We start from the raw sequence: 69,457 nt of genomic DNA, 5'->3' as shown, positions 1-69,457 counted from the left end.
ATCTTGTGGAAGCCTGGCCGACCTGACCTTGGCGACGTTTTATGACGCAATAAGTTAGGCGCCGACTTGACTGGGATGCCTCCGCCCTCCACGCCCTCCCCCCGCCTCCGGAGACACATCCGGTGACAGCCTGGCAATGGGCCAATCCTACGGCACAGGAACCGGACATGTCCCGCCTTCGGACCTGTGATTGGTGCGAACTGTTGACTGGCGGCTCCAAGTCACATGACTCTGCCGAAAAACTCTATGAAAGAGGCCGGATCGCTTGACCACGCGGGACCCCACCGCCTTCTTCCGAGAAGGAACAAAGGATCCCGTGGGACACCGCTGGATCTCAGGGGTGGTGACTATCCTTTCCCTCTCAACTGTTCTCTTTTCCTCTCTTTCTTTCACTCCTCTCTCTCTCTCTTCTTTGCTCACTGAGTTGCCTCATTGTTGGACTTAATAAAGTCAGAGTTAAGTTTATTGATACCGTGCCTCGGTTGTGCTTCGTCCAAACTCAAGGATCACGAATCTATTTTATTTCGGGTCAGGACTTTGGGGGGTGCTTTACCTGCAGGCAGGTTAAGCATACCGGGTGATTTATAATTTGGCGGGCCCCGCATGGGGGCTGACTGCATTGAACCAGGCACGCCGCACGTGGGCTGCACTGGAGTTACTAATTAGGCGGGCCTACGTAGGCTGTCTGCATTGTATTTCTAGATTTATTCCTTTTTTTTTTTACTAATTAGGCGGGCCTACGTAGGCTGTCTGCATTTTATTTCTAGATTTGCTTTTGAGTCAGACCTTAATCCGGAACCCGACAGGGGCTAACACCCGCTAGCTCCACTGCTGAAAATGCCAATGTTACCCAGAAATGTTGGCAACGTGAGCTACCCCATGGCAGCACAGAACTAGTAAGTTTAGAAAACTCTAAGCCATGGCCCACACCAGGAACATTCACAAAGCACACACACTATCGTGCTAGGATAACGCTGTTTTATGTCATGACACACTAACTTTTAGCACTTTAGCACATTTTAAACTCCGTTTAGGTTTTCCAGGATGCTCAACATCCAGGATAGCAATAAACTCCTACCGAGTAGTGTCCATCGGGTCACCAACAATTTGAGAACAGCAGTAAATCCAGCAGTACATCACAATTTTGTGGTGTTAAGAGTCTTCCCACTCACACATGCAAGTCCTTACGGACTTCCTCATGCATATTATGAGTACTTTAAATAAAATGATTCTGGTATAAGAAAGAAGCCGACCTGAAAAACTATCAGAGCACCCTAAGCCTGGAGCTTCCTCCTCGAAGAGGCTGGAGGGGCTGGAGCCCCTCTCCTATGAGGACAAGCTGAGAGAGTTGGTGCTGTTCAGCCTGGAGAAGAGAAGGCTCCGGGGAGACCTTCTAGCACCTTCCAGTACCTGAAGGGGCTACAGGAAAGCGGAAGAGGGGCTTTTTACAAGGGCATGGAGTGACAGGATGAGGGGGAATGGTTTTAAACTGAAAGAGGGGAGATTTAGATGGGATATTAGGAAGAAATTCTTGGCTGTGAGGGTGGTGAGACCCTGGCCCAGGTTGCCCAGGGAAGCTGTGGCTGCCCCCTCCCTGGCAGTGTTCATGGCCAGGTTGGATGGGGCTTGGAGCAACCTGGTCTGGTGGAAGGTGTCCCTGCCTTTACTTTAGCCCTGATCATTACTTGTTTTCACTTCTATCATGAGCAGAGAGAGGAGAAAGAAGAACACTGCCATGGCAAAGCTGATTCGATAAACAGCTCTGTATCCAACAAACACATCGCAGCTGACAAAGCCATTCATATGCGGTATCCGAGTATGAAGCCCGTCATCACAAAATCCAGGTATCTGAGTAAAGACACATTTAGTAGTGAATTTACATCTGTATTTGCACTTACATTCTTTAAGCACTCTTTACAGCTAAGGCTTTCAGTCAGCTCTCTTCTGGGAGATGAGATAACAGCAGACCTTGTGCTCAGCTGGCCAGCACAGACCTTATTATCATCTTTCTTTCCCTGTGTCATCACTAAAAGCATCCAGGGAGATTAAGATACCAAAGCTGCAGGCCTCTGATAACAGTTGGCCATCTCCAGGTTTGGTTTCAGAGACCAGGCATGTACTTAAAAATGTACATTCCCTGAATTTGCTATTTCAGCTAGAAGCCGCTCAGTACATGCAGTTTCTTAACCTGGGGGACAAGGCACATTTGGGTGTTTGTGTCTCTGTTCCAACTGAAGAGAATCAATGGTCACTGGCACAAGTAATGGTTTTGCTAACAGTTAGAAAGCAGTTTTCCCCCCCATACCTTTTTCAGCTGCTCTTCCATCCCTGGTGCCAGCATAATGCAGGCCAGAACAGTGCTGAGGAGGAGGAGGAAGGCATAGATAAGACGCGTCACTGTTGAATTCTTGCTGTTGGGACAACATCGGCACAGTAGACACGAGGCACCGCTGCACAGACAGGGAATCTGAAGGACAGAGGCAGGAACAGTAAGGGCACTCCCCTCGGCGCTGGCACCGCTACTCAACGGCACCGAGAGAGGACAACCCAAACGCCGTTAGAGACACTGCCCTCCCTGACGCACCACACCGATAAAGCCGTCCCATCGGCACTCCTGACTGCATCGCGTTTGAGAACACCCCTGAATAACCTCCCCCATCAGCCCGGGCTCCGCTCCCGGGGCCCGCCGCCAGCAGCGGCCAGCAGCGCGCCGCGGCTCCGCAGCCACCGGCACCACCTCGTCAGGGCAGTGCCCGTCTGCTACCGACCCGCCTGCCCGCCAGGCCAGGCAGGAGCAGGGCAGCCACAGCCCGGCTCGGCCCCGAGGGGCTGGAGCCGCCCCCGGCTCCCGGAGCTGGTCAGACCTGGCTCCTGCCCGCAGGCCGCAGCGGGGGCACCGGGCACACCCGCTCGAGCCGGGACGCCGGCGGAGGCACCGCCCCGGCCCGGGACCGCTCCCCGGGGGAAGGGGGGTTGGCGGGGCAGCCCCGCCGCCGCTCACCCAGCTGGCCAGCGAGCAGGCCCCCAGCGCCGCCCCCATGGCGCCGCCGCCGCCGACACCCTCCTCCGGCCACTTCCTGCTTCCGCCTCCACCCCGCGGCGTCAGGCGGCCGCCGTCCAGTGCCGCCGCCGCTCATTGGCTGTCTCCGCCGTGCTGGCGCGCTCTGAGGCGGCTGTCCGCCAATGAGAAGGCAGGATGGAGCCGCGCGCGAGGCGGAGGATAAGCGGGGAGGGCGAAGGGCGGCGGAGGGGGCGTTGCTGTTTACGAACACTCCTTCCGCCTCCTCCCGCGCTCGGCCATGAGAAGAAAGGACACTGATTGGTCGAAAAGTCAGCGAGTGGGCGGTTACTCCAGCAGCGCAGCCAATGAATGAGACTGATCGACAGGCCCGGCAGCCATTCAATACCCGCCTCTCCCCGGGGTCTCTGGAGGCACTCGGTGGTTGCCATGGCAGCAGGGCCGGCGGCATGGCGGCGGGGCGGGCCTGCGGCCGGGGCTGTCACCGGGGCTGTCACCGGGCCGCCCCCGCCACACGCGGGATTTGGGGCCCGACACATGGCGTTTCCCGGCCCCTGAGCGCTAGCAGCCCGCAGGGGCACCCTGGCGCGCCCTGTGCCCCGGCTGCCCGGGTCAAACCGACCCTCGCGGGTTCCAGAGGGGTAACGGGGCGCGGTGACAGGCGTCACGTCCGTGCCAAGGTTGCGTTGAAGCTGCATGAGTAACACCCGCGTCACCGCTGAGGCGCGGACCTCACCGGAGGGACCGCGGCAACCGGCTGCCGCCACTTCACGTACAGCCCTGTATGGATCACAGGGGTGCGAGGGACGGCTCGCGGGCTGGGGACACAGCTGTCACCTGCCCTGCCTGAGGCCCAGGGGCCTGCTCAGCCTCTCGGAGCTGTTTGATGGGGGGGAATCTGTAGTTCCTTCCCATTCTTGTCCTATTGTGATATGAACACGAGCACTCGTGCCACAGAGCTGACGTCGTGTTGCTGCCCCTTTTTTTCTGCATGTTTGCTGAGCGCTGAATGGTGTCCGTGAGTTTTGGCCCCTGTAGTGTTGAGACGGGGCTCTGGCTGGAAGTGGAAAAGCTCACGAGCCTTTCAGAGGTGGGGTTTGTCAAGGAGACGCTTCTGCATCCGTTAACACGAGGCTCAGTTCATATTTTGAAGGTGCACGGCTGTAAAAGCTAGAGATGTACTCCTTCAAAGTGGAAGAAGAGGAAAAGGAACTGTGTGAAAAGAGACATTGTTCTGCTGCTGCCCAGAGCGCAGGGGCCTCTCCGGTTTTGGATTACAGGCGTACTGCATGACTTGGATTACTGTATGATTTGCAGGAGGAGTTAGAGAGAAACAGCTGAGTGACTACACTGCTCTCTGCTAAAGTCTGGGAGCAAATGAAATGGATAAGAGGTGGCTGTGAAGATATAATAACACTGAGAAGGTGACAAAAGTTTACACAGAAGTTTAGGAAAGCAGTTCGGAGCTATTTAATTGGCATTAGTGTTGTGAAATACCAGAGGGCAGGGTCAGCAGTTCCAGCTATTGCACATCACTTCCCACTGTGTCAGACCCTTCTTCACACAATCGCTTTCCGAAAAACCTGTTTCCATCACAGAATCATAGAATCATACAAATAATCAGAATGACAGCTTTATTGCCATCTAAAATTGCCAAGAAATGACAAAAAGCATCCAGTAAACCAGCCACTTATTTTCCACAGCAGCTTTAACACTCAGAGTATACGGACATTATGTTAACAGTATCATCTCTTGTAACCAGCCTCATTCATGAAGACATAGAGGCTTCTTTCAGAAAAAGATCACACCATAAATCATTGAAACTGTGCTTCCTTTAGATAATATATGAGCCTTTATTATTAATGTCTTTTTATTACCTTTTTGGGTGCACCAAATGGATCTGTAAGGCTTTTGCCACATCCCTGCTACTTCACTGTTTGTTCACATGAATGTATGCAGAATAAGGGCAGAATCCAAAATTCTGTGTTCCCACCCCAGTAATCCTGAGTAAATAATTTCATAGGTATATTACTAATACAGTAATGAAGCTCAGCTAAATCCTGAGTCTGAGAATGTTTTCTTCACAGGAAATTTATGAGACTAATCGTTTTGTTAAGTACTGTGAGATCCTCCCCTGGATTATGCTAGGGAAAGACAAAGGATACAGATAAAAACCTTTTTCCTTCCACTGTCCACGTAAGAAGACATTTCCAAGTGCTCATTTTACTTCCCAACATAAACCCCCTCTGATTCTGCATAACATCATCTCAAACCACACATGTTTAACAGGAGATAAGGATGAAGCCAGCCTAGTGACTATCAGCTATGGGAATGAGACAGGACATGGCAGGAGGTTATCCTACTTTGTACAAAAACACCCTGCTCTGGTATGTTAATCAGTTCTGACAGCAGAATGAAATGGTGCATCCCTTACGTATCTGTACGTTACATCCCACACATATCTATATGTTAATTGAAATGCCTAGAATAAAAACCTTGAAATTAGGTAATATTTAAAGGAAACGTGTCATTTGAAAGTAGTTCTCTGCAATTCTTTGTGTAACTGAGCTCATAAAAAGTCACTCAAGCTTGTGTGTTAGTGCTATTCTTGTTAATCTCAAGGGTCTTCCCTTCGTGATAACAAAAATGCAGAACTTCTCCTGATGTTCCCTGGAGTATTGGGGGGTCCCTGCTCTGCATGGGCTGTATTTTTTGCAGGTAACATCCCATATACAGCTTATAATTGAATAATCCTTTGACCATCCAGAATCTTTCAGTCAGGTGAAGGGAACTGCAAATTGGAATGGCTGGGTCAAACCAACTGTAAAAATTAAATATGTAGTCTGTGTTTCTACAGTAGTGTTGCCTTGACGCATATACAGGTCTAAACACCTCACTGTGGTCTGGCCTGCATAAACTTCCAAATTTTGAGGTATCAGCATCAGCTTTCTAGTATAACCCTCCTCATTACTGGACTTCTGTAAAGTGTTTGGCTTTAAACAGTATTTATAACTGTGCTTTGATTGGCTCTCCTGAGCATAAAGAATTACAGTGTTTTCTTTAGGGACAACTGCTTTTCCAGCTGTTCAGTTCAGGCTTTGAGCTCTATTCCACAATCCTGATCTTAAACCGTGCTTTGAGAACAGCTGTCAAAGTCGTCCATCTGTGAGGAAGTTAGTCATTAGATAATGGGCAAAATACTGCTACGGCTGAAAGCACCAGTGGGTGTAATTAGTCTTTAAATGGTCAGAGTTAATAGTTTCTACAAAATCATGATGTTCCAGCAGGGCAGAAAGTTCTCCCAAGTACAAATATTGTTAAGTTTATGTAGCTCCCAGATGACTTTCACTGGGGTCTAATCTAATCACATGCTGTAGATACAGGGAATCCCTCACCACTAACATGCAAAGGCCAGCGCGTGCTGTCTGCTGCGAGTCCCCAGGGAAGCGCAGGTGACCGGTGCCAGCAGCGTGGCTCTTCTCTGTGCACAGGCTGGCTTTACACTCACCAGCCCCTGCAATTTGAGACCAAGAAAAATCAGCCTAGTCCACACTGTCGAGACTTAAAATAAGCAAGCTTCTTTTCTCCGCAGTCCTTTGCTCACGATTTTGTAATTCTCATCTTCCCTTGACTGCGTGCTCTCTGACTGCATTAGCACCTGCCTCTGCACTTCTTAGACTCTCTTTTTTCCTATCCTGTCATGGATACGTGAGTCATCTTATTTGTGATCTGCTGAGCTGAGTGAGAGTCACAGTAGAGTTGTGCGCTTCAAGGCCATTAGTAACGCTGCTAAAACTTGCATAATATATTCTTCTGTGTCTAAATCCCTGAGAGATTGAGTAACTCTTCTTTTTCACCCCAAGTGACTATGCAACTGGATGAGTCACTGCTGTTGTGATAGAGGAATTGTAATCTTTGTGCCTTTCCAGTTTTGTTTGGCCAGAAATTTATTTTATAGGACACCTTTGTTCCATCTCCTCTAAGTCCTTATATGTCACCAGAGACCTTTTCACTGACTTCAGTTCACTTTAGATCATGTGCTGTGGTCTGGAAACTGCGTTAGTTTAGGTTATTGGTAAAACAGATGGAGAAAAACGTTCCAATACCCTGGAATGGTATTACCAAGCTGTTTCATCTCATTATTTATGGAAGCATTAGTGAAACTTAAACGTACAGAAAAGTATTTAAATAACATTAAATAAAAGCTTATTAAAAAAAAAAAGCACACCACAAACAGAGATATAATAGGGGGAATATTTTGTACAAAAGATCTGCAGTGACATCTGTGAATGAACCGTGGAAGGGACCAGCAACAGATGGCTGGTGAGGAGGAGGGAGTGAAAGGTGGCTTTTTGTGATAGGTGAACGTGGCATCCCTGAAACAGCACGGGATGCTCAGGCATGGCCCTTTGGGCAGCAGGATGTGACCCAGAGGAGGCTGGCACTGTTGGAGCAGCCTTAGCCCTGCTCTGACGTGAGCGGGTGGTAGCGGTCCCAGGAGGAGCCTTGCAGCCAGAGGCGTTGCGGGAGCTTGGCACCTTCCCCCGTCCCTGTAGACGAGTAGGCGAGACCGTGTTAGTGCAAAGCCAGCATCAGCCCCTGCTCCGCCCTGCAATGCTGATCTGGGCTCGTTGTTGATGCTGGAGCACCTCAGGCTGTACAGGGCATCAAGGCTCCTGCTTTTAAGTAGCCACAAGGCAAGCCAGTCTTCTGCTTGAGCGTTGTCCAAGCACCCTTACAAATGTTGCTGAGTTTATTGTTTCAAATGTTTTCATGATTTTTCCTTGCCTGATATATTTTTTTCTTATTAAGCCAGGATTTATTTCCCCTGTCTCTGTGACCCGATCTCTCCCATGAGAGCCTTCACTGGAATCCAGCTGGCCAGCCTTCTTGTATCAGCGATCACTGCACCAGAACAGCTTCTAGTGAAACAACAGTGGGAGGAAAAGTCAAAAATTTCTGGATTTAATCCTGCCTTGAGCAGTGACGAGTTGTGTGGCTTTAGGTGAGCCACAGGACTGTGTGAGTCAATATGTAAAGCGAGAAAAACAGCATATCCCAGAGTCATGGCAGGCTCCGTTCGATCATCTTTCCACACAGTTTAAAATCAGATGAGTTCCTGACCCAATTTTTTCTCATACTAAAAAGAGCAATACAGGATCGTACTGGCCATGGTCATTTCTTTTAGCCAGAGATTACTTTTCCCCTCTTTTTCCATTGTCCCCCACACTGGTGCTGCTGCTTTCCAAGATGCTCTGAAGCTAGTGAAATAGTTTTTTCTCATAAATCTTTGAAATCATGTAAATCCTCCCAGCGTACCAGCTGACATTTTAGATGTTGCATTTTTGCACTTGTGCCAGGAAGCATTTAGCATGTTACAATTGCTTATGTTGTTGTATCTTTTTAAAGAAGGGAAAACAGTTCCTTCCTCTTGTGTCTCCAGCAGAGAGACTGTTCTCCTTGAGGAAGGAGTTCACATGATCATATAGATGCGTCAGATAAATCCCTTCCCACGTTTGATATTTGCTAAGTTGAATGGTTGTTATTCCGAAGCCAATAGCTGCGATGGTTGTGTGATTTAACGTCTGCGGAGCAATTTCTTCTTCTGTTCACAAGCTTTAAAGAAATAAAGTCTAAAAATGAAATCCTTCAACTTAGAAAGACTCATTAACCAAACACTCTCGACTGCATTATCTTCACAAATATGTCTCCCTGTTTGTTTGTTTAAAGCTGGCCAAGAGTTCCAGAAATACTTTTAAGATAACAAAAACGGGCATCCAGATCAGAAAGGAACTCTGTATTTAGAAACTCTAAAATACTACTGGGGGTGGCTGGGCTGTTAACTCTTTTCTGGTTGCTCTGAACATCTATGGTGTTGGAGAGTGAGTCATTCTTCTTTATAGACATGTTTTTGCCATCCTAGGTTATTTAGAAAAAAATGTACCCTAAGGGAGTCTGATGATACAATACCTTCTCTAATCCCATCGTTGAGTTCAATAGGGTTGTTCCCCAAGAGAGTCTAAATCAAGCGGTTTCATGAAGGTAGTGTAGGGCCAGAGCTGACAAGGCTCAATATTCACTGCATCCATGTGCTCTTGGGGCAGAAACAGCCACAAACTTAATTCTGGAAGGGAAGGGAGGGGAAGAACTGAGGGCTGAGTGGTGGTTTATCAGGGGATCTTACAAACCAGCTTTCTGCTGCAGAACACACTTGAGAACACTGAGCCTTTACTACAAATTCACACACACAAATTTCTAAAATGTACGCTGAGGGTGTCATGTTATTGCAAAATTGAGAGTGTCCATAGGAAACAAAAGCAGGGCACCTTGCTAAGCTTGACCTCCACGGGCATTTCAGTGGCAGAAGCAGAGTGATTTCCCCCTAATGTAAGTAATAGTTCAGTTCTGAATTCGCTGTCTTTGTGAGATGATGCAGAAGGTTTTTTTCAGACTCTAAAGGATGGCTTAAGATTTTTGATAAAAATCTGTGTTAGTATAACTGTATTTGTTACCGTGTTTTTAGGGACTTGCGCAGAACCCAATGCCATGACAGGCCCGCAGTGCAGTTCTTGTGGATATTTTCTTTTCAAAGCTGTTTTTTCCAAACATGTGTTTAGTATCGTTACAGTCCTCGAACAATTTCATGCAAGAGCCATCAAAGCAAAGCAGAAATGGACACGCTGGTGCCCTCATGTATGTCAGAAAATTTCACCACACTAGCAGTGATTTCTGGGCTGAGAAATAGTCCCTGCAAGACCACAGAGCCTTTGATGAGATACAACAGTATAAACGAGGTGTCTCTTTTCCTTTCCTGCATGGACGGGTTTCATCTCACTGCCTTGAAGCTGCCTACAAGGTAAGTATCTAATCCGTGGCAGTTACCGAGCTCTCCCTCTAGCCAGTGAAGAGGGACAGACAAGATCAATTGCTATCTGATATCAGATCTACCACCACTCCCTTCGTCCTGGCCTCTACTTACCATCAGAGGAACTTTGATGTCTTATTTTCAGATGAGTTTTTGTGGTTTTAGAATGAAAGTCTGATTGTAGCCAGATACTAATTTCAGTCGAGGAAATAACGTGCAAAACCTGACGCATGCTGGTCAACGAGGATTGTGCTGGGCAGTGGTAATCTTGACTCAATTATCTGTCTGTAGGGACTGAAATTTAGTTAGTGTTTTATGGTTAGGCACCAGCTGGTGTTAAGATGTTTCTTAACTGAAGAGCCATTATTTATCATTAATAAAACTGACACCACGACACATTCCTTACGGCGTAGATGTGCTGTCATATCTTGGCAACGGTGGCAGGAGGAATTATGCTGCCTGGCTCGCAGTCTTGTCTTCATTGTAAAAAGAGAAATAATGAGGCTGTAATTACCCAGCCTGGAACTAAAGGAACACAACTGAAAATGCTGAATGATGAAAGATGACACCTAACAGCTTCCCAAACTTAGCTTGTTTGGATACCATCACTGGCGGTGCCAGCATCAGCTCCTGGCTCTCGCTGGGCTGTGTCCATAGCCAGCAGGCACAGCTCAACTGTTTGGACTGTGGTGGTGTCCCAGTTTGAAGCACCGTTGAACAAATAGCGGTAAATATACCATAAGCCTTGCCAAAATGAGCTGTTTACATGAGGAAGTCGGCATGCAGCAAATTAGAATGAAATTCATAGCCACGAGCCCCTCCATATTAATTCTTGGGGTAAAGAACCCTATCACGTAGTGGTTTACACCAAATTAGTAATTACTTTGCTGGTGGGATCACACACTCCTCCCTCCAACATTTCTATATCAAATCTTTGAGGTTTCTCTAATTTTGGATCTTAAATTTATCTAATAAACCAGTAGATTCAACGAGTCTTTTTTTTTCGCCTTCATGCAAATAAAGATGGGAAAAGGGGGGTCTGTTATTCCATTAATTCTAGTTCTCAGTTTCACATCATTTCTTGTTAGCCTGCAATGCAACAGCTAGCAAACTTACTTCCCAAATTGGTTTAGCTACTGAAAAGCTGGTGGCCTTCTGCCTTCAGCACAGAAGCGGTGTGTTTGGTGGAGCTGTTGGAGAGGTGACGATGAACTTCCCATAGCAATGAAGAGGCATAAAGGAATGCTTGTGGGTGCCCAACTGGCTACATTCTTGTTCAACTCGTCCTTGAAGGCTGCTGAGATTTAACTGTATTACTAATGATATGTTACAGTGCCTGGAGAATTGGATAAATAATAACTAAAAAGGCCTTTTAGTCAAAATAAAGAGGATTTTCCCTCCTGGTTGCTCAGTTGGAGCCCTCGTTTCTGCAGGAAAGCAGGCAGCGCTGCCATGGAGCGCACACCTCTTGTCCGAACAGCGAGATCTCCGGCCAGTTGCCATAGCGCTGGAGAGAGCTCAGGCCCTTTGGGGTAGCAATTCTGCAAGGCAAGCGCCCGTTTGGTACAGCATGCCCTCGCTTTGCAGCTCAGCCAGCCAGCCAGGTCCTGCGACTACGGCCAGCGTGAGGAGGGCAGCTTGCAAAGTGCCCGTCTGTAGAGTGGGGCCACTTTACAGATATTTAGCTTGTTGTCAAGGTTGCTCCCTTGAACATGCCTTTGCAGGATGGCCAACATACAGAAATATGTTGAAATACAGAAATATATCTGTCCATATAGAAATAATGTCAGGACTGTCACAAATATTGCAGCCACCTCTGCATGCAGGGAGGAGCGATTAGGCAGCACAGCAAATTAGGCAAAGGATATTCTGGACGGTGACGGGCATTTACATCTCACTCAGTATTAGAGAGCAAGGAACTCAGACCCAAACCCAGACTTTTAGATCAAATATGACTGGAACTTTCTGACCCAAGACAGCCTGGATGGTGGGCTTTTATTAAAAGGTCTTCTGCAAGACCTTCTTCTAGGACATCTAACTCAGGATTGTATGGAGCTAAGGTTTTAACATATGGCTGGAGGAAGCTGACATCTATTTAAACACCATTGCTAGATTATTCCTGTGAAGGATAATCTGAATACTTGATGCTTTATCAGGCCAAGATTTACAAAGCTGAAAACAATTATTTGAGAGATGTTATAAAAGGAAATTATTTAATCCGCAAAAGTGAGTGGCAACGGGGATCTGTATCAAAACATTAAACTCTGTGTCCAAAAAGCTGTAATCCTGCATAAAAGTGAAAGTTTTACATCTGTCCAAAAAGCGCAGCCTAGCTTTGAGAGAAAGCAAGAATCTGAAACTGATATAGTGAATTAAGGGAGCAAGTGGAACCCTTTAAAACTGGAAATGCTAGAATAACCATAAGAGAATAGTCACGACACAAAAAGCAGCAAGTGAAACACATCTCAAGAGCAGTGGGGAGCGAGACTGGCCATTATTAGGTGAGGAAGGTCTGCTGGCAGGGACCCACAAGAGCATCGGGCTGTCCATCTGCAAGGGACATAGAGGAGCTGCCAGTAACAGTGTGGACAAGGTTATTGTTCTGGGCTGGGTGATAATCTGTCTCTGTTGCGGCCATTTAGCCTTCTGTCCTTCCACTAGCCAACTGCCAAAAGGAGGTGATAATACCTCTTTTCCTTTTGTTTTGTCTGGCTTGGTTATTTAGAGGATTAAGCTTTCTGAGGCTGGGACTATATCTATTACTACAGTGGGGATGGAGTGTGGGATCTCAGTCTGAGACACCGGTGTAACACCACCAGCATCACTTGTGCTATTCTGCAAGAAACTGGAGTCAGTGGCTCTGCCTCCCGGCACATCCCACGCCCCGCAGCATCCCGAGTTCCTCCCAGCAGCCAGCACCGGACACTGCCCACGCAATCCGTAAGGAACAGCAGGGTTTTGTCAGCCCCTGCATCCACCCCAGGGCAGCAGAGCCCTTCTCTGGGCCGCCCAGTATGCAGGGTGGCCCCATCACCTTTGCTTACACTCCCTGTGTCAGCCCCTGCACACCTGGGCAACACCTGAAACCCAGGGCATGTTCCCAGTATGGTGCTGGGAGCAGAGGGCTGTATGCAATGCCTGAGTGAAATGCTCTGATATCACTAGGCAAACCCTGTTTATATTTCATGTACACTGTCAGCAAAACCAGCATATTTTGTTCCCTGACCAGAACATGGAGCCCTTCCCATGGAGCGCCCTGAACTTCTGCTGCTCTCAGACCAAATCACAGGGTTGCTGCACCTCCCCAGTCTTAGTCCTTATGGCCTCAGGAACAGCTAGAACAGATAAACGGCACCATTTCTAAGGGCATGGCGTGGCAGAGGACACAGGAACAGCCTTACTGAGCTTATCCTGGCTGTCGCAGTGGCCAGCTGCTTCACGAGACAGCATCTAGTTACACGTACCCCTTAACGAGCCAACACAGAAAGCGGGGAGTCATGCCAGGAGGTTAGGCTGAATTTTTCCTGACCTTAGGTACAGTGAGTGTATATGGTGAAGCCTGAAGATTACAGTCCTTTGACTCAACACAGAGGATTAATAAGCTGAGTTTGATCCCTCACCATTCCAAAGCAGGAGTACTCCGTTCAGAGTCCGTGCAATAAAATCACATGAAAGCCCATTTAGCTGAGAGCACAAGTCAAGATCAAAATATTTACACAGCTTCGGCACATCTGCAACAGGAATCCTTGTCCGGCTGCCAAACACCGGAGAAAAATCATAACCGTTGGCTGGGTGGCCTTGGCATATATTATAAAGCTGACAGAGATGACCATTTCCTTCCCTTTATTAGCATGCCCCTTTGCTCTCCAAAAGGGAGAGGCACAGCTGCCAACCCAGTCTGCTACTTGTTTTCCTCCAGCTGCCCCATCTAGCAGAAACCGAGGGACAAAGGGAGGGAGTACCTGTGTGCAGACCTCGGAGCATCTCCCACCTCCCTGCCAGCAAGACCTGAGCGGTCAGTCACCATTAGCTTAAGCAATACATCTCCTGTTGCACCTTCTCATCCTGACAATCATTTTTTAGCTTTTTCTCTGTATCTGACCCTTCTTAGCAAGCAGAATGGACCTATTAATTAATACTTGCGTATTCCCCCTCCGTCTGAATACACCATCCCTGAGCTGACAGAGATATTGCTATTCACCCTGTGTCCCAAACAAGAAAGCTTTTGCCAGTGGGATGATTTTCTGGTGAAGCATGTGCTGGATACATGACCTTTGTGGGTTTACACTGAAGAAGCTTCTGGATTCCTTTAGACAAACAAATCCCTTACCAAGCAGGATTTATGCTTGTTTCGTAGTCTTTGTGCCGCTAGCTGGCTGCCGCGCTTTCTCCCATCAGCAGCAGGTAAAGTGCTTCTTATATAGAGTGTGTAGGGGAGTTTGTTATGGTCTTTGGGACCCTCTGGGTAAAACGTGGCGTAGGACAGTGCTGTCACCGACTGACGACTCTGGCTTGCCACGAGATCTGAGTTTGAGACCTGCTTGTATTGGTGGCAGCTGCAAAGAGGTAACTGTCAAGCGACTTATTTTGCAAGAGCCTTTGGACAGAAGGAATTTTGCAGAAATGAAGGATTAGAGGGTGCATGTCCAGGATGGGCTTTCAGCAAAGGCTTTAAACCAGATTTCAGAGACTATTAAAAAAAAATTAATTTCTTTTCCAAACTGAACACATTCCCTAGGGAAAAAAGAAAAAAAGTAAGTTTGGGTTGAGACTCCAGCCTATCTAACTGGGAGAAACCTTTTGGAGGTGGTAGGCTCAGTAGACAGCGGAGATGATAAGGTCCCGGGGGAGTAGGGACCGGGAAGGGGGAAGGGACGAGCTCGTGGAGTGAAATTGCCCAGAAGCAAAGCACAGCCACTCACTTTGCAATGAAAAGCTTTATCATCTCTGCACAGATTACTGGAGCTAAAAATAGCTCCAGCTCAAAGGAAATAGTTTTTTGAGCGTGCTGGCATGGCAGCCCTGCGCCGAGCCACCGTGCCAGCGGCCACGATGCACGTCCCCACGGTCCCAGCACCGAGAGGGGCTCCCCACCGCCGGGCTCAACTCCTAGCCCCTGCCTGCTAATAGAGGTGACCCTGGAGGGGGTTTGCTAATGAGTTTAGCCTCATTACAAGCTTTTTTTGTATTTCACTTGTTGATGAACCTTTCTGGATGAACAACTTCTATAAAAACAAAATGGGTCTGAATACTGAGTAATTCATTCAGACATCCTGACACCCACTCTCTCCCCTACTCAACAGCAAACTGCGTCCTTTCTTTGACAGCAAAAAGACTCTTCCTATGATTCTCCAAGTGCAAGCTGTTATTTGATGGCTTAAGACATCCACGCTTTCCTTAGGGAGCCCAGCAAACCATTGAAGTATGTTCTGCAGTTTTTTTGATCAGAAGTTTATTTAAAGTATTTATTTTGGGGGAGGAAGTCTGGGAAAAAATCAGGTTGTCACATTTTTTCCGTGCATATCTTGTGCCGTTCCGCATTTCCTTGCAATCTTGATGACATCAAGTGACACGTAGAGCTCAATGCCTGGGAAACGCAGTGGGAAGCTGCTCTTACGTGAGGAGGCTTCATGCTGCATTGGGGGGCTATCACAGCACTGCTCTAAACCTGGCAGCACGAGATGCTGAGGGAAATGAGGCTCAGGCTGCAAAAACACTCAAGTCAGAGGCAGGTCAGATCCTTCTGAAGTGACAGCTTGTTTCCTTGGGCTTTGGAGCTTCCTGGAGGGTCCTTTGTGCTGGTGGGTTTTCTTGCTGGAGCAGGCAGCGCACAATCCAGCACCGCAGCACTGCTCCAGAGGTGGGTTTCTTTACTTTAGCACCCTTGGGGATACTCTCACCTCATTTTGACTCTTGCCCTACGAGATTGCTCTGGCTTTGTCCCTCCTCCAGCTAAAGGTTGACAGTCAGCCCGTGGGACAGCTTCTTGCTCTTCCCTGAGCCATGCTCCCTCATCCTCTGCTGCACCAGAGCAGTGCAGGTGGGACCAGCAGCGTGGGCTGCAGGGCATTGTAGGACCACCCCTTCCCTGGGGTGTTGCTCTCCGCATCCTGCTCTGTGATGCAGAGCTAAAATAAATCCCCACAACTCTTTGCAGACCAACCGCATGGCCAACAGCAGCAGCAGGCACCAGCGCAGAGCCAAACCTCCTGTCGCAGCAACGTCATTAACACCAGGACAGCACAATGTAAAGCAGATGGATGCAACAGGCAGAAAAAACCTCACCAAAGACAAGCCTATTAGTCAAGTAAGAGCCACAGAAGAGTACAGACAGCTGTTAAAGGCCGATGGTGGCTGCAGCTGAGTCAGTTGGCGCAAGGCTGTAGTACTACCCAGCATACGTGCCACACCAGGCAGCTGTAACCTCTTCTCGTTACAGTGAGACAGGGGCTGCATTTATTCATAGCCCACACCTCCGGGTGTATGAAACAATAGGTCAAGAGATGGTGAATGAGAGAATTAGCTAGAAGTTAGGGTGGATTTCCAGAGAAAAATGTCAACTTTCATTTAAAAACAGGATGAACAAATACATTGAGAGCCATGCATTTTTATCCTTATGTGTTAAGATTTCAGGCAAACTTTCTGGCATTTCAGGATTTTTTTTTTCCTTGTGGAAAAAAAGATAATGTTCTGCAGAAAATCCCAAACTGCAGTTCTCTACTTAAAAAGAGTTTTGGTGGAAGATGTTTGACCAGTCCTTGTAGGGGATAGTCTGGGATGAGGAGGTCACTGTAAGGACATGTGAGTGTGTGCAGGAAAGGAGGGACACTTTGATGGATGCTTTGGGGGGCTTGTTCCCAGGACCAGACACACAGGATTGGGAGGTTTCAGTAAGACAAGGCACAACTTATTTTAAAAGTACATATACTGCACTCCTGGCTTTCGGAAGGGCTTTGTTGTTACCATTGCTATATATTGCCTGCGTCATAACAGTGCTTGCCACAGGCTGCCAAGAAAACACCTGGGCTGCTGGTGCAGCTTTTGTATCCTTAGCAGATTTGGCCTTCAAACCCCTCAGTCCAAACATTAGTGTAAAGCTGTAGCCTTCTGGATTGCTTTCAGCTAGAATAAAGAGAAAACTGCAGCCTTGGCGGGGCCAGCGTAGCAATCTCCCGAGACTGGGCTGGTCCCTCAGAGCCCTCCTCCCTCCGTGGCACCTCACGAAGACAGGCAGGGCCTTGTGGTGAATCCCTTACCGTTACTTTTGGGTGAGTAGTAATGCATGACTCAAAAGCACTGGAGAGAGATGACTTTCTGCCAAGTGATACGTCTCAGGGAATCAAACTGGTTTCCCGGGGCTGGTTTTGCAATGAGACAGAATTGAATTGGGAGGCAGAGCTACAAGAAGTCACTTTGGGGATGCACTGAACATGGGTATGTTTTGCTCTGTTGAGGTTCATTCCCCTTCCTCTGTGCCTCAGTATTGTCATCAGGGTGTTTCCTGCACTACCTGTTGTTTTTGTCAGTGTTTTTATCTCTTCCTGCATGCGATGGCGAGGGTGTGGGTATCTGTCACGGCAAATGGCTCATTTTCAGGCACATACAAACAGATTCTGGCTGGAGGTGGCACAGGTCCGACTGCGCAGCCAGTGCCAGGGCAAGAGAAGAGGCTGGTGCTCCTCACTGGTGTGGAGGCAGGCAGTAAGTGTGGGGCTGAATGGCTCTGGGGCCCATGGGTGGTGGGAGAGCTGCAGGATGGCAGAGATGCTGCTTCTGTCTGGTGCTCAGCGAGATGGCAGGTTGGGAGAGCCAAGTCCTCCTGGCTCACGCTGCCCACTGTGCACACAACCCGAAATAAAAGCTCATCTAGCTCAAGCAGGGACTGGATCTGGTCCTTGGCAAATGCCCTTCATGCTCTCCAGTTGAGTCGTGCCACTTCTTCTGCCCCCTTTACAAGGCTGGGGACCGGAGAGTCCTTACAGCAGGGATGGAGTGAGCCTTTCACTCCCTCAGCAAAGCTATTAGCACTAACAAGCCACGTTCCAGTGTGGGCACTCAGGCAGGAGCAGGCAGCAATACCTACACCCTTGTGTGCTCACACACCTTCCCACCGTTCTGGCAGGGCTTTGCAGGAGCGTGGGCCAGGAGGAAGGCTAGAGACCTGCTTCAGCAACCTGGTGGTGTCTCCAAGGCTGATGTGAAACAGGGAGGTGATAGCACCCAGGGGGACGTTCCTGGGCCCCTAGGGTGATAAGAACAGCCAAAACTTCCTTGTCTCCTGGAGAGGCCCTGAGATCACTGAGAACTTCCAGGCTGTGCTTCTCAGAGGGGTGGATACAAAGGTATGTGCTCAATACGCGGCATTGCCTTGCCCTGGACATCTTCCCCCTCCTTAAATCTGGCTGCTGTCACCAGCTCTGCATTTCACCCCCAAATAAGGCTGGCACCCAGGGGCAGATGAGCTGAAGCATGCTTGGATTTTACCCCGTGGGGAGTCTGTGGAGCAAAAGGCACTGTAAAAAGACACAAAGCTTTGGTTTTTTTTTCCTGGGAGGCATTTCCCCAGTGCTACACCTGGTAAAATAACTCAAGCTGCATGGGGTGCGATGGTGCCTTCAGGCAGGCCCTGATGGAGAGGATGAATGTTGGGGCGCAGCCGGGACGTGCATCCGAGCGATGTGCCGGAGAAACCCGGGGGAGCGGCGGGCGGGAGGAAGCACCCTGCAGCAAAAGCCACAGCGGCGAGCATCGAGGGAAGGATGTTCGGGCACATGCAGCTGCCGGGAGATGGGGTTACAAGGCGAAGCTAAACAAAGATCGCTGCGAAAAGGAAACGGATCCCTCCTGCCGAGCGTAAGGTAGGAGCAGAGCGGTAGCTGCTTGACATCATCGGGATGAGCGTTGGATTACAGCAGGCAGGGACTGACTCGGGAGGGGAGAACACGCCCCTCGGCCCCAGAAGTGCAACTTCATTTAGCAGCTCCCAGTACAAGGAAACTGCAAGTCTGAAACTGGCTGCGACTCTCCCGGCTGGCTTGGCTGCTGGCCACACTGGGCAGGGACCCCAGGAGGGGGTAATCCAGCCTCAAGTTCCTCCTCGGCAGCGGGACTGCAGAACTTGGGATTCAAGGAGCAGCAGGAGCCAGGGTGGCCGTAAGTAGGGTTGTGCACGCTGCCATGGGCATGTGGGGCAAGCGACGGGCTGGGACAGTCGGTGGCCGGGAGACCTGTCTGGCAGCTCAGCGAGGGGCTGCTCCCCTGCTGTCCCCACCATGGGAGCTGGAGCTGGGCTACGAAGGGGTGATTCGTTTAGAGATACAGTTAACTTTTACCCAACCGACTGCAAACAGCGAGATTTTTGCTGCCCACAGACCATGGGCTGAAAAACTCAGCTGCATCCCGTTTTTTTCTGCTGTTGGGAAGAAGCCGTTTGTAGGCTGATGGCAGGAAGGTGGCTGCTGCTTCACTTGGAAAATAATGCAGTTCAGTCCTTGCTGCGAAGGGGCAGCAGGGAGAACAGGCTCAGCAGTTTGAAATCACAAAGGACCGTGGATCAGTGACCCCCATGGGGATTTCTGCCCTCATTTCTGACATGTGTCCATTTATTGCGAGTGACTCGCCAGAGGGAATCCCTTACAGCATAGGGGTGGCTCTGCGCTCACATGGGAACGGATGCCAGCCTCTGGACCGGCACCTGGTGTGCCATCTATGCAGGGCTGGGGCGTGAATCCATCCTTAGGGCTGTCAGGAGCTGCAGGGCTGCCCAAGGCTCCCCTTTGAACCGCAAGCGAGGGCTTTGCAGAGCACGGTGGAGGAAGCGGGCTCAGAGACTTGCTGGCATCCAGCTTTCCAAGCAAGTGTTTTAAAAGGCAAAGACTGGGATAAAAAAAGAACTGCTGTGTGGTGGTATTCTCGGGAGGCTTAACAAATTCTTCCACCACAGAGCTGTATGTCTTTCCTCTCTCTGGATTCCCCATAGCAGCTGGTAGCAAGCCGCAGTGGTGAGCTCTCACGTGTGTGTAATGCCTTGGCCCCAAAGGGGTGTTTGGGGAAATGTTTCCCTTTGCTTGGAAGGGGTAAATGGGTCCACAGGACAAGAGCCAAGCGTCGTAGCCGTGAACCCAGAAGCAATGCCCTGGGTGGCTGGGCTGGTGGCACAAACTAGGAGGAGGACACACTGAGGTCAAATGAGCAAGAGGCAGCCACAGTGGGGATGCTGCAGCAGTGCGAGGGCGAGAGGAGACTTGTGGCGCGGGGATGGCTTGACTGGGTGTCAGAGACCATCAGATGGTTGCAGCCCCTCAGGCTCTGGGCTGTTTGCTCACAGCGAGGTCGGTGTATCTGGTTCAGGTCACTGGGGGGCACACTGTGGCTTCTGAGACTCTTGGCTGGAAAGGGCCTCCGTGCTAATGCATGGTTACCCAACTGAGAAATTGTCACGTTTCTGCTCTCATGAGGGATGGTGTTTGGGAAAGAAGGATGCGTGAAGAGATCCTCAATGGCTGAATTCATTCACAGTGCAGATGTAGGTTAAATGGCTGTTTAAAAACACGGATGCACCAGTAATGCTGAATATACCCCAAACACAGAACAGGGCACTGAGTCCTTTAGCTCGAGCTCCACACGGATGTACAAGTCCCCCATGCCACCATTTTCAGGGACACTTTCCAGAAAGGGTGGACTCAGATGCCTCAAAGAGCTGGAGACCATTAAATACAGTACATAGGCTCCTGGTGGAGGCAGCTTGGCCATGGAGAGATGAAAGCCCAAGAACATTCATAGCCATGCATCTTCCAACCACCTGGTGTTTCTGTACTCAGTGGCCAATTCGGAGGAGGTGTACAGGCACACAGTGAGCAGAATGCTGAGTTTTGCTGTTTTCACTTATCCTCTGATGCCAAAGAAAGGTACATCTACTTTTGAGCCCACTCAGGAATAACCACAGGCATACAACCTGGCCCCCCAAAATAACTATGGAAAACCTTTTCCAAGTTGCTAGCATTTCTTTATCTCCCACACTTCAGAGCCGGTTCCTGCAGCATACTGCTGTGCATTAATCCCTCCAGCCTGTCTGGGCAACCAAACACCAGCATTATTCCTTATTTACGGGGGCTATGCACAAAGCAGATGATTTTCCTGGGCTCATACAAGAATCAGGGATGAATCTGCAAGTCCATAAGGAACACCAGAAGCCTCAACCCAGCTTTTTGTTTGCCTTTCTGTGCCACACTGTTCTAGTCTCTCCCATTTTCACTTTCAAAGCCTGGATCCAATTGTTTCTCCACACTCTTAAGGGTTTCCTTAGCGTCAACAAAGCTGTATATATGGACTGATCCAGAAAACTCATTTTTAGAGAGGATGAAAGGGAAAAAAAAACCCCATGCTTCTTGTTGTCTCTAGCCCATGACTAAAAAAGCCAAGCCAAAAGGGATCTGCTCCCAAGGCTTGCCAGCACCAGCCAGTGAGAAGGGAAAGTTCAGCTGTTGCGTGGACTTTGTCCCCAGCTCCTTACGATGGCAGTTAGAGAGGGACGTGGCTCTGCGGCTCAGCTGGCACCTGTAGTGTGAGCCGGAAGAACAGCATTGGACTATGAACCGCCTATTCCCGTTTCAAAACCCTCACTCCCTTCAAGCCTCTGGGCATACGTACTTTAGACCACCCATCTCTGGTTTGCATGGCGAGTCCCCAAACGCTTCCCTTCCAGCACAGCCCCGGAGAGGCTCGGTCCTCTTCACATGGCTCCTCCACATCAGCTTTCACACAGGCACATCGCTGGTCGCAAGCTGCTGCGTCAGGAACTCCCCAGTGAGCACCAAAATGCCAATATTTGTTGATATTTGCGGTGATGTAATAAGCCAAACATATCCCCATCAGAGCGTCATCAACTTTACTGGAATTACTGTTTCCACAAAGTGTAATTAATCTGTGGTGCTCATTGCCATGAGACATCACTGGAACAAAGAGCTCAGAAGGCATTTTAATGGGTATCAGGTAGTTATCTTGGTAACAGAACAATCCTGGGTATGATTAAGACGATATTGCATTTTAAGGATTATAAAACCTCCTGGCTCAGAGTAATCAGTGACATATGAAAAACATTCCACTACAAGTTTTCTTGCACCTCCGAGGCCAAGGATGCCAGCTGCTGCTGGGGACAGGGCCCTAGATAAGGCAGTCTCTCAGTCTGCTCCGGGAGGACTGGGCTCCTCAGCCATGCATCCAGCCTGTTGTTTACCCAGGAGTCAAGAGACACGAGAACGACCTTCTCTCTGCTGCCACCACCTTGCTTGAAACCAGAAAGGATTTCCTCTCTAGAGCAAAAGCAGCACTGTAACAGCTGCTGTATAGAATAATGCTGAATTCTGCCAAAAAGCATCCTGGGGTTTTTTTGGGACATATATTCATTTTGAAGCAATGCCAAGAGCACTGGTTTTATGTGCTTGTTCCTGTTGGGTAACAGCTGATAAACATGGAGGGAACCTGCAGCCCAAACATGTGCATTGTGCTGATGCCCTTGTAATGCATTCCTGGTGGGGTACAGATGTTTAGCTCCCCAATGAACATTCCCACAGGGGTCCCAAAATAATCCGTGGTACCTTGATGGGCTACAGGACTAGATTAGGAAATGTAAAATGTTCTTTAACAAGTTACTCTAGCCCATCCTTAGTCACACGGCACGGACTAATCCAAGTCCCCATGTGGGATATTGCCTGGCCTTTGCGCAGAGGGGCCTTCAGAGTGCTGTGGGACTGGATGAGCCAGAAGAGGATGAGCCTTTGGGGATGGAACAAGGGCTCAACTTCAGATTTGCAGACTCCAGATCCCCAGTCTAGGGCTGTGGGGAGAAACATCTAGCCAGAGCTAGGGCTGCAGGGTTGGAAAGCCAATACGAGGTGCTAAAAAGTTTGTTTCCAAAATCAGCTTTTTGAGACAGAATGACATTTCCCCCCATATCCCATCAGGAACAGGGCGGCTCAGTGATAACGTCTAGTCCAGAGCATCATTGCTCCCATTTGCTTTAAGCCTCTCTTGGCAGACAGCTACATATTTCAAGATATTTTGCAACACATATGAAGTGCCCGAGGTTTAACTGTTTGGGCTGCATAACATGCAAGCCAGAGCGAGGCAGGAAGGCAAAGGAGGAAAATAAAGACTCATGGATTTCCAAAGCTGGCTTTCTTCCTTCCTGCTTTTGTTTGCCTGCTTGGTGCCCCAAAAGGGTGATGCATATTCCCAGAGTTGTGGGAATACTGTTTCTTTTCCGTTCTAGTGTTTCCAGTAAGCATTTCACTGTAAATGGGGTAAACACTAACAAAAGTGTACTGTTAAATCCCTGTGTCTTCATTTGGCTACTGTCATGATCATAATTAGTATTTTCCACTTCTGTAAGCCTGTCATCTGCAGATCTGAAAGTGCTTTACAAATATTTGAAGCATCTAGCGAGGGGAGCAACTATTAATAGCTCCATTTAACAGATGGGCAAACTGACACACAGAAGCAGCAAGTGCCCTGTCCTTGAAGCAGGGCCAGAGCCAGCAAGCAGTCAGCTCCAACAACTAGGGAGTTCTAAAAGTGGGTCAAAAAAATAAAGAGAAAAGCTGTAGATCTGTCCCAGCTTGGAAAATTATGAGGAATAGTTCCAGTCTGAGTGGTACTCAACCCAGATGGGCCAGAGAGGTGAATTGCTGGATGAGCTACTGCTTATATGGTTAAATGGTCCATCTCTTGCTTTCTGTTCTGCTAATATTTGTCCCTGGGACAAAGTGAAAAAAACAGTTCATGATGTTCCAAAAAGTCTGAAAGCTGAAACAGCTGCTAAAATAAGCAACTGTCTTGTTGGCTGGGCTCTGCAGGTCAGGAGATTGCAATGCACCCACAGATGTTAAGGCCACAGAGGAAATGTCTCTGAGTGGGGCTTGGGGACAGCGGGAGAAGGCACAGCTGTACAGATACAGCAAAGAAACCCCAGGAGCAGGAGACAGACCAAGCAGGGTGACTAAAAGTACCCGATCAAACTTCCCCCTTTGCTTCAGAGAAGCCAATGTGGAAGTTTCACTTCTCCAAAGGGCAGTGGAGCTGCAAACTGACGTTCATTTATACTCCAGAGGCAGCCGCCGGGTGCAGATCAGGGGAAGCGAGTTCCTTTGGTTCTCCCCAGCACACGCATGGGAGGTCAACAAAAGGAGAAGCAAAACCAAAGAGAACTTCTTGGTGAAGCGAGGCCCATGGCTGGACTTCCCTTGCTCTCAGACATGACAGGCCAAAGCTGTGTTAGCACAAACCCTTCCAAGAAGGTGCCATATGAACACCACCATCCCACAGCCCTTCCCTTGGTGTCTCCATGCTTGCCGAGCCGGGCTTTGGCTGAGCCTGCCAGGCAGAGCCCTGCCAGACCCGGCATCCCCTTTGCTGTCCTCATCGCAGATAGTGGAAAAAGCAGCTGAGCTTTGTGCTTCCCAACAAAAGCACAGATCACGTTTTCTTATGTTTATTTTCTTTTCCTTCCCAGAAGCTGCTGCCCTGCTGCCTATGAAGCTTGTCTGAAGTCATGTCCAGAAGGAAAGCCAACTAAATCAGGTAGGGATTCACACTATGGACTGATATAGTTTTTATTCACAGGGAGCTATTACATAAACAGAAATGGGGTTTTTTTCCTTCCTGTTTCATAGAGTCATTTGACCTCCCTCTGTATTCTGAATTACTAGATGCTAGAAAGCTGCTAAGAGGAAAAAATTATCAACAATTCTGCTGTAATGACTTTCCTGCTGTATTTTCCATACGTCACAGCCATGTACTTGTCCCAAGCCATGTTGTGTGCAAATCCCACTCACGGGCTGCCCATATGCTTTGCACAGGAATATCATTTGCCTGCACATAACCACACAAGCGAGTGTTGCTCTGCACGTAGAGTCAGCCCAGCAAGACCCAGGGAAGCCCCAAAGCTTAACCTTTTGTGGCACTTGCGTCAGTGGCAGATCTGCCAGCTCACACAGTCCTTTCCGTGGTTTCACTCCCATGGCTCCTGCGCTCAGAGTGTCTCCTCAGTCCTCAGATCATCTTGCTACTTTCTCTTGTTCCTGTGCTGAGATTTCCCTTACTCAGAGCTGCCGCCGCCATATTGTTTGCGGATCTGACAACATGGGATCTCAGGACTCTTTGGTGCACGTAGACATTCCTCCTGCAGATCTCTCAGAGCAGTTCATCTCTTGTGCCCAGCATCTTTCCCATGTGTGCTGGAGACACCCCGTGTCCTACACCCAGGCTGCCTTGCAGTGAACCATATTGGCAATTTATTTCATTGGAAGTTTTCCCTTTTCTGAGACTCTAACTTGCAATGATCACTGAGCATTCCCAGTGTAATGGCACCAGCATGTCTCGAGCACCGCTTCAACTCATGTCCAGATGTCATATCATAGAATCACAGAATTGTTTTGTTTGGAAAGGACCTTCAAGATCATCCAGTCCAACCATCAACCTAACACTACCAAGTCCACTACTAAACCATATCCCTGGTGACTTGTGCAGACAGATTTACCCTGCCTGCAGAAAGGATCAGAAGCTGCTATCACAGATGTGCAAAAATTCTCCATCCATCACAGAAATACTCAGAGAAGGGGATGTGCAGGCCAGCAGAGCTTTCTCTGCCCAGGCAGGAGTCCCAGCAGGGCAGCACAGCCAAAGAGACTACTGATTTCAGGGGGTAACAAGCCATGGAGCCACACAACAAGGCTTAGCTCAGCCACCTCTCACTGCCAGCCTGTTTGTAACTCCTACACATTCCTCTTCTATTGTGTGTAAAGCACCAATAGCACCGTCCCAGCCACCCAGTCCTTCTCACAGCTCCCAAAGACAGATCTTCCCCTGCCCCCATCTTCCCAGGCAAGCTCTGCCCCTGCAGCATGGTGAGAGTTCCGTTGGTGGCTTTCTTCTGTGTAGCAGGGTGGAGGGACAGGGCAGCCAGCTCCAGGGAGCAGAGCTAAGCCTGGTTTTGCTAATCAGCCTCATTCCACACTGACACTCTTAAGAGCTGCCCTGGTTATTTTTAGGCACCGCTGGGAGCTGCCAGGGCTCTTGCACCTCAGGAGGTTTCACGGCTTCTCGCTAAGCCCCTCACGCCACACCGAGTCAGAAGGACTCTTTGGATGCTGGATGTGAGTTCCTATGGCATCGTACAAGCCTGAACAAGGAACAGCCAAGGCAGGTGGCTCTCAGCTTCACGCATCCTATGCTAAGCAGGGCCTCCTCAACTCCTCAAAACTGCCTAGTTACAGCCTGCACAACACCGCTTCCAAACTAAGCTCTCCTTCCAGCCATACAAGCATTGCAGCTCAACTCCTCAGATCACAAAAAAAAGCTGAACAAAATTGCTCTTTTTCCTGCTAGGCATAAAAATAAAGACCCATCCTTGCTTACCTCTGTCCTTGTCAAAAGGTCTTCCTCCACCCCGAAACAGAGCTATCCCATCAAGACCTGCTGTTGTTTCACCTTCCTTTTATACATGACAAGGGCAGCTGTGCTAGAAAACAGCCCCAGGTGCAGCTCCTCTGCACTTATTTGACTTCTCCTCACCCAGGGAAGCCTGCAAGGTGTTGGGGAGGTTGTGCTGGGGGTGAGCATCCCTGGGCCAGGAATTCAAGCAGGGTTTGAGTAGGTGATGTTCACTCAGAGGTCAGTGCTGTGGTGTGATCAGAAGAGCTGTGAGACCACTGGGGAGTTTCCAGCCTTTGAGGTGAAATCCAGCAGGGACATTTCTTCCTGAGTGATTTGGGGGAAGGCAGGGAACCCAAGTGTGAAGGGGATCCCCATTGCAAAGGGCCCAGGCATGATGGGGTGCCTGCACATCACCAGCAGGGACAATACACGAGTCTTCCTGGAACTTGTCTGCAACAGCAGGTGTGAGTTTTTGCAGCAGAAGCATTTAAAGTGACTGGTCTGTGGTTTGTCTGCTTTGCAAGTTCAGGCATCAACGGATCTTCCACACAGTCGCTGGTTTTGTTTGTGTAAAAATATATTGACACATAAAGGCAGCTAAGTAAGAAGTTGGGAGAAAATGAAAATAATGGAGAAGGGACTTGTAGGCTCATACTCCTTACAGCTTTGAAAGGGTCTCTGCAAGGGACAGAGAGACCCGTGGGTGCTGGCTCACAAGGTGACGGGTGCTCATGGCTGTGCTAGGTGAACACGAGGGCTTTGGCTTGCTGCTCTTTGCTGGGCAGAAGTCAGGGAGTTGTGTTCACACAGTGCAAGCCTAGCTTGAGGGGGTGAAAAATGGGGGGGAGAAAGGTGCCAGCCTGCCATGTCCTAAGGCCTGCCAGGGCTGAGCGTGCCTCATCCCGCTCTGCCGCCCCGTCCCTCGGAGGGATGTGCATCTTTCGGAGGTGGGGGCGAACCAGAGTGCCCTGATTTATTAGCACCTTGAAGCTGTGGGATGTGAAAAACAAGCTTGACCTGGGAACAAAACAAAAATACAACTGCTGTCACGGCAACTGTCTCCAGATGCATGAAGAGACCAATTATTTCCATTAATCAATTTAGTGAGAAGCTGCAGAAGAGGCATAAGCTGCAGCTGAGGCTCGGTGCTGAGGGGAGGGAGGAGCAGAGAGCTCCATCAAACCCCGGTTGCCAAGGCAAACCGTGATTCCTCTCGTGGCAGAGGATTTTTGGAGCAGCACCCATGGCCCATGGGGACTAGCAGAGGGGTGCTGCCCGCTCCTGGCACGGGGACGCAGGCTGGCAGCGCTGCGTGGCCAGAGCTGGGCACTGGGCTGCCCTCCTGGCAGGCAGATGGACGGATGGACAGGCAGCTCCTTCCCTCCATCGCCCACACATCCTGACCCTAACAAGATGCTGGTGGGGCTGAGCAATCCCCTCCCACCTCCCCCAGCCTTCCCCTCTCCCCTGGGGACCGCAGCAGTGCGCGTAAGGACTCCTGCCCCGATGCCAAGGGTCAGCTCTGATTTTGAAATCCGGCTGGAGCATCTCTTACGTCAGCTGGGAGCCAGGCAGTGGCCGGAAGGATGTGGGGCAGCAGAGGGTACCTTGGGACAGCAGACACACTGCAATGGGGGTCCCTGGGGACTGCTGAAGGCCAGGAGGGAGGGGAGGGAGGTTGGGGAGCTTAGTAGATCTACATGCAATGTCTGTGAAGTCGTAGAGGAGTCAAGCCTAATCTTAAACCTGGGGCTAAGCAATTAGTTACCAGTTCTACAGGCATTACATGATCTTTTCACTGTAAAACCAAGCCAGAGCAAAAGAAGGGATCTGTTTGTGGACACCGAGCCTCAGTCCCCCTGTGGTATCGGCTCTCCTCCTACATGAATTATAATTTTCCACTAAGTCCTAGAGAAGCCTAGATGCTCTGTTCCTCCAAAACCACTGCAGCGGCTGGAGAAGCTGTGATGTCTGCGCTGGCTGAATTCATGGTATTTAGCGTAAGAGTTTAGGTGCAGAGTTATTAAGAGGAATCCCACAGCAAAAGCCTTCCAAAAATACCAATGCGCCATGCCCAACCTTGACATCTCTTCAGCACTGAAATGTGGTGAGGCTTTCCCATGCAATTCTTGCCTGGAAAGAAGCTGCTCAGCACATGAGATGGACACACGTACCCTGGCAGGAGACCAGGCTGCTGCCCTGGTCCTGCCTGTTTTCTTACCCAGCCAGGAAACTCGGGGCTCAGCAGTTTGGAGCACATCAATTGTGGCAAATAAGACCCACCACCACCACATTTTGGAGTACATAGACCCAGCAGGGAAGCAGGGAAGCTTTGTGCCTGGTACAGACCCTGTCACCAGCCTTGTTGCATATGTAGGTGCTACCAGACCGGGCTTCAGGTCAGCTTCTGGCCATGAATCTAAGCTCTAGTGCGTGGGGGTCATGAGCCACAGCAAGGCCTTGAAGGCACAAGCACAGGCCTAAAAATACACTCTAACCCCAATAACACCATTACAGACCCCTCCTTCTTTGATGTGCAGCCCCTCCCACATGTTCCCAGACAAGAGCCAGTGGAAAATTTGCTGAAATTCCAGCTGGAAGTTGTCACAGTTGGTGGAAACCCCCTGACCTCAAGTGCTGGCTTCAGCCCTACGGCATTTTTTTTTCCCTCCTCGCTGGATGCGACTCTCCCAGCAGGAAACCTCACAGCAGCCCCACAGGGAGCACAGAGATCCCGATGCTCCCGCCGTCTCTGTGCTCTACCAGGCCCCCCTCGGCAGTAAACCACCTTACACTGTAAATATTTTAAAAGCCCAGCAGGGCTGTTGAGTATGTTTTGCTGTTGTTATGGATCCGGCCCCAGCAGGAGAGGTCTAATAATAGTCACTGTACCCTGGAATGAAAGGGCAAGGGGCACTGCACGACATGCAGAGCTTGGAGGCGACCGTACAACTTCATGTCCTGGTCCCTGAGGGCTGGCAATGAAGGGGTGCAACGCATGAGCAGAATAAAGGGCTGCATCCCTGTTCCCCTGCAGAACTTTGACATTTCACCCCAGAAACACAGCAAGGTTTAGCTTGGCTTCATGGCTTTATGATTCCAGAAGTCTGAGGGCCAAAACAGAGCCTTAGATCCTCTGGTGTGACACCAAGCATGCAGGAGAGCATGTCCCTGGCCGGGCTGTGGGAGTGGGGAGCCATCTCCAACCAGAACCCGCAGCTGTTGGTCCCAGCTGCCGCTGGCAAGGGGCTGGCGTGGGGCCACAGCTGGGCAGCAGCACCCCAGGACATGAGTCTGCTGGGGCTCCTGCCCCCGGGGACCTCGGTGTCCTAGGACCTGCCCTCGGGGGCTGCCTGCTGGGGCCGCAGAGGGGGCCGCAGAGGGGGCCGCAAAGGGGGCCGAGGCGCAGGGCTCCCCTCCTTGGGTGCCCCAGGGGACAGCGCTGCAGGCTGAGCAACGGCTCCTGCTTGCCCCCGAGGAACAGGGAGGTCTCTAAAGGAAAGCAGGGTGGGATCAGGTGATGGTTCGGGCCTAGTTAAGCAGGGAAATCCATTGCTGTGCTTAACCTTTGAACCTCCTTCCTTCCAGCAGCCCAGGCGTGCTGCGCGGGCTGCCCCAAGGGCAAGGATGTCTAAGGAGGAGACTAAGCTGCCTTATGCCCAAGAGTATCACGGATGCCATGCAGAGATGAGCGTGACTTTCTCTGACCTAAAGGCCCTCTGCGCTCGCCTCAAAGGTGGGTTAGGTGGAGAGAGAAACACTGAGGAAGGCAAGAGGTAAGGGAGCAGTGTTAAAGAAAATTGGCAGAGTCCGGGTCTCTAGGTTTGCTGGTTTTATTAAACAACTCAGAGTTGGACCACCACCGCAGTGAATGGTACCTGACTCAAATTCACTATCGGTTTATATAGAAACTAATAATCAATTACATCATAAACATTTCATAAGCTTCTGTTAATAATCCACTAACTATTTCAATTCCTCTTTTTTCCTTTGTCAAGAGTCCACAGAAGTCCATTCTTTTCCATTGGTCAGCTGATCTTTATGTTCTGGTTCCGCTCCGACTCCGGTCGACACCCCGTCCTCAATGTTCTTGCTGTGATCGGTGTCCTTAATGTTCTTGCCGTGATCAGCGTCCCGTCCTGATCCAGGTTGACCAGAGTCCGGTTCCTACCGCCAGTGTCTCCTAAACATTCAACCTTAAAAACAACTAAAGTTATATTTAAAACCTTATCTATACTAATTTTTATTTCTAAGTGTCCTATATTTCTTTTAAGGTAAAGAAAAGGTTAACCATACATCCCCTTTACTAAAATCATCAGAAGGTAATACTTCTAGGCCTACTCCTGCTTAGCTACTCATTAAGCTTTGATTGATGATTTGTTCAGTCCTAGGTCAGGATTACACAAGGAGCTTTGAGAACAATATTCATGGATTGTGAAAGCCCACCTGTGTTTATTCAGATAGACTTATATTAATTATTCTGTTCTTCATTCTATTTCACCCTTATTGATCCTTGTCTCCCTAACTCATAAGAACTTTTACATTAATTATGTGAAAATTTCTATAACAAGCAGAAAGGAGGAGCGACACAGGCAGCGGAAGGGAAGCAGGCCGGGTTCAGCACAGCTGATAGCCAGCATCAATGCAGAGTCCAGAAATAGCCCTTCCTAGCCATAAAAAGCTTACAGTTTAACCTAGGCAAGGGACAGATACAATATCGTGCGAAGGGTTTCCTTGACACTGGAGTCCAGGGCTGGGTGTAGCTGTAAGGCCCATGCGATCCCTCGGAGTCAGACCCCGTCCGCCGGCTCGTTCGCAGGGCTTGTGTTTGCTCTGCAGGCGCACGGCCCGGTGCTGAGTTTAACCTGCCCGTGGCATTTCCAGGTCATTTGTCTGCCACTCTCATATTATTTGCAGTAACTGTTTGCTCATAGTACCTGGGATCTGCACTATGGAGAAGCAGGCAAGGGGGGAATGGGAATTAAATGCTGGCTTGTCAGTGGGACCAAGAGGAGCACTGAGCTGACCCAAAAGAAATGCCCTGGTTTCTCCTATCTAAAGGCAGAAGAAACATTTAACCTTTTAATTTCTTAGCATCCACTCTCTAAATGGGTAAAGTTCAGCCGAGCTGCATATAGGGCCGTGTAGGGGCCTGGACCGTGGGAAAGTTATAGAGAGAACATACCAGTACACTGTTATGTAACAGCATGAGATAGCAAGAAAGCATAGGGATGTGGCTTGCTTAAGTTTATAGTAAGTATCCAATTAGAACAGTAGAGGTGGCACGCAGCCAGATTATGGACAATACTTGTAGCCAATAGCTTAGTGTGTAACCGTTACATAAGAGAGTATGTAGGTTATAAAAGTGTGTGTTAACCAAAATAAAGAGGCTACTAGAGCACCATATTGGTGTGCTGTAGTTCCTTCCTTGCGCGGACCCCAACAGGGCCGGTTTAGCTGCAGCCCCCCAGAGCAGAGACAGCTGCCCCGTCAGCTGCTGTGTGACTTCCCCGGAAAACCCTGGCGAGCCCAGCTGTGGTCCGATGGCAAAACCCACTCCAGAAGCCAAGCCCATGCCAGGAAAGCCAAGACTGTTACAGCTCCAGATTGTTTAGTCCTCACAAGACACTACAGAAAAATAAGTTCAGGCCAAGTGTCAGGTTTGGCAGAGCCAGGTTATTTCAGGGGGGCACGGGAGCAGAGGCAGCTCTGGGGACACATCTGGTGTCTGTGGCAACTTGCGAGGGGCTTCTTCACTTGTGGCCAGCTGCCCTGGGACAGGCAGCACTGTGTCCCCATGGTGGGGGGGACACAGCCTTTCTTGAAGCAGCACAAAAAGCTTTTGAGGAGTGTGTGACAGGCAGCAGGTCCCAGCGCCATGGCCTTTGTCACCATGCCACATATCCCCTGCCCCGTCCCCGTGGGCTGGCATGCTGTGCCGAGGGTGCAGGGACCGTTTCTGTTCCTGCCAGCAGCAAGGAGGGACAGGAGGCAGGCAATGACCCTCTGGGGACAAGTTGAATCATCTCTCTGAAGTGCCCTGGAAACCCTTGTGCTGTGTATTTGTGTGCTGCAGGCTTATTCCTGCAACGCCTGGCAGGAGCTGGCACATCGTGCCCTTCGGCTGGCCCATGGGAGTATGAAAAACTGAAGGTGGGGAGCTGGTGGGTGATGCACCCCCCTTTGTACCTCCCTGCCACCACTAAATGACTGTCCACGGTGACGCAGTTTCAGGTTGAACTACGTGGGCAAGAGGGAAAGTAGTTGCTTTCATGTCCCTGGCAGATGTTAAAAGATGTTTCCACTGACTAAAAATCCACTGAACTGTTTTGCACCTGCCTGGAAATGATCTTTGAAAAATCAGGTTTTTCTATGCAGACTTGAGGTGACCGCTCCCATCACCTCCTCGGTCCAAGAGCTTCCCAGAGGCAGAGAGGCTATAGTGTCTCTGCCAGCGGGGAGGGATCTGCCTGCAAGGCTTTTGAGAGCCGCTCGCCTTGAAAATCCTGAAGGAACTGCACTAATTCAAAAGCTTTTCCTCATAAATCCACCCTCTTTGCATGGAGAGCTGAAGGCAGGAACCTTCCCAGGCACAGAAAATAAATAAATCACACACGCCATCTCCCGGCTGCCGAGCTGGGGCCCAAACCTGCCCTGAGCAGGACCTGCTTCTCTACACTTAGTTCCTTCCCCTGTTTTTTATCAAGATCCCATCCTTTTCCCATGGGATGGGGCATTTAGTCACTTGGCACAGCGCTGCCGCAGCTGAGCACATCGACCCTTGGCAGCTACATCAAGGGACACTGGGAAAGTGCTGCGTCCTGGGGGCCGGCTGGCTCCTGCTTCCCAGATTGTGGAGTCCATCCTGCCAACCAAGTGGTCCAGCCCCTGGTGCAAGGGCAGGATTCCTGAGCATATCGGCTCTGGATTGGCCTCGCTGATGTGGAGATGGAGCCAGGCTTCTGTGGACTGCTCTTAGGGAAGCCTCCCAAGTCCATGTGACATCTGGCTGGCAGCTACAGAAGGTCAGCAGCCTCTGGCTCCGATGAGCTGTGAGTAGGACTTGTCCAGGAGTGATGGATGCTCAGCCTGTCCTAGGGAAAAGGCGCTTTGCTGCACCCAGGATGGGTGCCTCGGCCCGGGAAGGGCAAGCCTGGAAAGCAAGGAGGGAAGATGAGGAAAAGAAACAGGTGGGATCTCGTCCTGCGGCGAAGGATGCAGCTTTGCCTGGGGCTCATTTAACAGGGGCTAGATGGACGCCAAGCCGTGGGAGGAGGTGGGTGCTTGCACGGATTTGCTGGATTTGGAGAAGCAGGTTCTCCTCGGAGGTGTGGGTGGGCCAAGCCCCATGTCCCACCAGTGAGCCAGTGCCAGCGCTCCCTGAGCCGGCATCAGCACCAAGCGAGGGGTCCCTGGGGCTACCAAAACGTACTGGGTTTATGCAGGTTTGAGGTTACTGCACCCTGCTCAGTCTCAGGAACGGGGAGAATTTAACCTCTTTTATCCTGGCTATTGCATCTTTGCCAGCATCTTCTTTCTCCTGCCATAACATTGGAGATTACAGAGTTAGGAGTGTGATTCCTGCCCAGGCTGGTGGCCTGCCAGCAGATTTCCCTGGTAGGAAGATGAATATTAAGCAGGATTTGTACAGCAGCTAAACAAATTTCTCAGTGGCACATTAACCCCAAGACACAAAAGCGAGTGAATGACAAGGAGTTGGAGTTGGTTTTTTTTTCATTAGACATCAGCATTTCTAATCAGGACCTCCTTCAAGTATTGACATCAGCAGGGCTAAAGGTGTTTTTTACAGTGAGCAGAATCACAGATAAGACAACGATTAATCTCTAACTTCCACGCAGAAAAAGAAACAAAGTGCCAAACTGAGTGAACAGGAGCAGGAACCAAGAGCACCAGGTTTCCAGCGCAGAGGCAGCACACGCTCGCTAGCTCTGTGCCCAGATGCCTGCGATACATTCCCGGAGCTGCTGAGCTCCCCAGACTCTGCGTGCTGTACAAATGCTGGCAAGTTAAACTCTCAGCTAAAGTGAAAAACCAACAACTTAAGCACTCGTCAGGCTGAACCAGGAGCTGGCTCGCAGCGCAGCTCATGGGTGACGAGCGGCAGCTCCGAGCCTTTCTTCACGCTCTGCGCTTGGCACGGACACAAGCCTGGAGCAACGGGATCCAACCACCTCACAGAAGGGCTGATTTTCACGTGTTAAAGTGCTTGTCTCACAGCAGCCCAGCCCAGCACTATTTCAGTGACATCCGACAGCTGGTGGAGGCCAGGACTGCTGCAAAGCCCCGTACCTGTAAAATACTCCCCTGCTCCCTGAGCTTTCCAGCGGGTATCCATTGGAGACTGATCATTTCCTAGTACAAATTCAGGATGGATCAGCACCCCACCCCCTCGGTGCAGGGAGCCAAATTTGGCCTCCATTCAAAGTTCCCGTGACATTTTGAGTACGAAGAAGGGCTTTTTCTGTAGGAAACAGCTGCTGCAAGCGACCTTACAGCTCCTAAAGGAGAAGGCCAGAAATTCAAAAGTAGAGACAAATGTCTTCTCTGCCTTGCTTAGCAAGGGGAAGGCAGAACAAGGGCCAGTAAGGCAGCTGGGACAGATCCTTCCTGCCTACCTGCCCTCAGCTGGCATGGCAGGTCACCCGGCACCGTGTGTCACCCGGCACTGTGGGTCGCCTGGCACCGTGGGTTACCCAGCACCGTGGGTCACCTAGCACGGCAGGTCACCCGGCACTGCTGCGTCACCCGGCACCGTGGGTTACCCGGCACTGTGGGTTACCCGGCACCGTGGGTCACCTGGCACGGTGGGTCGCCCAACATGGTGGTTCACCCAACACGGTGGGTCACCCGGCACACCGCTCCACGTGACGGGGCTGATATCTGAGATTGCAGTAGCTCCTGTTAGAGGAACCAGAGCAGAGTTACAGGGACTATTTTTTCATGCTGTAATTTAACTCCACAGAGTAACCTAACCTGGAGGGAGCCATGACTCGAGGCTTGCTGAGCATCCTTGACCTCACAGCTGTGTTTTCTCCGCAGCACTTCGCAGACATATAGAGATGCAATGGAGGTAGAGTCCAGCACGTACACCGACTTTATTTCCTGCGATCGAGCTGGTCGGAGGAACGCTGTCCACGACATCCAACAGGATGCAACCACCATCAGCATGCGCAAGCTGACCGAGGACCTAGGTGACCTTGCTGTCAAAGGAGCAGGTGAGCTGCCGCAGACAGTGGTAAGCCCAGCTCCTGGCAGCTGGGCTGGAAGGGCAAGGCTCGAAATGGCAGTGCAGGTAACCAGTGCTGTCGGTGGGAGCATCACACAGATGCTCAGGAGGAACATCCCGTTCCTCGCTGCAGTCAGTGCCTTCACGCTCGGTGGGTACTCAGCTAGTGGGAGACTCCCTGGGCTGGGGGTGCTCTTGCAACCAAAGGGATGGTCTCAGGGTCCCTGGCACATGAGCCCTGCACGCTCCAGCCAAGGCCCTTTGCTCAGCTGGTTTGTAGAGGCACTGGTGCTCAAACGGGATACGGACTGACCAACAGCCTTCCCAGGGCAAATTACACACCAGATATATCTTAGGCTTTATAAAAGTCAAGTGTGGGATGGGTTGTAGTTTGCTTTTCTTTGCTGTTTTTTTACATTTTTTGTTTAAAAATCAGCCTTCAAATACTTCCACAGTATTTTAAGTGACAACAGAAATAATTTTAAACACTACCAGCCATCTCCAAATCTTCCCCCGTAGCCCAAACATGGCAGCAGCATCACCCTGCTCCCTACATACCAACCAGCTGACTACAACCAGCATAAATCCTCCATTCAGAGCCCAAGCAAACCAGCCGCTCTGACTGCACTAATAACCCACAAACCATACGGCACCACTGCAGGGGATAAACTCATTTTTTGCCCTTTCTCTTTTACTCCTCCAACCTACAATCTGTAACCATAAAAAATACTCGAAAACACATTACCCCAACATGTCCATACTAGCCCATGTCCATCCACCCATCCATAATAAGCACAAATTAGAGCTCTTTCAACAAAGCAATTCAGGTAGCTGCCAGGCTGTGGGGCAGACATTCCTGGAGTGCTCGTGAGTCACAGGTCAGACAAGGAGAGCTCATCCCTGCCCCGAGGTTCCCTCCCAGCATCACCAGGTATGTTGAGAAGTGTTTGTACTCCAGGAAAGTGAAGGGAGAACCCAACACTCTTAAGCCAAATATCTGGCCACAGGATGGTAGGGATAGGTCTTCAGGTGGCAATATCTGAATAAAATCAGCTGTAGAAATTACTGATTGCTTGTGCCCTCAGAAGAGTGTAACCATGCTTTCTTCCCAATCCTCCCTTCTGCAGAAAGCCAAAGAGATGCCACTTCTTCTGAGAATGACCCCGGAGCAAGACCAAAGGGGCAAGAAGACAGCCCCTCCCCATGACAGTGCACAGGGGGTGGGATGGGCGGGAGGAGGGCCTTGCTGTGAACGTTAAACAAGAATTAAACAAGATCTGTGGCTAAAAGCTAGCCTGTAACAGCAAGTTGGCTGTCAAATGCAATCATTTTTGTTTAGAGAGCCGCAAGATGCTGTGCAAGGACAGGCACCTCCAATAGGCTTCTGCTCCCATCCCTAACGATGTAGAGCAACACTGCCGTGGTTGTAGTGATATGAGCCATTCTCAAGATGCCTTAGCTGCAATTTTCCCTCCAGGGGAAAAAACGATGTCAGTAATAATAGACAGATCAGACTTTCCTGTCCAAGGTACCTTCCTCCTTTGCAAATTTAGACTATTATTTATTCTGTTTCCATAGATTAGAAATTTAGATTATTGATTTTTCTAAGCCTCACTCTCATCTTAGACTTGACCTGGCCTCTGGACTGTCCATGTGGCCCCTGGTCAGGGTGGGCAGTGGGGAAGGGACCCAGCCAGCCCCGCTGCCCTCATGCCAAGCACCACTCACCTGTGCTGCTGCCGCTTTGCATCAGGAAAGGACCAAAGCACAGCTCTGTGTGGACGAGCTCCACCTACAGCCGCAGCAGCACCAGCCACAGGCATGTTTTTTTCTTTGGGTTTTAGCATTTTAAGATATTGTTAAGGGGAGGGGAGAAACATTTTGCTGGTTTGACTGTTGAAATTCAGGCTTAACTTTGCAAACTGTTAGCTGAGATGATCTCTGGTAGGATCTCACACCGTTCTGTCTTTTAGGAGACATGTCTTCTGTTAATGATGGTTTGATAAAACTATATAAGCTGTTGGAATAAATACACAGCCTTCAAGTACTGAAGGTGTTTTTTTTCTGCCTCGATGTCTCTTCTTCCTCTGTGTTGCCTTGTAGCTGTTTGAGGTGCAGGGCGGCTACACCAGCTTCCCCTAATAGGGGGACGCAGAGCTGTGTTACAAGAAAGTCCCTTCCGTCCGGGTCTGTGAAACTCCATGGGTTTGCAGCACCCAGGCGGAAGCAGATGTCAAAAGCTGAGCATGAAAAACGCTAAAAGTCTGCCCCAACTTTCCCAGGTTTGCTGCCAGGCAGCGCCGGCAGCCCAGGCAGAGCTGAACCCCCCGGAGCTGCGGGAGGCAGCTACAGCCTGGCTGGGATCAACGGCCGGGGCAGGGACAAGGCCGAGCTGGCCTGAGAAATACTCTCCGCTGGTGACACAGGGACAGGCATTGGCCTGACAGCCTAGGGAAGAACTGTACGTTAGTTTGAGATTGATCAGAGAAAACAGTACCATAAATAAGCAGAGAAGCGGCTGCCAGACAGAGGGACAACTGTCTGTGAGCCTCTGGGAAGCGATGGCCACGGGGCCAGGACCGAGATGTCCAGGGCTCCGGCCCCCCACAGGAAACGAGGATTTGGCAGCCAGGTAGCGGCTGATCTGCTGCTTTGGCAGCTGCAAACCAGCTCGGCTCCTGGAGCTTCCTGGATACTATTGCAGCTCTGTGCCCGGACAGCGGCCAAGAGCCTGCTCCCGTTTCCCCGCGCTTGGAGGCAAATCAGCAGGTAGCTCCTGGGCTTGGCTGACCACACAGTTGGGTCTTTGAGCCCCATTTCCAGCTCTCCTCACTGCCACTGAACAGTATTTTTGGCTCACGCTGACACACACAAAGAAAGCCAAAAGGCAACGCAGAAGGACTGCGCACCGCGCAAGACCTCCAGCAGTCAAACGTGGGCTAATCTTAGGTCTCCCAGGTCAGAAAATATCTGTTCCAGAATTATATTTAGGCAGGTGATTAGGGACCCGTTAGCCAGCTACCCTCAGAGGACAGGCGACAGGCATCAGGTTCCCCCTGCAAGCAAAACAGCCGGGTCAGCTGCTGTCACCGATTGTGCTGAAAGACCAAGGGCACTGGCTTAATCCAGCCACATCCCAACTTGCAAAGCTGCTGAGCACACGGATGCTCCCAGCCCTTCATTTCAGTTGAGCACAGGGGATACCGGACCTCCCGAAACTCTAACCGAGCACTAACTGATCAGAAAGTCCTTCAGCAAACACTCCCCTGCCTGAGCCGACAGCGCAGCCCAACAGCCAGGCAACATCACTTCTGGGCCTTAGCATCAACCGACTGTGCAAAACTCAGGAGATGGGAGGGGGGGAATATCGTAAACTATTTTTGATACGTGCTTGAAAAAGTGAGAGTACACAGTGATGGTGCTGCCGCTTCCAGAGGTGAGATACGTGTCCCTCTGATTACCGAAGGGAAACGCACACATGAGGTTGGAACAACCTGTATCCACAAATCCAACTCACCCGTCTAGCAGGGGTACCTGGGTCCCTTCCCTCGGGCTCGCCCTGCGTTAACGTTCAAAGTGCTCTGACCTGGCAACAGGAGAAGGCAGGAATCGGGCTGCCAAAGCCCCCATCACACCTACCGCTTGACCCTCGTGCTCTAGCAGGGCTACAACGGCTCACGTTTGTGGACCACGGTTCCTAACAGACTCCCTTGAACAGAAAGGCAAGAGGATTTATCTTTTAATATAAATTTGTTATTTTATTAAAGAGGATTAACAATCAACTGTCCAGAATCCAAACAAGCAACTCTTCTTCAGAAACAATTTTTGCAGAAAAATTACCCAAAAAAGCCTGGTTCTTACAATGATGTTTTATCATTTGCTTTATAAAAGTAAGAAATTCACACTCTCATACCCACCTATCTAGCTATATATATAGAGAGGCGTATATATGCACCATGTATTTCAGAGATGAGTTTTTTTTACTCAGAAGACAAATACGGAAGCCCAGAAAGAATGGAAATAATCCCAGCACGCAGTCGCTGCTGGCTGAGACTGGACCAGTCTCACACGCTGTCCGTGGTAATGGTAACCACGGCCCCTTGGCAAAGGCACCTTTTTGGTACAGTATCTTTGGAGTAAGTATCTTGGCAGACACCTGGGATGCTAAAGCACATCACACATGTAAGAAAACGATGGTCTCCTCTCTGGATGCATGGCTCTGTTGCATATTAAGTAAAAATGCTATAATGCACCAAAAATCACTGAATTTTGGTGAATATTTCTGGATAAATTCTCCATCAAATGGAAGATCTGACTTCTAGCCAGTGTTGTGGTTGAATGCGAGAAGTAATTCAGATGTGACCCGAGTCAACATGTGACATTGGGCCCTCACTTATTAATGTACTTTTTCAGTTTTATAGTGCCTAAAGATTATGTCATATCGGGAAGAGGGCAGAATGGTTAAAACAGGCAATCGATCCTGATTTTTCCCAAATCCTAAACAAAGATAGAGGAAGAGCAAACTGCAGCTCACAGGAATTCTCCAGGATGAGTACAGAAGTGGGAAAAGTCCCAGAAGGCAGATTTTGGCCCAAAATGGTAAAAAGATGTTCCAACTTCCTATGCATGTGTGAGCAGGGGCATGGCCAGCTGTGAGCACAGCTGGAGCCTGAGCCCAAGGCGCCCACTTCTGCAGCAGTGACATTGGGAGGCCTTATCCAAGAAAGGATGCCAAAAAAAAAAAGTTGTTTTTTCAATGCCCTTCAGACCTGTGCACAGACAAGAGCACCAGCTTCCAGCTTGTTCCTGTTCCAGTCTTGTTAGTACAGGACTAACCCTGGGGAAATATAGCTGTGGCCAAACCCTCGTACCCACACGGAGGGGAATAAAGCCTCTGTCTCTGAAGTGCCCGTCAGCACTAACACACCTTTTTCCTAGAAACGTGAAGATTAACCCAGGCCACAGTCACAGTTAAAGGTGGTTATTTCCGCGCTGCAGACAAGGGCTAGGGGGATCCGTGGGGCAGGACAGATAAAGCGGGGTAAGAGAGGGGGAAAAAAAAATATCAGGGGAGGTTCTTTTGTTCTCATTTTTTTGTTCTCATTTGCAGTACAGAAAGACTGGCAGACGGAGAAGGGGGTCAGGCCAGGAGGCAGTTTCAGTCTGCTTACACAACAGCGAGACAGGAAGCTGATATCCATTTGGGAGACAGTTTGTGGGGGTGATAGGTAGGTGTACGTAATTGACAGGCTGATTCTGCTTAGCGCTGTAAGGGTTAACACAGGGGTACCAGTGATAGAGACCGACTCCGGGCACCTTCTCCCGGTGCTCCCACTGGCACAGAGAAGAGCCAAGCGTGCAGGAAGAAGGGCCACTGCTCCATGCTGGCTCGCAGGGACGGGTCACAACGCGTTGGGGACCATCCCATAGGCTTCATACAGTGTGTTGAGCAGCTCCTGCTTTTCCTTCTCAGGTAAGAAGCTGGACTGAGCTGCATTGATGTTCTGGGGAGGCAGAGGGGGAACACAAGGGAGAGATTAAGACTCATCGGACATGAACACGTGGTTGTGCACACCCAAACATCTGGCTCTGAGCAGCAGCAGGCAAGGGAGAGTGTGAAGTTTCCACTCCAAAATTCATTGTGCCCAGCGACAGGACAAGGGGCAATGGGCACAAAATGAAACTTGTAAAGTTCCATCTCAATATGAGGAAAAACTTCTTTACTGTGAGGGTGCCAGAGCCCTGGCACAGGCTGCCCAGGGAGGGGGGGGAGTCTCCTTCTCTGGAGATATTCGAAACCCACCTGGACACGACCCTGTGCAACGTGCTCTGGGTGTCCCTGCTTTGGCGGGGGGTTGGACTGGATGATCTCCAGGGTCCCTTCCAACCCCAACCACTCTGGGATTTCCACAGCCTCAACTTACAGGGCAACTGCTCTGGCCCACCACTAGCAACAGTCCCAAGAGGAATGAGGCAGGCACAAAGCAAAGGTCTTTACGTATTCGGAGTTTCTAGTATATGTACTTTAGACCTGACCCTACACTCCTGGCTCCCCTTTGGACGAGAGCCTCTCCCGGCACAGCGGTGCTGGCAGCCTGATGTGCTGCTGCTGGGACACAGCCTGGCTGTGCAGGGTAACCTGCTGCCCATCTTGTGCAGGGACCTTTCTTCTATTACACACCAACAACCTGGCTTTTGCAAGAGCAGGAGAGGACAGCTGGCAGCAGAACTGCTGTGTGTCCAGGATCCCAGAGCTCTCCTTATTCCTCCTTCCAGACCCAGAGTGAGGTCTGTAGGAGAAAGAGACTCTCATTCCTCCAGCCAGAGCTCAGGACTGACACTCTTGTAAAGTGCATCCTGCACTTCCCCATCCAAGCAAGTATCTCGGGAGACACGTAGGTCAAAGTGCTGAGCATGGCTCTCAACACAAACCAGCAAAGCTTCCCCTGTAACCAGGTAAGTCAAACTCCCAACAGTTATCCTGTCTTTCTGGCTTGGGCGAGTAATTAGAAAACCAAGGATGTAATCAAGACACATAAATGACTGCGTGCCAAAACCAAAGCCAGCAGCCACTTTGCTTCCAGCTCAGTTGTTGCGTATTCATGTTATACGTGCAAAAACTGCAAGTGCTTTTGTGGCTGCTGAGTCTTGCTAATTCCTGCCCTGAAATAACCTACCTGCAATTTCAAATCTGAATAAAAAAAGCCATAGGCACCTTCCATCCTTACTGCTGAGACCTGCTGTGAGGACATCAGCAGACAATTTCCCCTCTAGCCTGTTACCCACAGAGCCCCAAACGGTCAGCCCCAGCAATGCAAGCCCTGCAGAGCACCCCCTGCACAAAGCAGCCCTCGCCTCCTCCTGCTCCCCACACCCCCATCACCCCCCTCCAGCCTCATGCTTACAAGGCCACGGCAGGATTTTCTGATTTCCATTGAAAACTCTGAATTCAAAGGGAAAAAAAAGCAGGTTGTTCTGGGCAGCACCAGGACACCAGCAGAGCATCCAGCCGAGGCCGACTTACCACTCTCTTGAACTCCTCTTCAGTGAAGCCCATGTAGTCCTTCACTATGCTGTAATCCTTGTCAATATTGGAGTTAAAGATGAGGGGGTCATCCGTGTTTATAGAGAAGTTCGCTCGATCCTTCCTAAATCTGTAAGGAAACGGGGTTGAACCGGTGGGTAAAACACTGGACGTGGCACCAGTCATGCATTTCTCAGGGTAAAACGCAGTAAAAGCAAAGACCTCGCGCTGTCCCTGCAGCTGGCATTGCCGGACACAAACACAGGGCTTGGCTTGGCTCACACCGCTCTGCACTGATCTGCTGTGCCGGTGCAGCGAGGAGCAGGGCATCTCTTACCCAGAGCTTCAGCAACCTCAGCTCTCACCCACAAACCAGGGCTGGTGCGCAGCATCTCCTGCCCCACAGCTCAGAGGGGCAGGATTTATCACTTTCTCCTACGTGGTTACACGTGCCTTACCTTTGTAAAGCAATAAAGCAGCTATAATCAACCCAAATCCTGGCTATTTAAGATTGCACATAATTGAGAAGTCTTACTGTGCTACTGGGTGTTTCCCAAAGTCTGGATGACACGCTCCGGTGAGATAACTGGACCAAGGGCAGACCTGTTCAGGGGAGTTAAAACGAAAATCAGGATCAGCCACGCAGATGTGAACCCCAGCTGTGTACGCAGATAGCCAAGCACACTGGTACAGCCAGACACAGGCCTAGAGCTTTGTTTGCAGCTACCCCCCAGCGCTGCTCCGAGGGAGTGGTGCACATCCCAGGACACGGATGCCAAGAGCCCACAGCCCGCGTGACAGTGGCAGGAGCCGGTGGGGTATTTCCCACGGCCCGTCAGCCACCAGCCGTGTGTCGACCGCAGTTAAGAAACCACTGGCATTAAGTATATACATATATATTACATGTGTTAGCTGGATACACCCATTCTGGGGAAAAGCCAAGGAAATCTGCCCATGCACAGCAACTCCCAGGCACTTCCACTCTCCAACCAGGCAGGCTCTGGCACAGCAGCCCAATACATGGGAGGAAGAGCCTGAAGGCTTGAAGTGCATAAATCAGTGAATAAGACCTCCAAAATTTATCCTCAGCCAGAGCAGGATCCATTTCTCTCTGCTACACACCTCCCACGAGCTGCTGCATGCACCAGTGCTCCCCACAGCAGAGATCCCAGCAAACAGCCAAGTGTCACCACCATTTTTGCTGAGGAGCTCTGGGCACTTGGGTCACCATACGCACAGTCAGCACTTGGGTGGCAGGTCGTGCCCCTCACCCGGGTGCCTGGCTGTAGCACAGCCCAAGCAAGGGCTGATCTTCCACTCTGACAGCAGCTACCTGGCTGTCACCCTCCCACCACACGTCCTTACCTCAAAATGCATCTTGGCTCTCAACAGCTCCTTGTAGAGCTCGGGGTCCTCCAGGACATGGTAGCCATGGCCAATACGCTCAGCCTTCAGGAGATAAACTGCCTAGAGAACAGGGGAAAACCACGTACAGCCTCCGAGCACCAGTTCCTGCCTGCCCGGAGATCCCTGCCCCACCACGGGTACAGCCCGTGCTGCTGAGCCAGCTCTGGGGAGGTCCTTCCCTGAGCCCTTGGGGCCAGATCTCTGCCTGGATCCCCGACGTTTGCTCTGCTATGAATACAGAGAGGACTTGGGCTCCTACAGAGCCCAAAGCAGGAGATGTAGGGACACTTCCCAGCCCCTCTCTCTGACCCGGTCCCTCCCACCCCTGCCCCGAGCCGGGAGCTCCTCTTACCTCCTTGATCATGGCAGGCGGGCCAGCTTCCCCGGCATGGACAGTGCGATGAATCCCACATCTTTCAGCTTCCTGCAAAGTAAGGGAGGACAGGCTCCTGTCCCATCACCCGCAGCAAGGTCAGCAAACCCTGGGGCGGGCACCGCTCTTGGGGGCGCAGCAAGCAACAGGGCTGTGGGCAAAGAGCCCACAAATTGCAAGTCCTATGCCCAGAGAGGTGGATGCAAGAGAAGAGCTTGGTAATGCCAGATGCAGAGAAACTTAGAAAGCCTTGTTACCTGCCCCTGGACCCCTCAGGGGTCTTTTAATACTGAGTGAGCTCACTGCCGTCTCCTCCTAGACAGCAGCAAGCTCGAGGCGTTCCTTCCTCCACCCGCCTGCCCTTCTGCATGGACCTTGCAGCAGTTCCTGTCTTTGAAACTTCTGCCTTTTTGGCTCGCTGCAGCCAAGTGGGAGAATTTAAAAGCCCCCAGGGCAGAGACGAAGCAATGCTCAGACACCTAGCACCTCCCTCCTGTAAGGGTTGGAGGCAGCCCAGCTGGGAGGACCCTGGGGGTTCAGCTTTGGGGGCACTTTGAGATGCTCCCCATGGCCATCCTGAAAAACCCCTCACCAGGGTGACCACTCTGGGCTCTGGGAAGCTGCACAGCCTCGAGGGAAGCCCGGCTCCTGCCTTGCTGGAGAAGGGCCACGCAGCTGATGGCGGTGGGCAGGCTGCAAGCCCCGACGCGCAGCAGACACTCTTGCTGGGCGCTCCTTCAGGGCTTTTCACTCACGATTTTTTTTTCAGTTACTTAATTTTCAGCTCCTCATGTGCTGCACACCCAGGCCCTGCCGGGGACATCTACAGAAGAGCCCTGTGTGCATCAACCCGAAAGGCACTCTGCGCTCCCTACATTTAAGTGAGTGTTGATTTTTCCCAAACAGCTGATTTTTTTTTTTTTACACTTTTTAAAATAATAAAATCCCTCTGGCCAAAGTACCAGACCAAGAAGACAGACAGACTCACACCAGCACTGAGTTTTTCCACTTGTTTCTACGTGGGATGAAGACAAACCAGAAATTCTAGTTCCCCCACTCCCAAGACAGGCATCCCTAACTACCCCAACCGGAGCTGGGGATACGAGCAGAGGCGTCAGGAACACCACATGCACCAGGACATCCCCACTAACCCTCTTGACTTCCCCACAAACCCTCCTGGCCACTGAAGCCTGACCCCCCTGCCATCAACTGCATCCAGGAGGGAGCTCCTGTCTAACATCCATCCATGGGTGTATCTTCCCTGCAGTGGCTTAATCCCTTTTTCAACCCATTTGTCCGACGACACATGGCGCTTCCCTCGGCTTCTCCTCCAAGAATCGCTGCCTCCTTGGACACGGTGGTTCTGGGATCCTTGGCTGTACATTTCTGTCCCGGTGCCCCTCTGCAGCCAGCAGCCACAGGCGAGCTTTCGCCGTTATCTGCTCTTTCCCCTCCAGCAGCCCCAGGAGCTCCCAGGCAGGACGTGCCTGCTCGGGGGACACCACAAGTCTCTCTGATTTCCCTGGGTGCATTACGTACCCCATGGAGCACAGCAGCAGCATTTATGGGGATGCAATTCCCTGCCACGCAGGCCAAGAGGGGCCAATGGTCGGGAGCAGGGTTTGCTTCAGCATCTCAGAGCCTGGGCGAGTCCCTGGCACAGAGACGAGGCCCGTCCTTCAGACGGGGCAGTCTGCACCTGGGTACTGCCAGCACACCGGGGCACGATGCGACACGCCTGCCCGCCGGTTAATAAAACCCTCTGCCCACGTCTCGGTTTGTAACCGCTCAGTTCATCCAGCACAGGCAGACCTTGCATTGGCTCCCGCTGACGGGGGCAAAGACCCCGAGAAAGCCCCGTGTCATTTCGCACCTGAGCGCTGCTTGCAAACCACCGTACTTTTTGGCAGTGATGGTGCACAGCCTCCTCTCCCACTGGTGCAGGGGACCGACAACCCCAAACTCCCACCAGCAAAGAGGAGCGAAGCTTTCCCTTTGGCCTCTGAGCTCTAGTGACAGTCTGGGACCAGGCTCCTGAAGCCACTCCAGCGTTTGCTTTTGAGGTGATCAGATAAAAACACTTCTTCACAGCTTCTTCGCTGCTCCTCAGGTGATTTCTGCCAGACTGGAAAGGCCCATCTCTTCCACCCTCGGCCGTGGTCTCCCCGAGCCCCAGACCCCAGCCCACAGCCGGGGGGACACGGGCTCCACGACATTCGCGCTGCACTCAGTGCTACGGGGTAGCGTGCCGAGCTCCAGCTCTAAGGCCGTGTTTAAGCGATGATGCTTGCCATTAATCATTTAGGAAATATAAACAAATACTTTTGCTGTTTAACAGAATGTTTTTCATAGCTGCAACAAATTTTTATGCTGTCCCAGCCGTTTGCAGTCTGAATAACATATTGCGTGTCCCCTCACGCACGTCCCCTCAATACATGCTTTGCTCATAGTTTCTTTTAAGATTAAACAAACCTCATAAGCCTTTTTATGCTCAGAGGAATCCTCCACCTTGAAAGACTCGTCGCCAGCCAGGTCGATGGCCACCACAGAGTTGTTGCGATACTTCTTGCAGAGCTCCACCACCTCCGGGGACCAGCCTGGAAGAGACAGCGCCAGGGTTCAGGATACAGCAAGGGGAAGGGTCGCACCTTCAGCATTTTTCTAAACAAATCCTGGTCATATAACTACAAGGCTATAGCTATTTTCTTTGGTCTTTCCTAAAATCTGACGCTCAAAAAGGAAGGTAACAAACTCCTAGGAAGGTCTGCCATCTTCAGGCAAATAAAAGCTGCCAGCTGATTAGTCCATCATCAAACAAAGGGAAATCAAAGGCACTCACCAGCTATAAAGCTGCTCTCGTCATGTTTTTCTGCTCATTTTCGGCAGGGGAGAAAAAAAGCAAACAGAAAAAAACCTCCAAACACGGTGGTGACTCTGCAGTTGGCCCAAGGGACGCTGAGCTGCACAGCCCCGGTGCTGTAACATGGTGCATGGGGGAAACCCCTCATCTCGCTCCTGAGCTCTCACCTGTCCCAGGCTGGGCCAGGGGGGAACGGGAAGAACTGGCCCATCGGACGTGTTGTGTCACGGAGGAGTTTGGGCAGGGCGGGATCTCCGGGGGGCCCCTGTACGGCAGGCAGCCCTGCCCTGTGGCAGAGCATCCTTGACTCCCCCAGACAGTGATGGATGCTACTCCTGGGGGGAAGGAGCTGGCAGCCTCCTGCCTGGCTGGCCTTTAACTCTCTGGCCTTTAACACGTACAAAGTTTTCTCTTTTTGGCATCAGTGAGGAAGAGAGTAACAAGTGGCTAACAGCTACTTCAGAGCTCTCTCTGACCAGGACGGAGGACAACCTCTGAGAAAGGACACGCCTCTACCAGCTCATAGAGCACTTACCCTTAGCAAAAAGGCCAAGAAACAGAAAAACGATAGTGTTAATTATTAACAGGCACCTGCTGTGTACATACAATCCCAAAATCATCTGAACACATAAGAAAACACGTGCCATTTCACTTTCTTTTTTCAGCAGTTTCCAGCTCACTGGGTTAGAGCCATTATTTTGTTAACAAGTTTAAGATGAGCCAGTTCTGGCTGGCACCTCTGCCTTTCTCTCAACAGCTCATAAATGACAGAGTGGCTCCTCACTCCAGCACATCCCGAATGCAGCGATAGACACTCTTGTATCGGGCGCATCACTGGCTCTGGGTCGGTGCCCTGGGACACAGGCAGGACACAGGCTCAGCTGCATGCAGGAGCAATCCGTGTGCCCGTGGCTGCTCCTGCCACCTCCTGCCTTTACCACTTGTGCGTCGGCAGGGACTGTGACTGCAGACAAGTGTGACAGTGCCTTACAGCTTTCCAGTTTCTACAAAGAAAAAAGTTTTCTTCCTTGAAACCAGAAATTTAAGGGTCAAGTTTTCAAAATATTGTTTGGGGTGGATTGTGCAGGCAGGAAAAAAACCCACTCTCAAATCTCCCAGTTTCCCAGAATATCATTTTTCACATTTCCAGACACAAATTAACCGTGTACTCATTAGCAAAAATCTTTCCACCATCTACCCTACCAAGTCTACATAAAACTGTTGTGAGACACAAAGATATTCATAACAAAGTCTTCACATAGAGCAGCTACTGTCATACAGCCTCGCTCCGACTGCACCTTTCCCGAGGGGAAGATGCTCACAGAACGCAGCAGTCCAATGAAACACTGGAAATTGGGTTTTCTTCCTATTCTGGGTCACAGCACCTGTTACCGACGAAGTTCAGAGCTGCTGATTTTATAAAAACCATTTTATATATGTGACTTAAGTACATTTTACTTGTGTTCTCAGCTTAAACCAGCAGAGACTGCAGCCAGCGGATTCTCCGGCTGACCCACGGTCCAGGCTAACAGAGGAGCGTGCTGCTGTAGCAGCAGGACTGTGAGCAGGGGAAGGTGCAATCTCACGCCTGGTCCTCCTCCTGTGACCATTCACCCTTGGACCCACAGGATGGTCGCAGAAGATGCAACTGCTCGCTGTGGCAATGGCTTCAACTGGCCCAAGGAGAGCTCCAGCCTTTGGGCATGGAGCGAGGTATGAGCAGAAATCGCGCCTTGCTGAGGAAAGAACAGAAGAGCCCGTTTTGTCTCTCTAGCAAGACCTTTCAGATACCGGTTGTACCCACAGACCTCCACTCTCGCATCCAGCAGACCCTTTCCCCACAGTGAAGGGAGCAGAGGACCCCCACCAAGAAAAAACTACTCCTTCTCTGCGCTTTGTGGTGCCACATCGGACCCAGGGCCATGGGACCAGGGCTTTCCCCGCATTTCTGCAGGGACCTGACCCCAGGGGACGTCACCCCCCGCCACGCGACAGGGAAGGGGAGCAGAGCAGCAGGGCAGCTGCAATACATTACTTGGCATATGGCGCATGCAGCATAGAATAGACCTGGCTTTGATGCGGAAATCCCTTTCTCCATCCTGTAGTCCCTGATTTACGAGGTTAACGACTTCATCTGGAGTGAGGTCTCCCCTGCAGGGAAGAAAAGCCGTCAGCGAGAGGCCGGACACACGTCAGGGAGGCAGGCAGGAGCCACAGGTCCAGCCCAGCGTCCCCATGGGACACCCCACGCAAAACCCAGGCTGCCTGGGGTCCCACGCGCCTCAACATCCAGAGGAGCCCTATGAGACCGCCCAGAGCCGAAGAGCACAATTTACACCCAAACCATGCCCAGATTTACCAGATGTCGGGCACAAAAGCATGCAAAGATGACAGTAAGATTTAGAAAAGCCTCAGGGAACTGAACGCCAATCCTGCCTGAGCAGAGGAACCTGCTCTTTGCCAGAGCATCTCATTAGGGCACACAACTGCCTGCAGCCGGGCAGGGACGAGCCCAAGGGCTCAATGCCCATCACAGCCCATTTTGCAAGGAGCCACAGAGCCCAGCACCAATTTAGTCAGAGGCACACATCACAACGGGGATGGCAGGTAAAGAAGGGATCTGATCATCAGCCCTCTCCCACATCACCCACCATCTCTGCCAGCTCAAATTCACATTTGGCAGGCAGGCAATCCGTATCTGAACACTGCTCTCCCTTGCACAGAGACTGGATCCAGCACAGCTGCTCCGCACATGCAGAATCAGGTGCCCAGAGCAAGGGGTGTTAAAGCGTAGCAGCACGCAGAGATCTCATATGAGGAAAAATCCTATCGATGGGGAAGAGAGGTAGAAGAGTGCGTGCGCTGGCTGCATTGGAGGAGAGAGGAGGTTTGGTTACACCAGACTTGGAACACACGCTGGCTGACCGATGATGGACCCGGCTCCTGCACCCCCGACCGGCCGCCCACGGGCTGCCCAGCACGGCGGGCTCACTCACTCGGTCTGGCCCCAGGGGATGGGATCCACGCGGCAGTTGGCCAGGAGGTGAGGGCTGTACCGGACCTCCACGTAGATGACGCCTTCTTTAGCTTTCGTCTCCACGAGCTCGTAGGCAATCCTCCTCACTGCCTCACGGTCACCCCTGCAGGGATGGCAGCAGGACCCGTCACCAGGATTCATCACCCTCAGGGCACACTGGGGACGGGCGAGGTGACTTCCAAGGCTTAGCAATGTTAGCCAAGGTGTCCTGCCAAGGGTCGAGGGGGAAGAAGCAAAAAGTGGGGTACTTACGCAATGGCAGGCATGTAGTGATTAAACTTCTCTAGAAATTGCTTAAGTGTCAGGGGTGTTTTGTAGCTGACGTGCTTCAGGAGGTCATCAACAGTGCTCCCGGGGAGAGGAACCCCTCTTTTCCTGAAAATGAAGCCATGTGTTACTGACGGGGAAGGCTATCAGATTTTTAATCAGTCCATTCCATACAGCAATCGCCTCCCCAGCTGGCAGCATTAACCTCCATTTCCTCACAGAAAAGACATGGCACACGTTGTCCTTCCAAAAATCTCCTCGCAGATGCAGCTCTGAATCTCAGAGGGGAGGAAGGAAATCCAAAATACAGGCAAAGCACAAACAAATCGAAACACAAGCCCAGACTGACCCAGCAGGAACAGAGCCAGAGCACATTTTAAGCTTAAGGAGGAGTTCATCTAAAGGGGCTCTGGATTATTTCTTGGCACCTCCTAGTCCTAGCGGCAGAATTGCCAAAGTTCTTTAGAAAAGTTAATTTCCACTTACGCAGGCTCAAAGGCTTGAAAAACCGTGGAGACACTCCCAGGCCCAGGATCACGCACACAGAAGCGTTGTGGCTCGTGGGTTTAATGCCAGCAGCTCCTGTGAGCGAGCTGGTTCCCAAGCCCAACATCATGGTGGCATCTTCTCTGATGGAGATATCACCCAAGCAGGAGCAAATGGCAGTCCTAACAACTGCCCTCACCAAAGGGATGGAGATGGTAAAGCCCACCTAAACTCTTCCAAGATGGAAGAGGCTGTTTGTCCCTGAAGCACCTGGAGTCCCGGTTGGTGGAGGTGTCCCCCATGGGGTGACAGCCCGGCTCGAGGGGGCTTCAAGACGAGGATGCTGCACGCTTCCCAGGCAGGCTTTGCCATCCCCACCCCACGGGCTGTCACTCTGCCCATGAATGCCAACCTAAATTAGGAATAATAACTAGATATTTGTTTTTAATCCTCTTTCCTGCCACAATGAATTACAACCCATTGATGGATCTCTGCTAATAGAGACAAAACACCAAAGACATCTCTACCGCCCCGATGCCAGCAGCCGTCCTGATGAGCAATCTGCAGTGAAGCAGCCCAAACAACCCCGCTCCTGGGCCCAGAAGACATTGCTCATTCCCCGCTCGGGCCTTCACAGGCAATCTGGCCAGATTAAGTTGCTGGCACTCGGCAGGGGACGTTCATCACTGCCAAGGCATCGGCTTTCCTCCCCGCCTTGCCCTTTCCATGGCACTGACACCCCAGCCTCTGCTCCAGGAACTGGCCAATATCTTCCCCCCCTGCCCAGGGAAAGTCTCCTACAGCAAAGCCATTTCCCTCACCTCTTCCGTGTGCTTCCCGAAGGATTGCCTCCACGCAGCCAGCAGCACCGGTGCTTTGGGGTGACCTGCAGCGCAGAGACGCTGGAGTCAGGTCTCTGGCTGAAGGGATCTGTTGGATCTTGCCGGCGTGGCTTTGGGAGCTGCTGCTGCCCCATCCAACCCACCTGGGAGCCTTCCCGCAGCCACGCTGCCCCAGGAGAACGTGCTCATGCCCACTGGCACCTCGGCGTCCTGCCCAGAGCTACCTACAGCCACGGCAGCACCACACATACCGTCCCACCATGGAGGTGGCACCTCTCCTGGGGACACCCAGTCCCACAAGGGGTCTGCCATGGCTCCAAACCCTTTGGCTGGGCAGGGGGGACACAAAGCCTGACACAGACCTGACAGAACTGGAGCCAAAGTTCCTAAAAACAGCCGAGTTCAGACGCTGTCCAAGGGGCCTTGGGCATCCCAGCAGCTTCGAGCTATTAGTACGTGGTCAGCCACCACCTGGTGAATTTATTTCTAGCTCTTTACCTTTAAAAATAGACCACAAGCAGCCTTCTGTGTCCAGCGTGGGGTTATTAAGGCAGTCCCCCCCAGCCTCCTACACTGCCCTGTTGCTTTTACCCTTGTGTGCACGCTAGTTTTCGAGCCCGTGAATAGCACAGCCTTGCTCCACCCCAGCCAAGCGTGGCACCCGAGGGCTGGCAGCCCCGGGGGATGCCAGGGATGTTTAAAAATAAGAGGGAACTCGGCACTCGGGCAGCGAAGGTTTCTGTCCTAAGCAAGAGAGGCACAGGATCCTCAGATGGCTGGTGTCTGCTGGGCTTCAGGGCTCCTACAGCCCTCCTGGGGACCACGCCAGTGTTTGTCCTTTGCTGGCAGCAGGGACCCAGCACTGACCCTTCTGTCCATCGGGACTGGTACTCCAGCCCTGCAGCCCACCCGTGGGAATCCCGACTCAGTTTGCCGCACGGACGTCCTGCAAGGAATGAGATGGACGTCTCTGATCCACCTTCCTCGCTCTGCACTGCAAAACGAACAGCCACTCCCCACAGAAAGAGATGCTTTAGAGAGAGTATTTCCCCCTAGGACCGCATTGCCTTGGAGCCTGCCGGGCTCACAGGGTGCCAGAAGCACTTCCTATCCTCCTCAGAGCCGATTTCCTCCCCAAACTACCACAGTTGTGCCTAAGAGCTGTTTCCCAAAACCTTTAAGCTTGCCACTTTCTCGATCTGAGAGGAACTGCTAGTGTCCACTAGCTTTTTGAATAGTGACAGCTGGAAGAAGTCTTAAATTTACTTTGCTTACAACCATGGAGCCAGGTCCTCACCAGTTAATCATTCATGCTGGTGCTTCCCACACAAGCTACACTGAAGCAAGAAGATGCATGTGGGCTCTGTCAGGGGAACAACCTCTCTAAGTCACTGCCAAGTGTTTTCCCGGGTCACCCTCACACGAGCACAACTCCTTGACTGCTAGTGCCAGGCAGACAGCCTGGGGTTCAAAGGCACACAGGAGCAGGGCAGGGAGGAGCACCCGAGCTGGTTTTTCCTCCCAAGACTGTGGTACGGCACCACCACTGAGAAGACGCTCCCAGCCTGCTCTCATGTCACCTGCATTTCCAATTAGGGACGTGGAAAAAGAACCAAGACTACACTGACTCTGCCGTTTCCCAGGTACACTTCAAAGGCAGACAGCTCTGTGTACGAGACAGCTTCTGTACTCCTCTTAGCTTGCCCGGCTCGCGGGACCGATGACCACCTCGCTCCCAATCCTGCTACCAGCACAGCCCCGCTGCAACATCGCCCTTGGTGATGTGCTCAATATCCTCACGCCGTGCAGCCATGGGAGTAGGGGCTGATGCTTTTGGACTGCAGCTCCCAGAGCTTTCTTTCACCTGCAACTCACCTGCCAAAGTGCAAGATCGTTTCTGGTCTAATGGCTCCATCCAGGTGGATGTGAAGTTCGACCTGCAATAAGATAAAGAGAAATTGGTGAGGTACTCTTGGGGCTCCAGCAAAAGTTTAGAGAGAAGCAGCTGGTGCTAACACAGGTACAAATGCAGCCAATACAGGGACAAAGCACAAAAACATTTTTAAAACACCATCATTATAAAGTTTATTTTTCAATATCTAAGTATCATCTAAGTATTTTCTTATTGCTGCTGCAGCTCACACATTTAATGGATCTTTAGAAATTTATTCTGTTTCCAGCAACCTTCAGGAACTGCCCTATCCTTATTTAGCTTGCATGGTCTGGAGTTTGGGAAGAGTGAAAAAAACAAACCCCAAACACCTTCGCTTTCCAGCTTGCTCCTTCTTGAATTCACAGACGCCCAAGCATCAATTCATTTGCTAAGAGTCATTACACAAAAACTTTGACTTCACTTCCAAGAAGTAGCTCCTGATACACTGTTAATTACTTGGTATCAATCAGAGCACACAGGCTTTCTAATCCTACACGTGGACTCAGTCCCATGGTACAAGGTGCTGTAGAAAACCAAAAAGAACAAGAGTTGCCCCGCAGAGCTAACAGGCTGGTTTCAAAGTAAAACACTTAAATTTTGACTCATTAAAAATGGGACAGTAACTTAGATGTCTTCACTCTGAAACCCTGTTTCCCAATTATTGCTGAAACAACGGATTTTAGAGAAAGAGCCCCAGAAAAGCAAAAGCAAGCTTTTTCCATCAGGCAGCTGGGGCTTTTGGAGGAACATGACAAATGTAATTTGGAAGTCGAATTGGGAAGGAAAATATTAGCTGTAAAATGTTTCGTCTGGATCTGCGTATTTCCAGAACTTTTTTTTTTTAAGCAATGGAATAGCCTACAAAATACATATTTAATTTAATTTTATTTTTTTAATGAAACTGTAGAGCAGCAACATAATACACAAAGTTTTGTTGGTTATAACACTGTGCAAATTTTCCTGTGTAGATGATTGCTGCGGGATGCTGAGGGTAAGAATTGAGTAGGAGTCAGAAGAGGTCTGGATATTTGCACGGATAACTAAACCGCCCAGATTACTAATTAAAACCAACAAACCCTCTGGCGTCAGGGTATGTGTCAAACAACAATTATGAGGAGCTGGAAGAAAAATGAGTAAGCAGTCCCTACAAGCAGGGCAGTTTGTTATTGTCCACCTCAAGATCCTTCTGCTCTCCTCTGAAGCATCCATGAGCAGCTGATGTGAGCTCAGCACCGCTGGCCCGGCTCCCAGCGCGGAGCTGGCAATGCCCACCTCTAGGATGAGCAGGCATGGACACCCATCTTCTGCCTCATGGCCGGGGTTTTCACTGACCACTTCTGCTGCAAAAGGCCACCACTGGTGGGGTGGGACAGTGCTCGGGTTCAGGCCACCTCCATAGGATGGCCATGAAGCTACCACTGAAATGTGCACCGGTGGGATGCAAAACGCAGGTGCCGGGCTCAGGGCAGCTCGAGCTACTGATCCTGCACCATTGCAATCAGCTGGCCCAGGGGTCATGAATATCCCCACTGACATCCCTGCTAGCAGGTTGTAAAAAGATATCCCTGTCGCTTCTCCTACCCTTAAGACACGATCTGAATCTACAGGGATGAAGATTTTGAAAGGGCAAAACCTGATCTTTCCCCCCACCTCGAGTTACGCAATCCTGCTTATGAGGACTAAATGTCCTGAGAAGCAGCAGATAAAATAACAGACTACGGACATGATCTGCATTGCCAGATGTGGACGCCTGGCACGTTTTCCACTCTTGAGCTCCAATTCCTATTTCAAAGCCATGCAAGCTCCACTCCTTGAGGTTTTCAACAGCCCTTGTGACCTTCTGATGGAGTTACAGGCTTGAAACTTGCTCATGCTGGATATAAAAACCAAGCAACTCAAACCTACTGGGGTCTTCTCACTCCAAACATTTCTCAAGCATTTCCTGCAAGAACATCCCAACGTGACACTTCCATCAATGTGAAAGCAAATTCAGCAGTGTCCTTCACCCATGCAAGCCACCTCCTTCTGCCGCTGCTGCAGGCAAGATGCTTGTAAAGCAGCAAGGTTCCTCTCCAACACCAGCAACAGACTTGTCCTCCACTGCCATGCATTTCTTTGGACCTGGAGGGACCTAAACTAAGTGCTAAGAAACTCTTGTGCAACGCTACTCAACTCAAAACTTTGTGGGGTTCCTCAAGACCAGTGCTTGGGGGAGTTGTTTTCTGCATCTGGGAACTAACATAGGCTATTTAAATTACCAAGGGACATTCAAGTGAAGAAGCAAAGGTGTGCCTACAAGGGTCTCCACTGAGAGCTGGCCCCAGGTAAGACTGCAATCAGCAGAGGCACAACCGAGCAGCTCAGCTCGCAAACCCCACACGTTTCCAGGCCCGTGGGAGGCTGCTCGCTGCAGATTACACTTCAGCTCTCCTCCTGCGTGTTTGTTTTGGGCAAACAAAGCACAAGACTTTTCCCGATACAAGCGGGTGACGTGACCTTGCTTTAAGTCAAGGAAAGTACCCAGATAAAGATTAAAGTTTCCTCTGAACTGTGGCTCCAGGAGATGATGCCTGAGCAAGCAGAAATAAGGTGAGTGCAGGAGCCCAGTGCCTCTTCGAGGGCTGGGCTCCCCAGCACACAGGGGTCCAAATACACGTGGTCTCCCACTCCAAGCCCTCCGGTTTATTTGGAGAGGGAGCCTGTGCACACAAATTAAATAGGGATCCCGACACTTGGTCCAGAACCCATTGGCACTACGGGCTGCACCAGCACCTTCAGCCATGCCAGGACCAGCGATGCCTTCCTTTCTCACAGCAAACCTGGATGTGGTAACGTTTGTTCTGATGAAGAACAAGAAAGCAGCAGAGCTCTCAAAGACTTCCCTGGGGCAGGAGCACTGCTCTTCCCCCAGCTCCAGCAAGGACCCTCAGGACCACCTTTGTGAAGCCACCCTTCAGCCCTTCTCCTGCACCTCCACAGCACTGCAGCTGAGAGTGAGTTCACTGATCGCCAGCCAGCGCATCAAAAAAACATAGTGCAATTCAATAAAATCACCGAGTTTCACTAAAGAGTTGTCAAAAGCCAGAGGGATGAGTTCAAAAGACATACCTGGCCATAAACTGTGTGTCCTCAGCACAGACAAGGCTCTCAGAGCAGACCGAGCGCTTTCCATTTTTATGCAAAAAAAGTTTTAGCTCAACCACAGCACGTGACTCGTTAGTGCAGAGATCAGCAAGTTGATTTTTAAAAAAAGGAGAAGTTTTAAGGGCTCTGGCTTGACTTTTCTCTTCTGAAAATATTGCAATGTTTTCTTTGAAACTTAATAAGCTTCAAAAATAAATTCAAACACAAAATGAGGTACTTCAAACAAGTATGTTCTGTTCAAAGATCAAGTCTGATTATTTTCAATTTAGCAAAATTAAGAGGAAAAAGTTAACCAAACATTCAGAGTATTTTCAGCTACAGTCACCCCAACAGAATTTGTCTGTTACTCTACGGTTTGCTCAGCGGACCATGGCAGAGCAGTTAAGTGCTCAGTTCGCCTATTATATGGCATAAAAAGTACCATCCAAGCTAAGGCACTTGAGGGAATTTCCATATTAGGTGGTTTTAGGGTCTTTTTTTTTTAATGTATACAATGAACAAAGTCAGTCCTAACACCATGGCAAGAGTAACACCAACCTCACCGTTTATTTTGATGGTTTCCAGCAGATGTTAATAGATAATCCAGGTAGCCGCTAAAGTCGCATCATTTTAAAACCCTTAGCAGTGACTTTGCCCAGGATTATTATTAGCACATTAAAAGGGGATAATTTAAAGTTCACACTATTGATCTCAATAACTGAAAAAGAAAGTAATTACAGCTGCCATTTGTCAGTTGTTAGATATATGTGGCAGGAAAATGTTAACAGAGATCAAAATTCAACAAGAGATAAGACGAATGCCAACCACTGCAAAAAGCATGAACTGTGCTCCCCAAATACTGGTTTTACGGAAGCGAGCTTTCATAACTTGGCTGTCAGGAGCCAAGTTCTCCTCATCATAAACTCACCACAAACACTATTTAGAAGCACCAGGTAAGACTGGATCAAGAGGGATGCGAAGTAGAAGAGGCACAGTATTATCCTCAAACCTGACGACACTCATAAATGCGTTTTGGAGATGCATCTGCCACACACTTCAAGGTTTGAGCCTTTAAAAGAGAAATGTGGGAGACTACAAGAGCCACCCACTGCTCCACTGCAAGAAATGCTTGTGCTTTCTAGAGAAGCATTCCTGTGATACGCGGCTTTGGTGACTGGGGAGGAGGATGCTCCCATGTAAAGCAGCCTTTAGTACCATTCCTCCTGGCACCAACCACTCAGCCTGCACTGACCTTGGTACAAAGCTCCTGGTGCTGTTAATAGGGGATGGTGGCTCTGCGTCACCCTCCTGCAGGGATGGCTCCCATGGGGCGGCACGGCCACGTCCCTCCTGAGCCATCACAGACCTCGCACCCGCACGTGGCTGGAACGAGGCAACGCTTCGGAGCAATAAACAGCCTCCTTGAACTTCGAGCAGCACCAAAACAGCCTCTTACCACAATCACTTTTGATTGAAGCCGGGAAGGTTATCTGAGCGTGTGCCTGCACCACATCTCTGGAGGTACAAGTATGCGCATCACTGCATAAAGTATGGCTGGGCTCGATGCAGCCTCGGCGGCACCAGGCTTTGACCTGTGCCAAGCCGGTCAGGTTGCGCATGAGAAGTAGATAAACCAAAGAAAACGTCATGGTGGCACACCCTCGCGCACTTGCACTCCCCGCAATAAGGATCACCTTTTTAATTTTTTTTTTTATTATTATTATTCTTATTTTTTAAGTTTTGCGCTTAAGGCAAATACCAGCTCAGCACCGAAGGGCAGGTCTGCCTCGAGCAGGGGTAGGCTGCTGTGTTACGGGGAGCAGGGCAGGACGCCCACCCAAACCCCCCTGGGTACAGCCAGCGCTCTGCACCTTCGCTGCCATCTGGGTTCGGTCACCAGGTGCCCTCCTAACCGCTGACGGGGACACACGCAGCTACAGCCAGGTCTGGCCACCTCTCCCAGGTGTGAAGGACATGTCGGAGACAACTGCTTCCCTTTGGACAGGGACAGGCTCTGAACACCACGACAACACGGTGTGCCCTGGCAGGGCTTGCGGGAACACCCGCCCGACCCGAGCTCGTGTTGGAAACAAGCGGCAGAGCTGCACCAGCTGCTGGGAGGGTGCGGGCCGGACCCCAGCAGCCCCTGCTCCCATCCTGCTCCCCACAACGTGGCTCAAGGCACACAGGAGCTGCAGGGGAAGGGAGCCACGTGTCCCAGAGCCCCCGAGCTGGGGCTGGCCTGGGGGGAGAGGAGCCAGCAGCGAGTGAGGACACGGTCTCTGCTCTGGTTGTGGAGCAGAGAGGGAAGGGGCTGATGGTCGGCATCCAAGGAACAGCAGTCTTTTCTGCTCCCTTATGGCCTACGACAAGCAGGGTTCAAAGTGCCCTCCGGCAGCCCCGGCAGCTCCCTGCTCATCGCTGCAGTCGCTGGGAGTCAGCGAGTTCCCGAAAAACACGAAGGCAGCCCCAGCCTCGCGTTCGGCCGGGGCTCAAAGCTGCTCCAGTTACCAGAAACATCCCTAAAACACAAAACTGATCATTCCCAATGGCAGAGGGTCCAGGGGAATGAATAGGGCTCATTAACTGACTTCAGACCCATTTTTTTTTACCCCAGGCCTGACTTAGCAGGTTCACAGGACTGAAAGGGACTGCCTGACTCAGGAAAACCACTCTCATAATTGCCGGCAACCAGACAACAGAAGCCTGATCTTAGCGGTCAAACACTGCACGGTTTTTCCTAGGTCTCTCTCTTTGGCATCCCACTCTCCCACGCGCTGCGTAAGTAGGAAGAAGCACAAATAAAAGAAGAACTGAACATGCTTCTCTCAGTCAAAAGTTTAAAATCACTGGGGTGAACCAACAGCTTTTGCTCTTAGTGGAGCAGAGGAAACACCAACATCTCCCAAAACTGAAGTAGCCTTAAAAAGGCTTTAATCATCAGCAGATGTCAACGCTCCACGGATTTTGGTATCAAGGTTTGCCTGCTACTGCACGGGTCACCTTCCCCGAGCAGGAAACCTCCCATAGTGATGGAAGGCAACATGAATCAGACCCGTGCACACAGGCTTTTCCAAGTACGCTAGACTTCCCTGGTGTGAGCTCAGACTGAGAGATAAATGGTTTGGGAGTGGTACGGGATGCAAAAAAAAAAAACAAAACCCTTTTGGGTTTTTGGAGGCAATCCTCTTCCCCAGGCAAGCCGTGTGCAGTTGCCACCACTCAGGTTCTCCCACAGCAGGACCACCATGACCCTCACATCATTTTTCTTGTTCTCCTCTGCTCCTTCGCTGCCCACGAAGAGCCCAATCCTGCCCAGCAGTCAGCACCAGAGCCCCAAAGCAGCCAGGAAGAGAAAACCTGCTCCCTGTACACCAGCTTACCCAGACCACAGCCCAAGAGCTGAGCTGTCCTGCAGCATCCTGATAACCATCAGATACATGGTTATCGCTCACCACATCTGTTTCATCATCTTCCTTCTCAACATTTTTTATAATCTGATTAATAAAAATCTTACTGTATGATTCTACTTGAGATGTACTTAAACAGCACCTGGTGAGAGGGAAGGACCGGAGCACCCTCTGACAGCAGTCACCGAGACAGTATCTCAGGTATCTGAGGAATAACTGAACTAAATGTTTAAGAGGAAAACAAACAAACAAAAACCAAACAAAAAAAAAAACAAAACCAAAAAAAACCCACCCAAAACCCAACAAAACCAAACCCCAAACCAACCAACCAAACAAAAAAAAACAAGAGAAAACGTTTGGTTTAGTAGCGCAAGGCAATGGCTGGAGCGCTGGAGCCTGCAGGGCTTGCCTCCGCCCCAGCCGTGCCCCAGCACACCTCCCGCCCGAGGGGCCCGGCCGGGCGCTGGCACGGCCCCGCGGCGGGATGCCGGGGTGGGCGGGATGCCCGGGGCAGCTCCTGCGCGTCCCTGCAGGGAGCAGCGGGCCGGGGCAGCGCCGACCCCAGACGGGAGCGCCGGGTGGGACCCCAGGGCACACCCTCCCGGCACACCCCGGGGCACGCCCCCGCTGCCCCGCCGCAGCACCGGGGCACGCCCCGGCCCCAGCCCGGCGGCGTGTGCGGCGGCTCCGCTCCGCGGCACGACCCGGTGCGCAGCGCCTCAACCCCGGTGCATGCCCCGGCTCCCACCCCCGATGCACGTCCCGGTTCTCATCCCCGGCGCACAGTACCTCGCCCCGGTGCATGCCCCGTTCCCAGCCTCGGTGCACAGCACCTCACCCCGGTGCACTCCCCGCTCCCAGTCCCGGCGCACGTCCCTCTCCCATCCCGGTGCCTGCGGCAGCGCTGCCGCCTCACCTTGGGGTCCCCGAAGACGCGCAGCCCCCGCTCCATGCTGCCGCCGCCGCCGCTCCGCTCCGCGCCCGCCGCCCCGCCCCGCCCCGCCCCGCCCCGCCCCGCGCGCTCCGCCGGCCGCGCTCGCCCGCCCCCTGCCGGCCCCGCCCCGCCCCGCGCCCTGTGCAGCGCCGAGCGCGGCGCATCCCGGCGGGCAGGGCTGGGTCCTGCCGCCCCGAGCCCCCGAGATCCCGCCCGGTGGTGCCCCCCCCGCTCGCGTTCCCCTCGGGAGCCGCGGCCCGGGCGCGGTCCCTCCTCCTCCGATAGCATCGACGGGAAATAAAACCCGATGAGCGAACAGCTCCGCTCGCGGCACTGGAATGCGATCTCGGCTTTGATTTGCAGCCTTCAGCCAATGCAACAATATTTTTTTTAACCTAAAAAGGACTTAAGTGTTCAGCTTAGGAGCGATCGGCCCTCGCCCCCTTTGCTGCTTGCAAAGCTGCTGCTCGGTGACTCACTTGTTTTGTCCGATGGCTTTTCGGACTTGTTCGGTCCATCACGCACCTGCTTGCAGCTCCTGCAAACTCATGCTCAGCGTTTCATGTCTTATTTTTAGGACCTGGCCACGTTTTACGCTGCTCCTCTGCCTCCTCCCTTCCTCTCCCATAGGCAATGCACATGGCAGCCCGCATCGTTGAGGGACAGTGGGGCAGAAAGTCCTGCTCCTCCCCACGAGCGTGGCTTCTCTGGTACTGGAGAACGCAGAGCTTTCAGCCACTCCGGTCTTGGAGCACCCACAAAGTCACACCCGTTTAGCTAAAGGCAGATCTGTTCACTCCTCAGAGCGAGCTTTGAGGAACATCCCTTGGGTCCTGGCACAGCCCCGGGGTGAGTCGCGATCCGAGTTGCTTGGAGGGCCCTAAGCAGGCAGGTGATGTTTGCAAAATTTCTACGGAGACTGGGATCGTGGTTTTGTTCTGCATGACTGGACTTCAACTGCTCAGGTGAGGCCATCCCCAGATCACAGGCCCGGTCTGCGGGAAGCCTTGGAGGTGAAAATCACTATGTCCATGTAAAATACTGTTATCACTTGCGCTGGCGTGTAAGCGAAGAAAGCACTTGGGGCTGTAGGCGTGAACGCTACCACAAATGGTTGGAAAATAAGGTTTCCTCTTCTCCTTCCCCAGCTGTGTTTACACCAGCGGGACACTGTTTGTGGAAGCTGGCAGCAGGGGATTAGCTACACCGGAGCCCTGCCCGCGGGGATGGGGAGGGCTGGGCACTCCTCCAGCCCTGTGCTGTCACAGCCACGCTGCCGCCCCGGCAAGGGGACATGTAACAGCCCAGGGGAGCGAGCAGCTCTGAAGGTGGGGGCTCTAAACCGGTGCCAGGCACTGCTTAGTGAATGCAGGATGTGCTACAGTCTCATTGCTCCACAGGGAAATGTCATTGGCGTCCCTTGTCACTCCTCCCCAGCTTTGCCATGAGAGCAGCGATGGAATTTCTGCCCCAAAGCCAAGCGGGCACTGAGAAAACAGCAGTTTTTCAGCTCGAATCCCAAGGTCATTTGGGTATGTGCGCTGCAGCGGAGCCCGTGGGAAAAGCACAGGGCTTGGCTAGGGAGGAAAGTTCATCAACATGTTCTCTTTTATTAAGTACCACCTTTCAGAGATGCCCTGACTGCACCCACACTGTAGGGATGAAAGCACATTAGCCACAGTCAACTGGCAAAGATATTCTTTACACAGTAGTGACTGGCAGGGGAAAGTAACCGTTAGCTGCCAAGCGCAGGGCTGGCACCGCTCAGGGCTTTCAGGAGCCTGCAGGATGGAGCAGCGCTAAACCAGGCTCATGGGAAACCAGTGGGAATAAGCAGCAGGTATTTTATGCACTAAAATTTGTGATTTCTGGAGCCACCAAACAGGGAGTTTTTCCAGGCTTCAAAAGCTTTGGAAGCGCTGAATTTGGGTAAAACTCCCCTGGGTGTGCACAGAGAGTCTGGGCAGAAATAAAATGCTTGAGTGTGCAAAGTAGCAACTGGGTGTGAAACTGTCCCTGGGCAAGGTGAGCTCACGTGGACCATTTCACCTCCATATCACAGGCTTTTTTAGCAGCCACTTGAAAAACACCTATTTTGCCTGGAGAATGTCCCACAGCATCACATATTTGAGGTCTGACTTCTGGTTCAAAGCATCTGTAGCATAAATGGTCCTAGTGTGAATACGTGGTGCTTTCTAATGGGCTTTTGTAGGCACAGCCTTGCTCAATGTGTCATCTACACTGGGAGGACAGAGGTCAGTTAGAGCCTTTATTGGAAATTAAAGGAAATCACAAGGTAAAAAATAGCATGTGGGTAATTTTCTGCCAGGAGAAGAGTTGTTAGCGAAGGTCAGAAAGAGGCAAATGGAGCTGAACTGGCCCCATCAACTGGGAGTGGTGCACTAAGGGTTTTTTGATGTTTTTTTTCTGCTTAGCAAATACATGTGTGCTGCAGACTCAGCTCTTTCCAGGAGTGTCAACACCAGGACCACATAGAATATTCATCACACTCGACTGTGTTGCAGAGCCTTAGAAATAAGGCTTGGGCTGATGTTAATTGACCTGACCCTGATCCACTTTATCCATCTTTACCACTGGCTAAATCAGGTGGTTGTGACAACTGCTGTACTGTTGATATTAAATGAATGTTTTCCCATGGAGAACACCACATCTCCCTGCAGCCAGAAGGCTCAAGAAGAGCAGGAGTCTGTTACTTAATGGCTGATCGTGATTTCCTGCCTGGGACCTCTGTTCCACCCAAACCCTTGCTTGGATATTTGTGACAGCCCAACACTTCAGACCTGATTTACTTTCCCTTCCATTTTGGTCAAACCTTTGAACCACCCAGCCCTGTGCTGGGTTCAGCTTCAAGGAATGGTGCTTTTGAAGTGGAGAAGAGACCAAACCCCTCTGTCCCTTCAGCATGACAGATGCTCCCCAGAGCCTCGCTGTTAGGAATAGGAAGCAAACAACAACTCAGGGGGAAAACCCAGTTACGAAGGACCCCAGCATGATTTTGCTCACTCAGTTCACATCATCACCCTGCGTTGGGAACCTCTCCTGAGCCCTGCAAGCAGGAGGAGAGGCAGTCCCAGGCATGCAGGCAGGAGGGTGCACATCTGGGCAGCTGCAGGAGCACCAGCTCTGCTGCTTCTCTGGGGCTGCTGGAGTGAGGGCGAGAGATCAGCACACACACTAACAGAGCTGGGGGGTAAAAGAGGCACTCCAGGCTGCGCTACCATGCGTGGAAGCCACCACAGGCTGGCAGGGACAGTAAGAGGGACAGGGACAGTAAGAGGGACAGGGACACTTCTCATGCTTGGGGTGGTCTGGCCAAGTGCAAGGCACCACGTGAGGATGCTCTGGGGTCATCCCCGGGGGAAGTGACTGCTCATCTGCACAGCCTGCCCGTGGCTCCAGTCTCTGCTGTTGATTGTTTATCTTTTGTATTTTTAGGAATATCCCAGGCAGCAAAGTAGGGGTAAAACTGATCTTAGAAGATATTCCAATGCTGATTTCCCAGGGGTTATATTAAACCCTGCTCCTTTTCTCTTGCCTCCACAGGTTAAGACCAGCTGTGTGTCAGGGTTGCTGACACCCACAAACAACTTTCCCAAAATACTAAAAAGTGTGCTTACGCTGGGCTTAGGTGTCCAAGAAAAAAGCACTTCTGTTTGGTTTGGGGTGGTTTTTTGTTTGTTTGTTTGGGGGGTTTTTGGTTTTTTTTGTTTTTTTTTTCTTTTTCTTTTTTTACCAGATACCAAGAGCATCACACTACAGCTCATTGTAAGTGGCTAAGAGATGAAAAAGTGTTTAGATTAATTCCACCAGTAAGGGATTATAACTGCTGATGTCCTGTACAACCACAACATACTGCTATACTGGTGGTTTTTGCAAGAGTGGATGCTCTCAGCCCAAACATCCATTGCTTCTGCAAAATTTTTGTTTTTGAGACAAAGCCCTAACTTATCTCAGCATTTCCCATTTAACTTCTGTGGCTCCCCCGCAGGGCAGGGAAAACCTCTGCCCCGGGGTGAGCCATTGCCGGCATGGGGTCACTGGTGGGAACTCAGCTGTGACCCGCTTGGTTCCTGCTGGGGATCACGGGACCCTGCAGTCAATGTGAAAGGCAGAAACCCACCCTCCTCCCCAAAGGGACTTCATTTCCCCTCTGCTCTCACAGGAGCTGGAAGCAGACCCAACACTGGCCTCCGAAAGCAGAAGTAGATCCTGCATCGCACCGTGGTCCCAGGCAGACTTTGCCCCAGCTCTCTGCCACGTGGAGTGGGTGACGGGCTTTTCCTAAGGGTATTCATGTAGCTGCAGCCCCAAGAGCATTAGGGCAACCACAGGGTGCCACTGAGCAGCTCCTGGGGGACTGATGGCTACCTGGGTACACTTGAGAGCTGCCACGGGACACACCTCGCTGGGGATTCCTGCCTGGCGCTGCTCCCAAGGAAACCACAACCCTCGCACCACTAAATGCAATGCTAGCCTGAAAAGAGAAAGCCCCACTAACCTCCACAGTGGAACCCCCTCCCCGCCCCGAGATGTACCCTAGGGTAGAGATGAGCTATGCTGTAAACAGGTTGCGTTTTCCCATTTCAGGGCATTTCTGAGCAGCACAGACATGCACGCCTGGCTGATGGCAACATGCCCAGCACGGGTGCCCAGGCACACAGGCACATCCCGGGATGCAGCCGCTGGCAGAGCCACGTGGGTCACTGCAAACCAGCCACACTGATCCCCTAACCAGATTAAGACCGTAACACGCAGGGCCAATTCACACCGAGCATCAGGCCATGCTAATGTTTTTCAACCTGTTCTGAACATCTCCTGGACCAGAGGGGATGTCTAAACTGAGCTATGGGGAAATCGAGCTGCTCCAGGGCCCACAGGACACAGCCATGGCACAGCTTTGAAGGCAATACAGCGGAGAAGAGGCAGGGAAACACAGTGCCATGCCTTTGGGTTGGAAAAAAGAGCAGTGGTCTGGATCCAGCAGCATTTCAGACCTGGAAATGCCTCCAAGGCCCACCCTGGAAACCGTGAGTTGTCCAAGGATAAAGGCAGCCCTGCTCTCACCCAGCTCTTCAGGTCACAGGGTGCAGATGGACCTGGTGCCTGCAGGCGAGAGGAGCACACGGTCCCCGCAGCGTGGGACACCTTTGCCTTGGCAGGAGCACCACCCTGCCCTCTGCCCTACCTGCTTTGTCAGCCTGTTTCACATTATTAAAATCAAGTACGTAAGTTCAAGACCAAGGGTAGTAACACCACAAATAGCAGCAGGGCTCACCTTGCCATGCCACGGAGGCAAGGTGCAGACAGCTCATCTCCTCCTGGGCCCTTGGGCTCTGGCTGCCCTTTGCTATGTGGGTAAAGAGAAGGAGCCGACTCCAGCCTGTGCAAAGATGTGGCCCCACCCCTCTTGGGCCAGCTCTGTCAAGAGAAGGAGCTGAGAAAAGTCTGAACCAGCCGCAGCAGCTAAGACAGGAACCTCACCGAGATGTGACCTCTCCTCAGGTTAAGGCTTTGCTGCCAGGGAATTACTGAACCTGATGCTACTTGCAGGACCGGAGCCACCTTCCCACCGGTAGCTGGGTGGGATGATGAGAGGTCCCCTCTCCCGCCTGGGTCAGTGCTCAGAGACCTCCACCATGTGGGACAGGAGACCCTCCTGGTGCCCACGCCCCAGGGGAGCCCAGCCCAGACACACACCAGTCTATCTGCCCTGGCCCTGATTTTCACAAAGGGAAACACAGAGACAAGAGCAGGAGGGGAGCCAGGCATGCTCCAGCAGGTCCTGGTGGGTCCCCACACCATGCCGGGACAGGTCCCAGTGCAGCTCGGTCCAATTCTCATCAACAAGGAGGTGGGTTCATTTCCAGGGCACATTCCTCTGTTAGGTTGCTCCTTAAATAAACACATCCTTTATTCAAGGGCTGGGTGTAACAGAGCTGGGACTCAGCACCGCAGCTCTGCGGCCCTGAGCAAAGCCTTTCAGGAGCGCTCAGAGGAGCCAAGGGGTGAGGCAGGGCAGAGCCGCTCTCACCATTTTGCAGGAGGAGGAACCACCCTGTGAGGATGGAGAAGATCAGGCCCTCCTCACTCTGCTGAGGTCGCTGCCCTCCTTGTGGGCACCATGCACCAGCGGAGACCAAGATCTGCACCCTGACTCAGCCCAGCCTGGCCCAATGCGCTTCTCCTGAAGGTTTTTAACACCATCTCAAAAGGCACAGCTCACCTGCAGATCCAAACCTCTGCAGGAGCAGCAGCATGGTGGCCAGGCTGAAGCTGAAACATGATCCCAATGTCCCACTCAGACCCCCCTGACCTCTCCTGCAGAGCATCCTGAGCCGGCGGAGCAGCCTGTCGCGCTGGGACCTGCTGGGGAGGAGAGGAGGAAAGCGTGCCAAGCCCCATTGGGAACGACTCCCCCACGGACCTCTTCCTGCAGCACTTCTCTGGAGGAAATTCCACGCAGAGCAGGCTGCCCTGCCCTAGCGAGGGGTCACCGAGCAGCGTGATGCAGATACAGCTCCCGAGGCTAAGCGTAAGCCCAGCTGTGGCCAGCTGACACACAACTCTATTCAAATCCACTTCTTGAACGAAGACCAGGAGACACACGGGCTGACACCTCTGATTTTATCTCTGCCAGGCAGGGCCCAGGGAGCCAAGGCTTGTGCAGTTTTACACGTATGCAAAGCTCTGCAGCCCCAAACCCACGGGTGCTTCCCCAGCTCTTCCCCCCGTTAGCCAGGGCTGTGTTGGGAGCAGATTTCCATCCAGCTGTGAAGGAGCTCGGTCATGTTTCACACCCTGTCCCATGGCCAAGTACTGTCTCAAAGTTGCAGAGTCACTGTGTCGGGGCAGGGTAACAAGGATCCTAAAGGAAGCGCCCGGTCAGGGCGGTGTCCACCCTCCTGGCAGCTGTGAGCAGCAGGACCAAGCTTCTCCAGCCCCAGGGGAGACTCTGCGTGCTTGGGGTTTAGCTGCACGTGTTGCACTGGGGGGGCTGAGCTGCCCTCCAGCCCCCAGCGTAAGCCAGGTAATTAGATTACAAGGTCTGGGCCAAATGCTGCCACCGGGGCCACCAAGGGACAGAGGGGAGCTGAGGACAGCGTTCCTCGGAAGGGCTGTGATGCCACAGGTCAGCACCACGGGCCCCCATCCTCACTGCAAGGGCAAAGAAAGAGAGGAAAGGGAGAGCACTTTCCCCAAACCCGACCTTCTTAGAGATACTTTGGTTGGGAGCGAGCAGCAACCAGCAGCATAACATTGCCCCCCTCAGACTCTCTCCAACATCACAGTGTCAGCTCCCCAGCAGGATGCTGTCACAGCAGAACCCCCATCTCCCCAGCCCAGCTCCCCTGCCCAGGGCCCAAGGGGATTTGGGAGCTCCCAGCTCCTGCTGAGCCCCATGCCACATCTCACCTCTCTGCAGGGTACAACATTCTGGAGCCTGATGGGGTTTTTTTGTCCCCAGTGATCCACAGGGTCAGCTTTGTTCTTCTTCAGGGGTTTTAACCAAGCTCTCAGCCCTTCACTGCACAGTCATTTGGGGTGGGACTGGGGGGAAGACAGATGGGAGCGGGGCTGGTCAGCTGCTGTAGCAGTGCAGGAGCTGCTGCATGGGACGGGTCACACATGGTGAGATGCTGCCTGTGGGGCCCCTCAGCACCAGTGGGAAGAGGGCATGCCCTCCACGAGATCTAACGCTGGGTTATTCCACTAGTACAAGCTCTGACCAAGCCAACCTGCTCAGGCTGCAGCACAGCAGTGCCAGACCAGGGGGGGTCCCTGGTCTTCTCAGCAGCACCTATGGGCCAGGGCTAAGGAGTCCATTGTTGTCCCATACCTGCATCTCCATCCCAGTCCAGGCCAGATGTTGGATCTGTGCCCAAATCCAGGTGTTGGGCCATCAAGGGGAGCAGCACAGACCCAGAGGTGGCAGCCAGGTCCAACCAAGAGCACAGATCATAAGGCAATATCACAGTGATGAGGCAGGTCCCAGGTCAAGCCAGGAAGTCAGTCTACCCATCATGGCCAGGAGCAGGTCCAGGAGCACCAGGCAGGTCCATAGTGATGGGGCAGGGCTGATACCAAGCCAGGAAGACAGTCGGCAGGTTGAGGTCAGGACCAAGGGCCCCATAGCCAGGCACTGATGTGGCTGAGCTAGAGCCCAGCACTCCTCCAGCA

General features: G+C 51.4%; 3 protein-coding genes across 9 annotated transcripts in view; 1 reads left to right on the top strand and 2 right to left on the bottom strand.

The window, feature by feature from the left end:
- The window catches only part of LOC137674372 (nuclear pore complex protein Nup98-Nup96-like), an 11,379-nt gene extending 8,306 nt beyond the window's left edge, over positions 1–3,073 (bottom strand). The window contains exons 1-2 of the mRNA XM_068419675.1: positions 3,002–3,073; positions 2,306–2,467 (exon numbers count right to left, since the gene is read on the bottom strand). Of these exons, the coding sequence (XP_068275776.1) occupies positions 2,306–2,467; positions 3,002–3,040 (201 nt within the window). The 5' untranslated portion in view covers positions 3,041–3,073. The remainder of the gene's footprint in view (positions 1–2,305; positions 2,468–3,001) is intronic.
- A 15,757-nt stretch (positions 3,074–18,830) lies between these two features.
- On the top strand, positions 18,831–37,635 carry PKIG (cAMP-dependent protein kinase inhibitor gamma). Of its 4 annotated transcripts, none has more exons than XM_068419750.1 (5): positions 18,831–19,037; positions 24,394–24,461; positions 29,907–30,091; positions 35,376–35,551; positions 36,690–37,635. In XM_068419750.1, exons 3-5 carry the CDS (start codon positions 29,943–29,945, stop codon positions 36,767–36,769), a joined length of 405 nt encoding a protein of 134 aa, XP_068275851.1. In that variant the 5' UTR covers positions 18,831–19,037; positions 24,394–24,461; positions 29,907–29,942; the 3' UTR covers positions 36,770–37,635. The 4 variants fall into 4 exon arrangements, with proteins under 4 accessions (XP_068275851.1, XP_068275850.1, XP_068275852.1 ...); XM_068419749.1 differs by having other exon boundaries at positions 29,904–30,091; XM_068419751.1 differs by lacking the exon at positions 29,907–30,091 and having other exon boundaries at positions 18,833–19,037.
- On the bottom strand, positions 30,139–61,317 carry ADA (adenosine deaminase). Of its 4 annotated transcripts, none has more exons than XM_068419745.1 (11): positions 61,241–61,317; positions 53,734–53,795; positions 50,516–50,638; positions 50,223–50,366; positions 49,262–49,377; positions 46,839–46,963; positions 44,346–44,417; positions 43,952–44,053; positions 43,122–43,189; positions 42,587–42,716; positions 30,139–30,511 (listed from the first exon to the last, which is right to left on the bottom strand). In XM_068419745.1, exons 1-11 carry the CDS (start codon positions 61,274–61,276, stop codon positions 30,344–30,346), a joined length of 1,146 nt encoding a protein of 381 aa, XP_068275846.1. In that variant the 5' UTR covers positions 61,277–61,317; the 3' UTR covers positions 30,139–30,343. The 4 variants fall into 4 exon arrangements, with proteins under 4 accessions (XP_068275846.1, XP_068275848.1, XP_068275847.1 ...); XM_068419747.1 differs by lacking the exon at positions 61,241–61,317 and adding an exon at positions 61,114–61,185; XM_068419748.1 differs by lacking the exon at positions 30,139–30,511 and adding an exon at positions 39,180–41,066.
- Positions 61,318–69,457: the final 8,140 nt, after the last annotated feature.

This window comes from Nyctibius grandis, chromosome 28 (genome assembly GCF_013368605.1).
Source record: "Nyctibius grandis isolate bNycGra1 chromosome 28, bNycGra1.pri, whole genome shotgun sequence".
NCBI lineage: Eukaryota > Metazoa > Chordata > Aves > Nyctibiiformes > Nyctibiidae > Nyctibius > Nyctibius grandis.
This window is presented reverse-complemented; position numbering and strand designations above follow the sequence as displayed.

Excerpts from the sequence above, each read along its gene's own strand:
- ADA (XM_068419745.1), bottom strand. The coding sequence starts at position 61,276 with ATGGAGCGGGGGCTGCGCGTCTTCGGGGACCCCAAG. Across the intron at positions 43,190-43,951 it reads GAGCCAAGATGCATTTTGAG|GTCTGCCCTTGGTCCAGTTA; the intron begins GTAAGGACGTGT and ends TCCCCTGAACAG. Across the intron at positions 42,717-43,121 it reads GGGAAACACCCAGTAGCACA|ATTTAGGAAGGATCGAGCGA; the intron begins GTAAGACTTCTC and ends GTTTCCTTACAG.
- PKIG (XM_068419750.1), top strand. The coding sequence starts at position 29,943 with ATGTCTAAGGAGGAGACTAAGCTGCCTTATGCCCAAGAGTATCACGGA. Across the intron at positions 30,092-35,375 it reads AACACTGAGGAAGGCAAGAG|CACTTCGCAGACATATAGAG; the intron begins GTAAGGGAGCAG and ends TTTTCTCCGCAG. Across the intron at positions 35,552-36,689 it reads CCTTGCTGTCAAAGGAGCAG|AAAGCCAAAGAGATGCCACT; the intron begins GTGAGCTGCCGC and ends TCCCTTCTGCAG.